Source organism: Chenopodium album, chromosome 2 (genome assembly GCF_948465745.1).
Source record: "Chenopodium album chromosome 2, dcCheAlbu1.1, whole genome shotgun sequence".
NCBI classification, from domain to species: domain Eukaryota; kingdom Viridiplantae; phylum Streptophyta; class Magnoliopsida; order Caryophyllales; family Amaranthaceae; genus Chenopodium; species Chenopodium album.
Genome location: NC_137835.1, coordinates 75,625,740 through 75,697,067, shown reverse-complemented (window position 1 = coordinate 75,697,067; position 71,328 = coordinate 75,625,740). Strand labels below are relative to the sequence as shown.

At 34.1% G+C, this 71,328-nt stretch overlaps 7 protein-coding genes and 1 pseudogene across 10 annotated transcripts; 4 read left to right on the top strand and 4 right to left on the bottom strand.

Moving 5' to 3' along the window:
• The first annotated feature begins 7,735 nt into the window (after positions 1-7,735).
• LOC145587897 (protein ENHANCER OF LHP1 1-like) lies at positions 7,736-13,629 on the top strand. Its single transcript, XM_081644560.1, has 12 exons — positions 7,736-8,332; positions 9,429-10,537; positions 10,621-10,797; positions 10,953-11,066; positions 11,392-11,496; positions 11,682-11,816; positions 11,902-11,957; positions 12,045-12,147; positions 12,229-12,345; positions 12,474-12,600; positions 12,700-12,830; positions 12,967-13,629. The coding sequence occupies exons 1-12, from the start codon at positions 8,050-8,052 to the stop codon at positions 13,498-13,500; spliced, it is 2,991 nt and encodes a 996-aa protein (XP_081500686.1). The 5' UTR covers positions 7,736-8,049; the 3' UTR covers positions 13,501-13,629.
• A 2,524-nt stretch (positions 13,630-16,153) lies between these two features.
• LOC145587886 (uncharacterized) lies at positions 16,154-18,037 on the top strand. The gene has a single exon (XM_081644552.1). The coding sequence runs from the start codon at positions 16,299-16,301 to the stop codon at positions 17,676-17,678; it is 1,380 nt and encodes a 459-aa protein (XP_081500678.1). The 5' UTR covers positions 16,154-16,298; the 3' UTR covers positions 17,679-18,037.
• A 2,112-nt stretch (positions 18,038-20,149) lies between these two features.
• Positions 20,150-23,623, bottom strand: LOC145575727 (uncharacterized). Its single transcript, XM_081633543.1, has 6 exons — positions 23,444-23,623; positions 21,761-21,868; positions 21,035-21,643; positions 20,622-20,768; positions 20,396-20,519; positions 20,150-20,283 (listed from the first exon to the last, which is right to left on the bottom strand). Exons 1-6 carry the CDS (start codon positions 23,621-23,623, stop codon positions 20,237-20,239), a joined length of 1,215 nt encoding a protein of 404 aa, XP_081489669.1. The 3' UTR covers positions 20,150-20,236.
• A 698-nt stretch (positions 23,624-24,321) lies between these two features.
• On the bottom strand, positions 24,322-28,668 carry LOC145587877 (uncharacterized). Its single transcript, XM_081644545.1, has 5 exons — positions 28,297-28,668; positions 28,129-28,214; positions 26,498-26,598; positions 24,880-24,934; positions 24,322-24,786 (listed from the first exon to the last, which is right to left on the bottom strand). Exons 1-5 carry the CDS (start codon positions 28,423-28,425, stop codon positions 24,633-24,635), a joined length of 525 nt encoding a protein of 174 aa, XP_081500671.1. The 5' UTR covers positions 28,426-28,668; the 3' UTR covers positions 24,322-24,632.
• A 6,090-nt stretch (positions 28,669-34,758) lies between these two features.
• Positions 34,759-37,315, top strand: LOC145575720 (uncharacterized). Its single transcript, XM_081633538.1, has 6 exons — positions 34,759-34,954; positions 35,206-35,294; positions 35,388-35,489; positions 36,013-36,196; positions 36,589-36,644; positions 37,169-37,315. Exons 1-6 carry the CDS (start codon positions 34,759-34,761, stop codon positions 37,313-37,315), a joined length of 774 nt encoding a protein of 257 aa, XP_081489664.1.
• Positions 36,699-42,833, bottom strand: LOC145587852 (pentatricopeptide repeat-containing protein At1g18485 pseudogene; annotated as a pseudogene). 3 transcript variants are annotated; one of them, XR_014101452.1, is made up of 5 exons: positions 39,474-42,833; positions 39,285-39,388; positions 38,701-38,766; positions 37,889-37,987; positions 36,699-37,005 (listed from the first exon to the last, which is right to left on the bottom strand). The product of XR_014101452.1 is annotated as a pentatricopeptide repeat-containing protein At1g18485 pseudogene, transcript variant X1 (transcript). The 3 variants fall into 3 exon arrangements; XR_014101462.1 differs by having other exon boundaries at positions 37,905-37,987; XR_014101454.1 differs by having other exon boundaries at positions 39,753-42,833.
• A 10,613-nt stretch (positions 42,834-53,446) lies between these two features.
• Positions 53,447-54,544, top strand: LOC145575701 (putative F-box protein At5g47300). Its single transcript, XM_081633525.1, has one exon. It carries the CDS (start codon positions 53,447-53,449, stop codon positions 54,542-54,544), a length of 1,098 nt encoding a protein of 365 aa, XP_081489651.1.
• Positions 54,545-55,239: 695 nt separating this feature from the next.
• Positions 55,240-65,428, bottom strand: LOC145600934 (serine protease SPPA, chloroplastic-like). The gene is made up of 13 exons (XM_081656809.1): positions 64,898-65,428; positions 64,479-64,662; positions 63,750-63,887; positions 63,277-63,447; positions 63,068-63,171; positions 62,817-62,884; positions 60,111-60,277; positions 59,679-59,748; positions 58,638-58,792; positions 57,352-57,457; positions 56,733-56,820; positions 56,484-56,627; positions 55,240-55,740 (listed from the first exon to the last, which is right to left on the bottom strand). Exons 1-13 carry the CDS (start codon positions 65,330-65,332, stop codon positions 55,510-55,512), a joined length of 2,061 nt encoding a protein of 686 aa, XP_081512935.1. The 5' UTR covers positions 65,333-65,428; the 3' UTR covers positions 55,240-55,509.
• Between the last annotated feature and the right edge of the window lie 5,900 nt (positions 65,429-71,328).

The following is a 71,328-nucleotide window of genomic DNA, read 5'->3' as shown; positions in this document are numbered from 1 at the left end:
ATTAATTTTTGAATTTCCAATTGGTGAGCAGATTGATTGAAGACGTTGGGCGTGTTCGGGGGCTAGCATTTGAGTTGCTCTTAGGTAGCTTTTAGTGGTTTGACTAGGTTAAACCACTACTTAACAAAAAATGTAAGTGTTTGACAAAGTAGTGGTTAGGGTAGCTTTTAGTGGTGAAGGTAGCTTTTATGAAAAGTTAGAAATATTAGCTTTTTAAAATTAGAGGTAGCTTTTGAAAATTTAATCTATAGTATTAAATATAAAATATTAATTTTTAAATGTAACAGCTAGTCAACCGCTACTTTACCGAACACTCATACCTAAACTATCTATCTTCACAGCTAACAGCTAACAGCTTAAAGACAACTAAAAGCTACCTACATAGCTGACAGCTACCTTCACATTTATATTATGCCGAACACGGCCGTTGAAGTTTTATGGACTGATACGTTAGGACACAACTGAAAAAGACATAGGAGAAGGGAGAAGAACGATCTTTTTTTTTTTTTTGTATAAGAAGGATATTAAATTGGGTATTTAAACATATTTTTTTCTTAAATCTAATTATCTAATTGTATAATTAATAGTTTAATTAATGTTTAATTTAACAGATTATTACTACAGTAATTAAGTATAATCTTGGGTGGTACCATGTGGAAGAAAAAATAAATTTGGGTACCATATGAAAAAGACAAAAGTCTACTAACACCATATGGAAAATCCCACAAAAATTTAACCAATTAATCTAATTATTTTCTTTAGGAAAAATTAATCTCAATTTTTGCTCGTTCGCTCAAAATAATCCCAACTATGATTTATTTGAAAATAATCCGAACTTTGAAGGTCATTAACTTTGAACAGTTCCAAGTGACTAGTAACCTGCTATATAGGTAATTTTTTTGTTTGAAATACACGTGTCACCACTTGATTAGTTAAAAAAATAAAAAAAATAATAATAAACTTCTTTAGAAAAGCCAACCATCTTATCCCATCCCACCTTGTAGGGAATATTTCAAACATTACCCCTAGCTTGAACCCCACTGTGATCATACACTTAAGTACGGTGGCGTCCAAAGGGAAAGAAGATAGAGCAAAAGAGTCGCCAACAAGTTTTAGGAACTTGTAAACCGTTCACGAGGTGAAGGTTACACCCCTTAACGATCCAGGAGATCGTTAACTCCAATAGGTCTGGAACCATGACTGGTAGTTCGGGGATGAAGGTACAAATCCAACCTAAAAGAGATTGAACCTGCCCTAATAATAGACCTCTATTTTATTCTGATCATATTCATGTGCGCTTTCTGACTAACATACAAGCAATAAGATTAACCTAAACCTATTTAATCTATGTTGGTTGAATATTAATGCACAAATAAACCTAATATTGGTGATCACTTGAATTATAATCATATTAACCCTAAACAAGATTATTAATTATCTTATATAAGCGTGATTACAAGTACAAATTCCCTTTAAACATGCATAAAAGGCGTGATTAAGCAATAACAATAAAAATCAAGCAACATAATAATAATCAATATAATAATATATAATTATAAATATTAATAATAATCAAAACAATTATAAAAATAATCATGAATCATGTTAAAGCATAATAATAATAATAGCAAGATCCTAGGCATGATACTAACAAGATTAATAACAAACCCTAGCATGTCACTAAACAATAAAAATCAAATATATAGCCCTAACATGATACTAACAAATATAGACATTAAGAAGAACATAGGAAGCATCATACTTTTAATCATACTTAATCTTAAAGTTACCCTAGACATGATACTAGGAATCAAAATAACAATCTAACCATGATTTCTACATAATAACATCAATAAAAACCATTAAAGTACTTACTTGGATGCCTCATACCTCTTTCTAATAACAAAATACACACGTTAGTAACTTCAAGGAAAATAATAAACAAAACAATTAAATTAAATAATTGAAAGGGATATTTGGGACCAAACCCTCAGAAATTAAAACCTTTCACGTCTAGGGCGAAGGCAACTTTGAATATGGCTATGTGTATCTAAGTCTTGCGAATGCAGAATTTTGTATTTTGAGAAAAGGCTAAGATAGAAAAGAGAGAGAAAGTAATCAAGAAAATCTTGATGAGAGCTGGTGAATGAGAAGAATTGGTGGAAGAGAGAATTAGAGAATTGATGATTAAAAAAAGGGAGATATGACCTCTATTTATAGAGAAAAAAGAGAGATGAAGAATAAAAAAAGAATCCGAATTCGAATCGAAATAGAACTCGATGGACAGTAGTTTTTGTGGATTTTGTTTTTATCTAGAAGTCCAAATAAGGCATATGATATGTCGTTGAAAAGCTCTTGAAGTCTACTTTCCAATCCTATTGGAATCAGATTAAAATCTTTTATAGATAAAAAGATATGGCCGAAATAGTAGGACAGTGTCAGTTTTGGATAGAGTTTCATATCTCATTCATATCTTTTCCGTTATAGCTCTAATTTAATATTATAATATATCAGTGGAAAGATAATTTCAAGATCTATCCAACCATATAAAATTTGGATAAATATTATGAGGCACGAAAATAAAATCTGACTGTCTTTGAACATCTTTAAATTCGAATAGAATTAGGATTTAAGAAAAAAGAAAGTTTTAAAAAAGGAAAGTTTTTATTTAACTCAAATTCTTTAATCTTATCTTTTCAAAAAGGATAATTAAGATCTTTTAAAAACTTATAAAAGATTCTAATTAATCCTAATTATTTTAGGAATAGGATTAGACCTTTTGACCCTCCACATGATCATTGGGTCGTAGGTAAGATCCGGTTCGAGCCCAGTTTAGTATTTTGGCCATAACTTCCTCATTATTCATCGGAATTGGGCTTATAATATATCGTTTGAAAGGTATTTTCAAGACCCATCCAACTACACCATTATTGGACCATTATCATGGACCAAACTAAACTGGAATGCACGTATTTTTAAAAATAAGGTAAGAAAAGAAATATTTTCAAAAACAGAAAGAAAAGATATTTTAATAAAAACATCCTCATCACTAGACTTTTCATACTTTCGCTTTGTTCGATAATCAAATGACACGAAATGTACTCATCACTGGGTTTGGTTTTGGGAGACACAAATGGGTGTCTACACACCTCAACCACGACAAACCCACCACCACCCCCTTCCCCAGCTCCCCATTTTCCCAGCAGCCCCCTTCACATCTCTTCACCTTCCGGCAACCCGTCTCTTCATCCCCCACCACCGGAATCCCCTTCCCTAGTTCCCCACTACCTACTCATCAAAATTTTCCCTCTCCCGTATCCACCCCTATTTCTGTCCCTCCCATCCCCCCCACCCATGTCGCTGTCGCAACCCCAACCTTCCACCTCTACTGTCGTCGGCAAGACCCAACCCCCCTTGTATATGTTGGAGAACGCATCCCCCACCCTTTGTTGCTTGGATTCGATGATTAGGCTTGTGGGTTGGTTATTGGGTTTGTTTTGGGGGTGGTTACAAGGCGATTTTCATGGCTGCGAGTGGTTGAGGGATGGTTGGAGGAAAGGGGAGGGGTGACAAGAGTGGTTATGGCTGGCGGGTTCAGATGAAGGGGGTCGGTGCTGGGTGGCTGTGGTGGGCGACAGGTGGCTAGCAAGCAGGGGAAAAGAGAGAATTTTTTTTTTCAAAAAAATAAATCAGATTTTTTAATTTAAAATTATTTTTAAGTTTTTTTTTTCAAACAATCATATAGTGCCACGTGTTCCTTAACCTGGTACAATAGGTTAGGTGATCGGTTGGGACCGTTAAAAGCGGATGACTCTAAAGTTCAGATTATTTAAAAATATAATCCATAATTGGGATTATTTTAAGCGAACAGACATAACTTGGAATTATTTTTACCAATTTATCCTTTTCTTTATAGGCTAAATAGTGCATATAAGAAATTTAAACTTTATAAAATATGTCTATGATATAAACTTGATCAAACCATAAAATTTACTTCCTCCACCCACTATTATGTGTGTAGACACCTAAAAATGTCTCCCCAAAACCAAACCCGTTGATGAACACCTTTCGCCGCCATTATTGGTCGATTTGAGTATTTAATCTTTGGAGTGCTTAAATCCATGTTCTATCCAATATATTTCATGAACCAATCCAATTTCTAGCTCATTTCCCTAAATCATAACCTATTTTCCACTTTTCGTGTCCACATCGCAAAACTGAGAGAAACTGATTTTATGGATATAAAATTTTGATCCAATTATTATTTTTTGGATAGAAATTTAAATAAGCTTTCCAACCATATATCATAAGCCCAATTCCGAGCTATAACGAAAAAGATATGAGCAAAACATTAAACTCGGCCCAAAACCGACACCCTTCTACTAAAACGGCCATATCTTAAAATCTACAAATTATTTTGACCTGATTTCAATTGGGTTAAAAAGTAGACTTAATAAGCTTTCCAATGATATATTATGTTCTTTATTCCGAGTTACGGATCAAAAGTTATGATGATTTTAAAAATGCGTAAAAAACTGGAATTATCGCGCAGCAGCTAAAATGCCGCGACGCGGCAAGATCTGACGTGGCACGGGAGAAATTCCCGTGACACGGTAATTTGGAGGGGATTTTCATGTTTTTTAGTGCCTTGTGACTTGGCATAAGTACTGTGACCCGGCGCCATATGCCGTGACACGGTGGACTTTGCCGCGTCACGACGTTTTCTGCCGTGTCACGGTGGGTTGCTGACGTGTCACGGTGCTTAAAACTTTCCCGCGTCACGGGGAACTGTGCCGCGACACGGGAATTACTTCCGTGTCACGGTAGGAATTCCCGTGTCACGGTGCCAGTGCTGTGACACGGGACAACTCCGTGTCTTTTCCGCGTAATCCCGCGTTTTTACTCCCGTAGGTCAAATATTTCCCGCGTCACTCTATTTTTCCCCACGTCACGCTAATTTCCCCGTGACACGGTAGAATCTGTCGTGTCGCGATAGCCTTTTTTAGGGTTTTTATCTTTTTAGGGTTCCGTGTGTTCCCTCTGCTCATTTTCCCTATAAATACCCCCTCCTTTCTGCAGTTCGGGACAACAATAATCATTCTCTCTCACCTTGCACCAAAAATCATCCTTTTCTCCCTATTTAACCTAATTTCTAGCCTCCTTATTCTTCCATAATAATTCCCCTAAGCACTCCAAGGAGTCTATACTTAACCCGAGGTTCCGTCCTTAAACCAAGGCGTGAAAGGTACAAATAACTGAGGATTTGGACCAAATCAATTCTACTTTTTATTTAATTTAATTTTCATTTACTTTATTATTTTTATTGAAGTTACTAACAGTTTATTCATGATGTAGCAATTTAAAGGAACGCGCGAAATGTGAGTAATTATTAATTAATTTAATTACTCTTATTTTATTTTCTTATTGCTAGTATTATGATTAGGTTATTTTATATTTGATTTGACTAACGCTATTATTGTTGAATTGCTTCCAATATTAATGTTTATTTTATTATATTTATGATCACCATATTGCATGTTAAAGGGAATATGTAATTGAAAATCACGCCTAATAAGATAATTTGGACAACTGGTTTAGGATCCTTTTTAATCTTGTTATTAATTGAAGTGATCACCAATATTTTAGAATAATGTGTGCATTAATATTCAACCAATTTAGTTAAATAATGGTTTGGAGCGAATTGAATTATTGTTTGTATGCCTTTGAGATCACATGAATGCTTTTCAATATAAGAATTGAGTAGAGGCCAATACGGGCGAATGTGACTCCATGACTCACTTCGTACCATCATCCCCGATCCTCCTTTCGTGGTTCCGAACCATATGGAGTTAGTAATCTCATGGATTATGAATGGGGTGTAACCTTCACGGGTCAATCGTTGTTGCCTATCGTTGTCCCCTATCGTGGTTGCCTTTTTATGATCCGTGAACGGTTTACAAGTTCCTTAAAAACTTGTTGGCGGCTCCCTACTTTATTTGTCCTTAATCGTTGTCCCTAATCGTAATGTCAATTCCCACTTCCTATGAGTGCCAAGCATATTCACCACATGCTTTTAACGTAGGCGCACTTCAAACGACGCCTACAATGTGTAATATATGCTATAATGGATGATTCCTGCTTTGTACAACAAATGTTTTTCTTCCAATTTAGTAATTTTGGCTGCCACAATCAACGACATTGCTAATAGCATTAGGAAGCTCGAAGAGGTGGAGATTAAGCATGTTCGTAGGGATATCAATGTCATCTGCCACAAAGTTGTTGAAGTTGGTAATGATATGGCTATTGGCGTACATGGGCGTGGGTGTCGAGGTGTGTGGGTTCGTGGGGTGGCATGGTGGTTCGTACACCCAGGTGTACCATGCACATGGTACACCCAGATTAAAGCGGAATCTCCAGAATGAACATCATTTATAGTTATAAAGAACATCATGAATTTATAAAACAACATATCACTGAAATAAAAAGAACACAGTAATTTTGATAAATGGTATCTAATTTTAAAAAGGTAAAAGATAATACTAATTGAGTTTTACCAAAATTTTAAAGTCAAATCATTTCAAAATAATCAGATATCAAGAAGTTCTCAATCTAAAATTATTTTCACCCAAATATAATTCAAAATTTCATTTTTAAATTTCAAAAATTCAAAATATAAGTACATATTATTCTAGTAAAAAGAACATGCTTAATTTATGTACCTAAATGAACATTGTTTGTAATATAAAGAACATATAATTAGGACTTAAAAAAACATATTGATTAGACTCTAAAACATATTTCATTTCATTATAAAAAATGATAAAAGAACATTCATCAGAATATGAAGAACATCATCTTCAACCTAAGAAAATATTACCAAAACAGAAAAATAGATAAAAAAAAATTGAAAATTACCTTCTCTTTCAACAACGAATGAATTCGTCAATTACACCTTTCAATTAGAAGATTAATGGGAATGATAAAGTATACTCCGTAATAACATTAAATCACTTCGAAATCCAAAAATTATCATGGCTTCTTTCTCTATAAAAATTCAATTTCTCTTTCTTAACAAAAAATGAAATTCTATTTACCAAAAGTAATATAGAATGTAAATAATAAATCAATTTCATAAATCAAGGAATATAAATAACAAAACAATCCCTTAAATCAAGGAGAGAATCGTTAAATTTTGCTTCGTATTTTTTTTCAACTCGTGTACTTTGTAATTGCACATGATGTTCTTTCCGTGTTTATATAACTCTTGTATTTTAAGTAGGTGTACCATGAGCATGGTACACCTGGGTGTTTGATGAAAATTTCAGCGTGTAAGAGCTTGTAGCCTTGTGGGTGGTGGTGGTGCTTCTCCTTTGTTTAATTGTGATACCCTTTTTTTAATTTATTTTATTTTTATATTGGATTATTATCCACTCTCTTCTTACTTTTTCAATAATCATGTTTAAGAAATTTTGCATTGGATTTCGCACACATCCCCTTTGTAACTTTGTTATACGTAATAGTGGGCAGAGGAAGTATAACAAATCCACCCAAAATACAAAGGAGACAAGGTAATAATTTATGAACACTAAGGGCTTGTTTTTATAGACTGAACTCAACTCAACTGAAATGAGATGAACTGAACTAAATTGAATATTTATAAGAGAAGAAAATTAGGAGCTGAACTTAACTGAGCCGAAAATAAACGTATGAATACAGACCTTAAATTTACCAAAAATCCAGCGAAAAATGAACAGAGACAAAATAAACAATAATATTGAACATATGTGCTCCTACAGTCCAGTATGCTTTGGGCTTTGGCACTTCACAATTATAGAATAAAAATATTCTCCTAATACCAAAAATTTCAAAAATATTAAAAAAAAAGCCCCGGGAAACCAATTCCAAAACTCCCAAAATTTCCCGCGAAAATCACCCCCAAAATTCAACCTTTTATCCCCAAAAATCCACCCCATAAACCCTAACCATTTCACTCCCCAATTCAATCAATCCCCACTTCAGAAAACCAGATTCAGAGAGAGAAAATCCAAGATGAAGGTGAAACCAGTTAAGCTCAGAGAATCCCACAAAAATACCAACAACAATGGCAAACCTTCATTTTGCTCAGTTTTGTGGGACATGTATTCTACCCACATTGTTACTTCTTCCTCTTCAGATTCATCCATTTCTATCTATGAATCTCTCCTCCTTTCGAATCCGATGAAGAATCTCCGCCACCATCGAGACGGCGTCACCGCTTTAGCTCTTAGCCCTAATTCCACCTGCCTTGCTTCTGGATCTATCGATCGCACCGTCAAATTATACAAATTCCCAAGTTTGTTTTCTCTCTCCTCTTTACCTTTCTATTCTTGAATTCTTCATTTCTGCATGTTTTTTCATCTGGGTATGTTTTATTTACTTTTTTCTGGGCTCAAATTTATCTGGGTTGTTTTTATTTTTGTACTTAACTTTTTTTTTTTTTTTTTTTTTTTTTAAATTTTTTTTAAAAATTTTTTATTGCTGATTTGCAACATGTTTTGAACTTGGACTTGGGTTGAATGGTTGATTAATAAAGGATTAGGAAGATTATTAGCTATGTTGGGTTTAAGTAACATAGATCTGATATTTTTAATAAAAAATGTAATAATTTTATAAGTTATTAATTAGTGTTTCAAACACTATTCCCAAATTTGTGAGCAATTTTAGATTCATGTGATAGAGTGCATTGTTTCAATTCTCGCATTGCTGCTGTTTGTGATGATATAGGCTGAATATATCGAATCGACATTGATTAAGATTTGATTTATATTGGTTAAGGTTTACTGTTGCTTAACGAAGCAGGACAAGTGCATAAGAATTAGTGTTCTTCTGTTTATGATAATAAATGATGTATTTTGAAGAAGTTTAATGCAATGATGTTCAACTAGTTGGACAAGACTGCATTATTACGAGGTTTCAAATTTTTTGCATACTTGCATTATGTTCAAAGTAAAACCAAGCTTTTTGTCTCACTGTATGGTCATCCATACGTGTAAGTAACCCATCGCCATGGTATATAATCAACTAAAATTTGTGACATACTAAGGCTATAGTAGTTTGAAAAGGCGTAAATGATTAGTTTGAATGTTTGTGTGGAAGAGTACATGATTTAAACTAAAACTGAAACCTTATGATATTCCATATAGGTCTCTTGAATAATTGATCCTAAAGATGTACAATTGTAGTGTAGTCTAATTGTAACAGGTGTTTGCTTCCAAGTTTGCTTAATTTGTCAGGCCTTTTAACTCTTAAATAGCTTGAGTACCACTATTATTGAATTAGTTAAGCTGTATGTAAAGCATCAAGCTTCGTAATTCAGAATGTGAGCCATTTGTATAGAAATTAAATGTAGTAGTTAATTACTTCTAATCTGAGTTTTATTCTAATGTCAGGTGGGGAGTTTCAGAACAATATTACTAGATTCACATTGCCTATTCGGACACTTGCTTTTAACAAATCAGGAAGCTTGCTGGCAGCTGCTGGTGATGACGAGGGAATCAAACTCATCAACACTGTTGATGCTACAATTGCGAGAGTTCTTAAAGGGCATAAAGGACCTGTCATTAGCTTGGCTTTTGATCCTAATAATGAATACCTTGCTTCTCTTGATACAAAGGGGACGGTAATGTTTTGGGAACTTCTATCAGGAAATATGCTGCATACTCTGAAAGGAGTAGCTCCTGATACAGGTTCAGATATGTCCATTACAAATGGACTTAGCTGGAGTCCTGATGGTGAATTGCTAGCTGTTCCAGGGCTCAAAAATGATGTGGTAATGTTTGATAGAGATACAGCTGAAAAGGTATCTTCGTTGAGAGGTGATCATGTGAAACCTATTTGTTTCTTGTCTTGGTCACCTAATGGAAAATATCTGGCTACATCTGGTTTAGATAACCAAGTGCTGATATGGGATTTTGCAAAGAAACAAGACATTGACCGACAGAAGTTTGATGAGAGGATTTGCCATATGGCATGGAAACCAACTGGCAATTCATTAGCCGTTATTGATGTCATGGGAAAATATGGTGTTTGGGAGTCGGTAATTCCTTCATCAATGAAATCTCCAACAGAAGATGTTCCCAACTTACAGTCGAAGAACAACAATGGAATCCTCTTTTTTGATGAGGAGGAGCAAGAGCCAAGTACATCTGCCAGTCTAAGTGATTTGGGTGAAGATGATTTTGGGGAATCAGTGCCTCAGACCAGGAAAAGATTGCGTAAATCTTCTATGTTGGAAGAAAATTTGGAAGAAGAGATTGATGAGGAATTAAATCCATCTTCAAAATTTGAATCAAATAAAAGGCCTGCTAAGGCTTGCGAGGAACGTTTGGATGGTGGTGATAGGAGGCCAAAATCCATGATTGCTCAAAATGGTTCAAAAATACAAGAGCCATTTCAGCCCGGTGCAACTCCTGTGCAGCCAGGAACCAAAAGCTTTCTCTGTTACAATATGCTTGGAAGCATAACTACTATGCAGCATGATGGATACTCACATATAGAGGTTAAACAATCAACTATATTTTGTTTTTCTTCTCTGGTGTCTTCGTTGCTGTATGACTCACAAACTTGTACCTTTCTTTGCAGATCGATTTTCATGACACAAGTCAAGGTCCAAGAGTTCCAGCTATGACTGATTATTTTGGATTTACCATGGCTTCTCTAAATGAGAATGGAAGTGTTCTTGCAAATCCAAGGAAGGGCGACAAGAATATGAGTACTCTCATGTATCGTCCTTTTAGCAGCTGGGCAAATAATAGTGAGGTTAGCCCATTAGCTCTTTAACAATAACAAAATTTATTCATCTTTCGTTTTGATTGCCATGATTGGTAACTGTGTATTTAGAATATGCTAACATTTGTTATAAAGAATATTCTGAAGTTTTACTGGATGCTTATCTTTGTACTTGATGGCATTAGTGGTCTATGCGGTTTGAAGATGAAGAAGTGAAAGCTGTAGCACTTGGTACTGGGTGGGTGGCTGCTGCAACAAGTGATAATTTTCTCCGCATCTTCACTGAGGGTGGCTTGCAGGTTGGTCTATAAAACTTATCATATAAGAATAATTTCATAATTCACTTACATATATATCAGGAATAACAAAAAAAATCATGGCGTAAAGGATGTTTGAAGATACAACATCAAATGACTTAAATGTAATACTCAAAGCCACATACATTTGTGTCACTCTTCGTAACATAACATGTGTGCTACTCTTTGTTAGTCAGTGTATGGTTAAATTAAAAGCTGCTGAAAAGATATACTCCATTTATGCAACTAAATTAGTTCTACCTTGATTTAGAGTTTTAGCATAAATGTAATGCTATGTGCTTACTTATTGCTTTGATGATTCTTGCAGAGACACATTCTCTCCCTTGATGGTCCAGTTGTGACAGCAGCTGGCTTTAAGGACAAACTTGCTGTTGTCACTCATTCCTCTCAACCTCTTCCTTCGAATCATCAGGTAATCTATTCATACTGCAAACTATATTACTTAGCATCACAACTGTACCAAATGGCACCCCTAACATTTATAATGCTGATTTGGTACTTCTTTTAACATCTTATTCAAGATATATTAACTCATGTGTGACATCTTGCCGCATGAATCAATGTCTATCTGATTCCTTAAATTTGTGCTATTTTCAGATGTTAGAGTTCAGAGTATTTGACATTAGCAATGGAACCCAACCTCTTAAAGGATGCCTGCCTTTGTCACCTGGTTCAAACTTAACATGGATTGGATTTAGTGAGGAAGGCCACCTAGCTTCTTATGATTCTAAGGTATGTCCTCTAAAGCTAGAGTTTTCTAGTGATGATTTGCTCTTTGGTGATGGTTTACTAAATTTCATAATATGTAAATGTCTAGGGCATGCTGAGAGTGTACTCTGATCAATTTGGTGGGAATTGGCTTCCTCTATTCAGGTTAATATCTTTTAGACTTTTGTTTGATTATTTGTTCTCGCTGTCCATCATAACCTAAATTTTAACAATGGTAATCTGATTTGGCAGTGCCAGCAAAGTTAGGAAGCCAGATGAAAATCACTGGGTGGTTGGTTTGAGTGCTGAGAAGTTGTTTTGCATTATATGCAAGTCTCCTGATTTATATCCTAAGGTAAAGCTGAATTATCCCTTACAACTCAAGACACTCTAGTTCCTCTTTCTATAGCTTATGGAAATTTGTATCATTTTTTAGGTATCATCCAAACCAGTTCTCTCGCTTCTTGATCTTTCATATCCTCTTGCATCTTCTGATCTCGGAGCAGAGGCTCTTGAAAAAGAATTCATCTTCAGGAACACACGATTATTACAGGTTTGGCCTTTTCCTCCTTCATTGGTCATCCAAAGCAATGCATTGCTAGTGTTACGTGACATAGCTTTCTATTTGTTTTAGCGCAATTATTATAGGCACTTCTAATTTATTTTTTTGGCTTGTTTCAGATTCAAAAATCAATCGAAGAAACAGAAGCTGCTGGTATGGATTGCTCACTTCTTGATGATGAAGCTTTTGATATGGAAGCAGCACTTGATAGGTGCATTTTGAGGCTTATTGCATCTTGCTGCAACGGTATGATGATCTGAAGTTGATGCTTGATGAAATCCTCTCCTTTGAATGTATGGATCTTTTAAAGCAACATTATTAAACTGCCACTGTTCTCAATTTCAGGTGATAAGCTAGTACGTGCTACTGAACTTGTGAAGCTCCTGTCAATGGAAAAATCAGTTAGGGGAGCCATAAAGCTGGTTACAACTTTAAAGCTTCCGAGCTTAGCAGAAAGGTTCAATGGCATCTTGGAGGTATGCAGTGACTATTTACACTCTTCTCTAATTTGTACTAAGTTTTTTTTTGGAAACAATTTTTTTTTTCTTTTTTCTTTTCTTGGACATAGATCTAAATCACTAACATAAATTTGAACTGTCTTGCTTATCTCAGGAGCGATTGCTGAATGATACAACCAAAAATGCGGCGCTATCTCATACTAACTCCCATGCTGATGCCTCTACTAGAACAGACACCATTGATAAGACAAACATTACTCCAAAAAATTTAACTGAAAAGTTCATTAGCAGAAATAACACCTTGAGTAGTAGCTTGCATTCAAACTCAATAAGCGAGCCATCAGAGCCCATCACTCCCTCACCCACACCTAAATTTACAGCTCCTGTATTCCCTAAGAAAGCAAAGATCCAGGAAGGAAGCAGTTTCATGATGGAACAGAAGAAGTCAGATGGTCTAACTACTGTACAGAAAGCTACAAACATTACCAAGGATGTTGATAGTTTAAAAAAGCAAGAAAATGCTGAAGAGGCAACAAAGAAAGTAAGATTGTCTGGTGCCTCTAATCCATTTGCCAAATCAGGAAATGACTCTGATGTACGACCGAAAAACCCATTTGCAAAGTCATCAAGCATTCAAGAGAAATCCTCACTGTTTGATTCGATCAAGAAGATGAAGACAGTCAGCTAGGACATAGCTGCTCTGAACTTTTGCTTAGGGATATTGTATAATGTACATAAATTCAACTCTTATTGCTTGATTTGTGATCCTTTTTCGAGTTTAATAGAATATGATAATGCAAATTTCACATTGATCTCAGTAACTCAGTTGCAGAGTCTCTCTCATGAGAGCGATGGAACAGCTGAAATTAGTTGAGTTATGCCTGTTTAATGATTTTTATCAATCATCATAAGGCTCAATAATTTGTCAAGGTAGTTGTCTGAAAAAATTTGACAACCCAACCTTAATTGATTTAGATCTACATGTACCTTCAAGGCTCAAGCATATTAGTGGCCAATTCATGAGCCCCCCTTCACACATTTATGGGTATAATAAAGTAGAGGCTAGTCTTTAGAAGGCCACCTAAGATCTCCTTTTGGATGATCAAAGTAAGCATAGCATATTATTACAAGTTTTGAACCAATAGAGAAAAGAGAATCATAACGTTATTATGCTCTATGCCTTTATATTTACCATGAAGTCATTAACATAGGTAATACTTAAAGATAATAGAACATAAATGGATATTCAATTTGCAATGTAGGTACTAGGAAGACATAATTGAGGATATGAAGGTTTTCTTTTAAAATGGATATTCAACTTGCAATGTAGGATGACATAATTGAGGATATGAAGGCTTAATTAGTCTAAAATATTGTTGTTGAAATATTTGCTCTTGATTTTAGTTTTTTTTTTTTTTTTTTTTTTTTTTTTTTAAGGATGCTTTGATTACTTACTATTCATTTACAGAGTAATATTAACTTATTTCTTGTCAATATAAACTTGTTTAATTTTTCCTTAAAAAAAAGACACAAATTTCATTTTATTTTAATTTAAAATTAGATTTGGTTCTCTATTATTTTTCATCGACTTTTTTTTCTTTGATGAGAACTTATCTAAACCTATCAACTCTTTAATAGAGTTAAGGCCTGTTCACATTTTCAGAATTGAGTTGAACTGATTGGAGCTGAACTGAACTGAATAGAGCTGAAATGAATATTTATGAGAGAAGGAAATTAGGAGCTGAACTAAAATGAACAGAGCTGAACTAAAAAAAACTGAACTGAACTGAACTGAAATTAAGCTGAACTGAACTGAACAAGCCCTCATTCCTAAAGTAAGTTGAAATTTAATTAGTGAAGAGAGCAATCTCAAGAAAATGTTGTACCACAATTTTAATTCTTACTATTATTTTAATAAAGTTAATTTAAGTCTAGTTTCACTACATCTTTAAAAATATAATATTATATAAACAAAATTTTAGTTCAGTAAAAAATAATTTCATTTAAGTAAAACAATTTGTAAATTTAATTTATTTTCAGTTTTACAAAAAAAGGAAAAATGAACGGGAACTTAATATCTAGTGTCTTTGTTTCGTATTTATCACAACACTTTCCTTTTATATCTGTTTCATATTTGCAATACTTCTATATTTGGGAAGGACCCACCATTAATTTATAATTTCTCTCTCCCACTAGTTTCACAAATATTTTATTGTGAACACCCTAGTGTTGCGATTAATACAAAATGGATAAAAAAAAATGTAAAATTTTAACCACACAAATCCTTAAAAATACATTAAACTAGATGAATCCCGTGCGATGCACGGTTTGTTAGTATTTTTTTAAAAAATATTTTTCATATTTATGTGATTTTTGTTATTATATTAGCTTTAAAATATTAGATAAAATTTCTAATCTCAAAAGATAATATTTTGTATTTAATTAGTTTAAACTTTAAAATTTCATTCGTCAATTTTGCTAACGTGGCATTTGAATTATTTAATTGTAAAATAAATTAATAATATCTTATTTAATTGGCTACAACTTAAATTCATAATCCTATATGGCGCGCTAAGAAAAATAAATCCTATGTGGCTCTCTAAAAACTCGGGAAAAAATCCCTTATATATATATATACTAGTTTTGTGCCCGTGCGATGCTCGGGTTGTTTATTGAATTTTAAGATATATTTTTAATCTGTATGTCAAATTTTTGACCTATAACCTGAAATAATGACCCTGTCTGAAATGACTGGTGACCCGACCTGATTGACAGATCTACTAGAAGTATATTATTTTAATTGATTAGAATATATTATAAACAATTGATGTGGTACATTTTGAACTAATTCCTTCGCTCCAGAAAAATATTATGATACAAAAAATATATTTATGATAATCTATGAGAGTTATAATCTAATTATTTTTTGAATAAAATTATAATTCAATTTGTGTATATGAAAATATTGGTATTTTATCAAAAATAAAACTCTAAATTAACAATTTTATCCTAAAATTCTATTCAAATTTGATTGAAAATAAAATTCTAAACTAACTTTTTTATCCTACAAATTGAATTCTATATAACTCTATCCTACGTGGCACGACACTTAGCGAAAAGTTGGAACGTCAAGTGTCGTTGCCTCGTCGCCTGGCTAAAAGTTTAGCTTTATATATTAGTTATATGATTAGATTATGATTCCATATATTTTGTAAAGCAACCAAGTATTTTCCATATCTTTAATTTGAAATGAAGCAAATAATATTTTTTTTTTAAAATTAAAAAAATAAATAATAAAAAGGGAGGCTAGAATTAAAAGTCAAAATGCTGGCATACTCCAAAGCAAGAAAGATCCGGGGAACCTGCCAAACACCCCCTCCTTCAAAACTCATCCTTTTTCCATTTTTCGTAACTCTCTTACACAATTACAGAATTACTCTCTTCTCTCTCCTTTTCCTTCTTTCAGAGATCTCAATTCCTTCTTCAATGGCGGAAGTTTCTTTCCTCCATTTCCCTGAAGATGACCACGATTTGTTCGTTGAACACGACGTTTTCTTTGAAGAATTCTCCACCCTTGATTCCTTCCCCTATTCCTTCTCTCCTCGCGGACACGGCGGCAGCCATGAAAGAGACGATTTCTTCGCACCCAGTTCTTCCAATCGGAGTGTCGGACAATCGGGTGTTGTTGAGGGTATCATGGTAGATAGGAAAAATCAGGTAAATTTTGTAATTGATTTGTTACATGAACAAGTTGAGCAATCTCATATTGTGGGGTGTGATGATTGTGTTTCTGATGTTGTAAATGATTTGAATTTTGGAATTATTGAGGACAATTATGATGTGGGTGTTGATGCTTTGGATTTGGAATTGCGATTAGGGTTAGGGTTAGGGTTAGAAGATGATGATGGGGATGATTGTAATTGTGGTGGGTTTGTTGTTTCTGAATGTGGGGATGAGTTTTATATTGCTAGGAGAGAGACTGGGACTAGTACTGTGAATTGGAATGATTTTGAGAATGAGAATGGTAATGATAATGATGATGAAGGTGAGATTCCGAGTGGTTTGGCCAGAATTGGTGGATTAATGATGGTTGGTGTCGATTCCGATTCCGAAGAGGAGGGGAATGGTGTGTGGAGGGTTCATGTGCATTCAGAAGAAGAAGATTATGAGGTTGATGATGTGAATGATGATGAAAGTATACCACTATGTTGGGATTCACTCAATTTGGAGGAGGTTGATCAAGGTGGGGTTGCTGTCGATTTCGAGTGGGAAGAGGTGGATGATAGAGTTGATGAGAGGGAAATCTTGAGTGTTGCTGCTGATGCTGAAGAAGAAGGGTCCGGGTCTATATCGGTTTGGGCCTATTCGGGGCCTGAGGAAGACGGGGTTGGAGAAAGAGAAAGAGGGAGAGGGTTGAGGAATTCGGAATGGGAGGTGTTGCTCAATGCTAACCATATTGGGAGGAATTCTGAGATGATTGGAAATGATAGTGACGCTTACTTTGATGATCATGATAATAACTTTCTTGCTGCGGAGTATGAGATGATGTTCGGGCAGTTTCCTGAGAGTGAGAACGCTTACTTGAGTCGCCCCCCTGCTTCAAAGGCTGTTGTTGAGAAGCTCCCCTCGGTGATCACAACTAAAGAGGATGTGCTGAATGAGAAAGCGCTTTGTGCTGTTTGTAAGGATCAGATTGAGGTTGGGGAGGAGGGAAAGCAGTTGCCTTGTTCACATCGGTATCATGGTGATTGCATCCTCCCTTGGCTTGGGATTCGAAACACTTGCCCTTTATGTCGGTATGAATTGCCTACGGATGACCCTGATTACGAGCAGAGGAGGGTCCGGAGAGCAGCTCGTGTCTTGTAAGTTCTCTAAACAAGGTCAGAAAGAACTCAATATTATAGGTTCTGCACAATGTAGATAGAAGATTTTCCTGAAAGACTGATATGTTTTGGGTATCCATAGCTGAAATTCGATTTAATTTGTATATGTTTTGTTGAAGGATTCTTTGTCGTTAGATTGTAGTATCTTGATTTTGTATGTTTATATGTGAGGTGTGAACCCCATTCATACAATTTCGATTTTACAGTGTTTGGTGTATAATTTTATCTTCGAGACTTTGAAACAGTCTCATTGAGCAATACTGTCATCATTTCACTGACAAATTATACTACTTGTAATAAAGATATTGGAATTTTTAAAAATGCTTTCATTGATTAGTTTTCTGAATTTGTGTCATTTTCCTTGTTCATAGTTCTAGGACTTGTTCAAAGTTTTTGAAACTATCAACCTGCGAATATTTTGCCCATCTACCTTTTAAAACATGTCATTTTCCTTGTATGAATATGAACGTAATATATCAAGCTAACTTCTTGTCACAGCCCAAGATTTATAATTCCCGCGTGATTGTGTTGTCATTCCTCTGTTCCCTAATCTCGGTTCCTTTTCTTCTCGTCTTTGTTCCCCTGCATCCCCGTCCCTCTTCTTTCTATGTTCCATCTTCTACCCTATTCGTTGCCATGGCTGGATTTCCTCAAAAGGGCTTAGGCCTTCAAATTTAAAAGCGGATAGGAGAATTTCATTTGTCAAATGCCACTGCAACGATTCTGCAAGTGTGCAAACCAATGAACCATTAGGCAAGCCTGCCGGGAAAGGGTTCCATGGATGCCCCGTACCCCCCATAGTTCTGGGCTAATTTTGGATAAATAAAACCAATCCTGTTCATCTGGAGCTACACTTCTCAGGATTCAGGTATAGTAACCCTCTGTTGCCTTTTGAACATTCCTGTATACCAATACTTTAAGGTAGCATCATCCATTATCAAGTACCTTAACAAACCTTTTTTTTTTTTTTTTTTTTTTTTTTTTTTTTTTTTTTTTATTGAAAGACCTTAACAAACCTAATGTAACTTCAAAGTGATTACTAAACAAGCTCAATTATACTGTAACAAGTAATTTGTTGTTTGATTTTAGTTATTTGTTTGACAAATTACCAACAATTCAAATTAATCACACAACCAATTCAGGACAATTTAAAAAGATAATTTAGATAGCAAAATCAATAAGGTTTTTACTTTTTAGTTTCAATTTACTACCTTCGCTTCATATTATGCGCAACATTTACCAACTAATAATAAAAATTACGTTAGAACATTACAAAATAAGTAAACTAAACAAATAAAACGAAGGGAAGGCACAGAGCCACAGACTACAAATCAACGCCAAACAAGAGAGGTTTCTTAGAGAGATGGAGTACACAGTGCCAAACATGTTTAACAGTTAAGCGAAGTGTCCAAAGGCATCTTCCAACGTAAATGTAACGTAGTACTTTTTTCATTCTTTTGTATCTCTTGCTTTGTCCTCGTAATTATATAAATTAGAGTATTAGACACTATCAATTAAATTACTACAAAACGCATGTATGGGTGAAATGGGTCACAAAACTTTATTTTACACAAGGTCTTGACCAGAAACAACTTTGGTAATTACTTAAGGTAATAAGCAATACAGAGAGCATGTGAGCGTGTTAGGTAACACATTTTTTAAATTTTTTTAATTTTTTTTAATAAATTTGGGCGTAAATTTTTACAAACATGCATTCACATATTAATTAAAAAAAATACTTACTAGTCTTCAAAAAAAAAAATAAAAAATTACTTACGAGATTTTTAGGCCATAAATTGGTCCACTTGAAGCATACAAGTAAATATTACTAGATTTTTAGGCCATAAATTGGTCCACTCGAAGCATAAAAGTAAATATAACAAGCCAACATTATCATAATATGAAGCACTACAGATCCATGAAATACAGTCTAACAATATTTCAACAAAACTAGCTTCATATATTCTCCAGCAAGGTAGTTCACAAGTCACAACTCATCAATTTGCACTGTCTCATGATAAACATCTCCCAATCCGATCTCCAATGGACATTTTACTCGAGTCTTTGAGTTTTTTCACTTGTCCTTTCGTAGAGCAAATCGACATATGCTTCTAAGTCGGCTTCTAAGGGTCTGTTCACATTTACTGAATTGAACTGAAATGAATATTTTATGAGTAAAGGAAATTAAGAGTTGAACTGAACTAATTGTAGCTGAAGTGAACTGGACTTAAATTAAGCTAAGTGAACAGACCCTAAGTCGTTGAAAGTTTGCTTTGTGAATCTTTAGAACATACATATAGAAAAAGAAACTCATAAATTCATAATTGAACTTTCCTAATACAGCAGCTTAAGAAATGAATCAGTTCAAAAAGATAACTATATCATTCATTCGCAATTGATAGGGAATAATGAGTAGCAAATTACACGACTTAAAAGTACACCAGCCTTCATTTATATATATGAAAAGAACAATGGAAAATCACAAATTGAAGTCTTTAAAAATGTAACAATTTAATGGATCTTGCACGAACCTAAACAAGTTTAAATGAATTGCCTGTCACACGCTTCTTTCAGATCTTGTGCATCTCCTAAGAACGAGATGAAAGAAGACGTGTCAGTAAGTGAGGGCAAGAGATTGCGAGTGAACCAAAATAAAATGTGACATAATTTTGAAAAATTATGAATACTAGCAATACTTACTCTTTATCTTATTGGTATCTTCTTCAAATGCATATAATTTGTTTTCAAAAACTGACAACCGTGTCTCCATATACTCGACCTTTTGTATGATACATGCTTTTTTAGCTTCGATTTTCATCATCAACTACATTAATCATTTAAAATAGGAGATTTAAAAACAACATTAGCTTCAATTACCAACAAATTAATTAATGCAATGGTATTGTAACTATCATCAAGCACTTACTTCAGGGGTCTTGTAATCTAGGGGATAGGAGACAACTATATCATGTAGTTTTTCGGTGTTGTTATCATTCCAGTCATCAATCCTGGGAAGATTGTACTTCCAAATATCGTCTAGACCAGATTTGGAAGAGTATTCACAAAATATGGCCTGCAAATTTAAGATTATATCAATGCAGTTTAGTTATACTGATTCTGTACAGACAAATCAAACAAGGATTTGATCATTGCTAATGTATCAACAGATGCACACACAAGCATTAAACACATTAATTTATGGCCAACAGAACATTTTTTTAATGTCATTACCGGAGAAGAATGTGAAGAATCGTTTACCACACAAAATCTCAGTTAGACAGAAAACATTTTAGAACAACATTCTAGTTTGGTAGGTGTAAGAGAAAAGGCCGGAGTTACCATAAAAAATAGGGGACAACCACCCAATGCTTTAGCTGAGGTAGACTTGAACTCTTTCACTGCTGCAACTGTGTTGTCGAGTATGAACTTTGCCCAATTCCACCTTCCGATCATTTCATTCCTTAAAACAAGGTGTAGCCAAGTGTTTCTGGGCCTTTTGTCTGCAGTTTGAGCAGCAAAAGATGTCATGAAGAACAATGTAAATACCTTTTGGAAGTCAGTATCATCATGTTTCATATTCCGGAGTTCAGCTGCAAAGCTCCTTGTATCCTGGTGTAAAAGGCTAAGAAATTTCTTGGTGAAAGGTTCAGAAGGTTCAGTTTTCTGAAGCTGTTCATCTTTGATATCAAAACCATCATTCTTAAACCCTAGTAGGTATTCCACATGTGTTGGATTAAGATTTGTTGTTTTCCCATCAATCTCTAAGATTTGAGACTCAGGGTCAAAGTGGTCGATGATCCATTTGCACATCGTTTTTCTCAAGTTCTTGCACTTAAACTTCAGCAAACATCCAAAACCCAATTCATCAATAATTTTCTTTTTATCCCCCGATAAATCATCAACAAGATTGATAAGAGTTTCCAAATCGCACAATGTGGACCATGTTTCCTACAATTAGAAGTAGAAAGTTAAGGATCAAAGTCATCAAACTATAAAATACAAGATTTTGTTACTTTTTTCAAATGCAAAAATGGAGCAAATAATACGTAGTAGTTAGTTGTTCACCATGTTAGTCCAGCCTATATGATCACCATCTGCTTCATGTTCTTTTGCTAGAGAATCACTTGAATCACCCATATCATCGGTCCTTTTCATCTTATTTGAAGAGATGACCTAGCAAAAATGAAACAAACAATAAAAACAAACATAATCTCAGTATTCCAAGTTTTTGCTCCCAAAATAAAATCTCAACATTTCAAGTAGTTTCACTACTTATTCGTGGATTGAAAGCATAATCCACGAGCATCATAAATATGAACTAATGATGATACTCTTGGATTATGAAGGAGCTTTCAATCCTTTGATCCATCCATGATTGGAGATAAATGCAATTTCCTTGGAGAAAAGCTCATTATGAAAACTCATAACTTCTCTATGAAAGCACATATTACATTGAAAGACTAAGCTCATAAGCGCATAATTGGATTGTGAAAGCTCATAGAAACAATGATTTTGTTATTTTTAGAGAAAGCTCATTTATTCTTTCTCATGTTTGCAATTGAGTTCATTTAAAATGGAATTAAGGATCATAAACTTATTTATGCCATTATCCTTGGAGAAAGAATATTTATGCAATTAAGGATCATAAAAGGAGAAAGTTTTAAAATGAGAGCTTTCTCCACACTTTTGTAGCAACTAATGAATATGATCCTTAATTTCCCTAACTCTTAAATCCATCCCACAAACAAAAATTACTTGCAACAAAAAAATAAGGGTTTGTTTGGTTTCGTTGTAGTATTCTTTTTTTTGGTTTTTTGTTTTTCAAAATCATATAATGAATCAAAAATTAATCAAACTTATCAAAATCATAATAATTTGGAAAACTAACAGAAAAGTGGAAACTCCTTTTTCTTGTTTCCTGTTTTTGGTTTTAAAAAAAATAGAAAACTGAAAACAAAAAACAATGCCAGACAAGCCCTAAGTTTTCCTTTTTGGTTGCGAAATATTTTTGGTATGGAGACTAAAAGTGCAAATAATTAGGTTTTTTTATTGGCAATTGTTATGAGTAGATGGTAGCTGGTTGTTTAAGCAACAAGTAGCTGTCAGCATCTATTTTTGAAAGAATTGGAGCTTGGAATTGCAAAAAAGATCAGCTATTTAGGCTGTATATGGAAAAATTAAATGAAGAGTTTAAAAGGAAGAGTATGTGTGAAGTAAATTAATTTTCATATAGTATTATACTATTATTATATATATTCTTTATTATTTTTTTTTTGGTTAAACACAAAACCTTTAATTATTTTTTCCTCAGAATGAAGTAGATTAAGAGAATAATGAGGAAGGAAAAAGTTAACGAACACCTTGAGGACGTTGGATAAGATAACTTAAAGTAGAATATTAAATTATATGAGCATTAATTACACCGATCAACGCGTAATTTTGACATATATTCCTAAATTAATACCACTTTAGAAAATATTTTAAAAACTTTCTAATGCCTTAGAGGTGTTCGTTATCAAAATCCAATGAGGAATTGCAATAGATTAGTTGCCATTTCCATATTTCCCAACAAATCCACGTTAGTATACTTAAAGATTGGTCATGTCAACCCGTGTAGGTTGACACGTTTCGGCGTGCTTCGTGCTCAAGCGGGAATAACTAAGGAAAAATCATGTTGTGTTAGGCATGTGTTGATCATTTAAAAAAAGAGCCCATGTAGTGTCCGACCCACGTGCCATGCCAAGCAACCTCCTCAGTAATATTCATATATCGAGCTTGTAATTTAGTGAACACGAAGAAAATGTTGGCTTCGCTTGGCTCGTCTTGTTTAACACCTACCCTAGTTATCTCTTGGTTCCAAAATACTTGTGTAGGTTTCTTCATGACTTTCTTGTCATTCATGGCACTAGTAAGAACTTTCCAATTCATTCCAATTCATAATGCACTTTTTTTAGTTCGCGTCGCCTCGTTTGCTTTTAGAGATGAAGCGATTAGAGAAGACTAAAGAGGAAGATTTTTAAAATAAGATCACCTTGCCATCAAAAGTGGGGGTTCCCACACCTACCCCACTTATTTAAAAATATTAAAACATTGCTTATACTACCTTCTTTTCATATTATTTGCAACGATTTTGACATTAAGTAGAGAGGAGAAATGTCTAATCGTTGCAAATAATATGAAATGGAGGTAGTACAAATTTTTATTAAGAATGTCTTGTCATTGTAAGACCACCTAGTAGGTAGGTTGGATATAGGGTAAAGACAAATTAAACCAGGATAGGATCATATGTTTGCTATGAGCCTATGACTTACAAAAGCGGTCTTATGATGGTAAGATGATTTTACACAAATATTTCTTTTTAAACAAGATCGACCTCATAAAACCACCTTATAGGTGTCTTAATTTCACCTATTTTACCTATTTATAATAAGTTCTAATATGGTAAGTTGGTAACTTGAAGGTAAGTTCCAAAAAGTTCCCCGTATAAGATAAGTTTTACTATCGAGCTATTCCTATCATATGGTGATACATAGGCTAGCATCTTAGAGTAGTACTTACTTCCTTTTGTAGATGTTCTTCTACAACTTACTATTTTGGCCTATCTCCACTTCATAAAGACAAAAAAGTTCAACCATAATAGGTCTTGTCAATTACCGACTCAATTTTTTCCCTAAATTTTTTTAATTGGTCAGTCACCCTAAACGTTTATACATGAATACATATAAAATTAATCCAAATTGAGGGATTGTATAAAAATAACAATTATATGTGAATAGTGCATATAACAATGACTTCTTAACCTTTTTACTAAATTTTTTTTTTAAAAAGAAAAAAAAGAAGCAAAGTTTTATGCACTATTTACCATATTATGATTATTTTTTCAGCATTTCTCAAATTCAAATGCTGTAGATTTGCTAAAAAGTTAAAACAAACATCATCAGCTACTCTTCTTAACTGGAGTTATGCTGCCATTTGCAATGTTTGGAGACGGTTCAGCCCCTGGAGCGGGTAGTTCTACTTCAGAAGCCAAAACATGGCCAGGGTCTACAACACTCTGCGCAGGTTCTGCAAATGATCGAGTAGGAGACGACCTGCATCATGAAAAGCCATAACAAAACTATGTCATCTGTATTGAACTTCAACTTTGAATGTTGTAAATTCAAAAGAGTAAGCTTTGTGTGCACCTGCTAGCTTTTATGGTTTCATTGCCAACTTTGACTGTAAGGTCATATATGTCACCTGTACACACAAATCCACAGATAGTATATATAATTAATAAGTTAATTGTGTTAATACTTATCTGCTTTACTAATCCTCAGCATCGTCATACATAGAAAATGTACTGTACTGATAACAAAAACCAAACAATTGTGCAATACAGAATAGAAGATGTGTCTGCGGTCCCAGGATGTCTTGTTTTTCAACAATTAGATCCTTTCCACTTAGTCGTGTATAAATGTAATCAAGTAATACTAGATTGTCTCAAATAATCTATAATACTCCTTAGGTCAAATTCAAAGAATGAGATATAGACTTTCTTATCCAAAGCAACAAATAGGACCTTCACTATTAGATTCCAACTTTAAGCACCCAGAGAGCTATAAGAACATTTGAACATTCCAAGTGTATGCACCTCATGATTGATGCCAATTGAATCACAGTGCTTCTCCGTGCAAATAATAAGTTAATAACAACACAATGCTATATCAATGTCAAAAGAATGCCGAATAACAACATTTATAGAAAAAACTCACACAAAAGCCTATTTTACAAGCCACTTCATTGAAAATTTGGAAGCTAAAATTCTAAATCCCCTGTTCAAACTTTTCCATACCATATGAATGCCACTACTTTTTACGGAGTATCGTATAATCTTTACTGCTAACTAATATATTGGCTTGAACCTATACAAATGAATGGCAAATTGGCACACACAAAAGAAGTGGGAGCATGAAGATTTGGATACTTTACTGTACTCTAAAGAAAACTAAACTCCTTTCATGATGATGTTCATGAAGATCATGGTGCCAACACCATAACACCATGACATGAAATCTCCTGTATAAGCTTTATGTGACTCGAGGCAGCTATTGTTGTTGGCTTGTTGCCACTGCATAGGGAAGCAGACACTATAATTGACTTCTTCTCTTCTGATTGATGGGTGGGGTAAAAAGTCTCTACACTAGAATTTCTATCCAAAAAAAAAAAAAAAGAAGCATGCAAAGCTAGAATATCTAGAAACAAGATGAACCTAAATGCAATGTGATCTAAAATAAGTTAGAAAGGTAAAGTTCGAGACAGAATTTACACCTTCCAAAAGAAAAATGGAGTGGCACCCTTATGGGTGATATTATGGTAGCGAATACAAAGATGCCAACTAAGATAAGCTTGCGATGGGAAAGGAAGTGGAGAAGCGACAAGTAAACTAAGGCACACACATTAAAAACTCAAATGTGAATGTAAAGAGGACTACAGAGTGGAAAATCGGGTGGCAGATGAAGCAATTAGGGAGTTAAGTGTGAAATATGTAGCATTGTCTAATTTGGTTTAGCACTCGTTAACGAAGACCCATTGCTTAATAGCATTTGGAAGCATGTAACACAAGGTAAGTCCAAATCAGATCTTACCTCTCGGTTAGGCTTGGAATGGTGGTTTCAAAGGATTTGCTAGATAGCACAAGTACAAAAAAATCAAATTCAATTTCTGATTCATTTGGTATTCCTAATATAGGCTAAGCATCCCAGAAAAAAAAGGACTTAAGCTTACAGGAACATGTATGAAAGAGTCAGCATAGCAATTTACCTCCGTAGACATCCTTGTCAGAGAAGTATTTCGCCCTCAGGTAACTAGCATAATCTGCTTCATACTTATTATACTTTGCGATTTCATCAGCAGTGAAGCACCTGTCAATCACCCCAGACATTGACAGACTCGAGTTAATCAATGCTATAAGTATTATGCCTACCAAAAACCTGATAACAGTATAACATAGAGGTTGCTGCACTACGCAATTTTATTGCCTAACTTCAGCTTAAGCAATCACTGTATTTTCTCCTTCACCCTTTAGAGTTTAGACTCAATACATGAGATGACGAATCAATCTGAATTTATGCATATCTCAATAGCATTTCACACGATAACCTCACCTTTTACTTGTAATTTGGTAAATACTACACCCTCATTTAGGTGGCACAACCTTACAACAAATATAAATGCAACTACGAAAACAGAAATTGAAATTTCGCAAGAATGCTCAGTTCCTCAAATAGCAAAACGTATCTTTAAAAGTTGCATATCGTACCCAAGGAAATCTATCAGTAGAGCTGTGAAAACTCTAAACCAATGCTCGGGTCGTATTGTATCAATCAGCTGGTTAGTCATGTAGAGTCATAAATAAATATCCCGCAGCATAACTCAGTAGCATAAAAGTATGCTTTTTATACTCTCTCTCTCTTTTTTTTTTTTTAGTGATTTCGAGCAATTCCAATAATAGCACGAGAAATTTTGAGCCTCTTAATAGCTTGAGTTATAATGACAGTTAACAATTGATATTAAGTTGTATGTATCATCTTAATACCAACAAAGAACTCTATTCATACCAACAAAATTTGGATTTTAAGTTTGCTTTTGTTAGTACTAATGAAGAAAAAGAAATATCTTACTTCAAAAAAAAAAAAAAAAAAAAATCATCTTGCTACTTAACTAATCTTACCAACACCATGATGATACGAAAAATACAATTTAATATCAACCGACATTATTAGAGTCAAAAAGACTAAAGCTACGTAGTATTTAAGATTGAGAATTTTTCGTAACGAGAGTTATCAATTCGGGTAAATGGGTCAAATTTGGTGAGATTGGGTCCGGTCGAATCTATTTCAATTTTAATTTTTGATAAATATTTCAAATTTAAATCATACTAACTTTATTATGTCCATACAAATTGAAATTTCAATCAAGTTATTCGAGTCGAGTTACTTTTTGACATCCCTACTCGTATAAAACACCAAAAAAAATCTTGCGTGGACCTAGTCCACAGTTGTGGACCTTATGGTCTCACGAGCGAGCATACAACATAGGCAGCCCATTTAATTTTTCTCAGTTCACATACAAACAGCCCAGCCTCTTCCTAACCAAAAATAAACCCCTATACGAAAAACTCAGCAACACTTAAGCAGCAAATTGATCAATGGAAGATATCAATCTCAACAAATCAATCACAAACGATTGAATTCATCAATGGAACAACAATGCTATCGATCTCAAAAAATTAATTCGTGAATTTAATCAAACACAAATAACAATGAAGGTATCAATTAAACAATTGAATATATAATTCTATTAAAACCCTTTTTCCGACCCATTACCTCCAAATAAACTTAACAATTCAATAAAAATAAAAAATAAAAAAAGAGAGAGAGAGAGAAATTAACTGGTGGCTGTGGGTAATGTTGGAGTTATCCTGAGGTGGAGCAGTAGCACCGGTATTCATGACTGCCGTAGAATCTTCTTTATCCTTCTGACAAAATTTCAAAAAAAAAAAATTGTTAAATTAAAAAGAGGGAAAATGGGTATAAAAAAGGAGAGAAAAAGAGAGTGACCTGGGGAAAAGAAGGTAAAGTGGAGGAAGGAGAGAGAGAAGGATTTTGATTATGATTATGATTATGATTAGGAGGATGAGTTGAAGAGCCTTGGGAGTTGGATGGAGAAATTTCAATTTCTGCTGCCATCGATTTTTGTAATTCGGTTCAATCAATTCGATTTTATTTAAAAAAAAAAAAAAAAAAAAAAAAAAAAAAAAAGGGTTTGATCTGATGTTTTATGGGACAATTCACAGAAGTAATAGTGTACCAGTTATGTAACTGGAGTCAGAGACTCAGAGGTGGAGGAAAGTGAGAAGACAGAAGAGAACACAAGTACAGTCTTATAAACAAATGTACAGTCTTATGAGTTAACAATTGAAAAATAAGGCTTAATCTGGTATGTTTATTTTCAGTTCAGTTCAATACTTCAGTTCAGCTTCTAATTTCTTTTTCTTATAAAATACTCTCTTACTTTTTTTATTTGCATCACTTTTATACGAGTATATAGTAACTTTATACTATACTTTAATATTTCTCTCTCTTACTTTAAACCCCACTCAAATAATTTATCATTTCTCTCTCTCATGGTCCCCACTACTCTCTCACACATATTTCCTCTTTCATCCCACACTACTTTTGCCATAATACTACATATAAAGGTAAATCCTATATGGTTAGCAATTTTTGTATCATCAAAACCAACCAGGCAACCATAACTGATAACTAGGCCATGTTTAGTTACCTTATTTGGTTTTATGTGTGACTTTTTAATGTACACATTTAGACTCCATAATGTAACAAATAATAAACATAACATTTAGAAGAAAAAAAAATTGTATTTTTCACAAATTGTACAAAAAAGACGTCTGTAGGGAACTTATATGTAGTACTCCCTCCGTCCCTTAATGTAAAGCCTCTTCGTTGCATTTAGGGACGGAGAGAGTACTATATAAACAGAAAAGACCTTTTGGTTGATAAATTTGTCCTTTCTCAAAATGCCCTTCTCAATTTGCAAAAATACTACCCACTATTTTTTTTCCCAAATAAAAGTTCATAAATTCTATTAAAAAAAAAAAGAAAAAGATTAAATTATCTATTCCTTAAGAAAATAAAAAAACCTAAGGGCTTCTTCACTTCAACTTAATTTTAGTTCAGCTCCAATCAGTCCAGTTTAGTCCAGCTCCTAATTTCCTTCTCTCATAAAATATTCATTTTATCTTAGTTCATTTCAAATCAGCTCAGTTCAATAAATGTGAATAAGCCCTAACTCACAAACTAAAATTATTATAAAAAAAAAATCAAAATTATCCACTTTTCATAAATATATAAAAAAAATAACTATCCACAAACTATGTTTACCCTTTATTATTAAAAAGAACCACGTTTGACAGTTTAAGGGTGCGTTCTATGCACATGATTTTTACTTATCTTAACTCATCTTATCTTATTAGCCCTTATAATTAGAAGTTATTTTATTTATAAATTAAACTTGGATAGCCCTGATTAACCCTTATCACAGCTTATCTGAACTTATTTATTCTAAACTTATCTAATGAAAACTTATCTAAACTTATTAACCCTTATCTTAACTTATCTCTTATTAATCCTGAAATAAGTGAAAATAAGGTGAACAGAACAAAGCCTAAGAGAGTGTTTGTTTAAAGGGATAAAGTGAGGGGGATAGGATAAAAGAAGAGGGATTTAACATGCCTTTGTTTGTTTAAAGGGATAGGCCAGGGATTATGAGGGGGATTAGGAGAGAGATAAAAAAAGGGAGTTGTCACTCCAAATTACTCCGTAATAACTAAGGGGGGTGGTATAAGGGATGGAGATTATATTTAATAGGTAAAAGACATTACTACCCTTAATGAAATAAAAAGAAGAAGAGAGTGAAGAAAAGATAATAAGGGTAATTTTGTATTTTTATTTGTTATTCCAATCTAATCCCAACTCATATCAAACAATGGAATACACTATTTTTATCCTTATCCCATCTATTAATCCACCTTCTTATCCCACTCAACCCCATCCCTCCTATCAAACGCCCCGTAAGTGTTTAACCTGGCTAAAAGATAGCCATACATATTTTTAATAAAAAAGGAAAATTAATATTAATATAGTTCTCTAAAAATATACCAATATAGAGACATATACCACGTTCGATCATCTCTGTGTCTCTTACATAAAAAAAAAAAAAAAAAAAAAAAAAAAAAAAAAAAAAAAAAAAAAAAACTTAACATATATTAATAAGAAAATAAAAAGAAAAAAAAAATCTATATAATCCATATACGTTCTACATACCCCATATTAAGGTAGATATTTACTCTATAGTCTTGAATCTTTTATACCACTACAAAAAAAACTCAACAAGCGTTAAATGTTTTTGGAAAATTTGCCAATTACTACCGCAAGTTAATACTACTTTGAAAATTACTACCGCAAATTTAAAAAGTTGTGAATTACTACCGCAAAAAATTTTAACATGTTGCGATTACTACCAGACCCCATTAAACCCAACTATGACGTTATTATATCACTTTAACCCATGGTTAAAGCCCTTAACCATGACGTCATTATATCCCTAAACCATTTTCTTTTTTGGGGGGTTGGTTAAAGCCCTTAACCATGGTCAAACACGGGTTAAAAGGATATAATGACGTTATAGTTGGGTTTAATGGGGGTTTGGTAGTAATCGCAACATCTTAAAAATTTTTGCAGTAGTAATTCACAATTTTTTTAATTTGCGGTAGTAATTTACAAAGTGGTATTAACTTACGGTAGAAATTGGCAAATTATCCAATGTTTTTTAAGGCTAAGGTACAAGAAGTGGAGTAAAATTGTTATTATTGACAAAAAAACCTACAACAACAATATTATGAGTAAAATAGTAAACATCAATCAATAACTATATGTTAAAAGACACATCAGCAATGACACATGTCATATTTTGGTGCGTCGTTTTTATTTATATTTTTTTTTGAAAAAAAATTCTAGGAAAAATGGAATATAGAAATCCAACCTTTGCGAGGTTTGACAAAAAAAATCCAACCTTTACACCCCACCTTCTCCTAAAGATCCATTTGACCTTTAACCTATTAAACAGGTAAAAAAAAAAAAAATTTTTTTTAATTCTCTTAATTTCCCTTCTCACTCCTTCTCTTTCTCTCTCCAACAACCCACCAAGGCACCACCACCAATTCTGCCACCCTAACACCAACCACCCTAAACGGCTAAACCCCGACCACCCCAGAACCCAACCCTAACACCAACCACCTAAACGGCTAAACCCTGACCACCCCCAGAACCCCAACCACCCCAGCCACCCACGAAACTCGATCCACAAAACCGGCGAGGGTTGTCGGATTTGGGTGGAAGGGGGCTAATTTGGGTCGGGTGAGGGTGGGGTGGAAAGTCGGGGAGGGTCAGGGGTTGTCGGTTTGTGGTCGGTGGGCGGTGGGGAGGTTCGGGGAGGGGTCGGGTTGGTTTGGGAGGGTCGAAAAGGGTGTTTGGCGTGGTGGTTAGGGTTTAGATTTGTAGGGGGTTTTGGTGGTTGGGGAGGTTGAGGCAAGGGGTGGGGGGTGGGGTGGGGGGAGATCGTCTGAAGCCAACGACCCCGATGGTGGGGCTGGTTGGGGGTGGGGGGAAGTTGTCGGGGAGTGGGGGAGGTGGCTGGGGTGGTGCGAGGGCTGGGGGAGGTGGCTGGTGGTGGTTTTTTTTTCCTTTTAATTTTTTTTGTTTTTTAATAATTAAAAAAATAATTGACCAATTAATGACTGACGACACGTGGCACATAACTTACAAAAATCGGTCATCAACCGGTAATGGATCTATGGGAGAAGGTGGGGTGCAAAGATTGGATTTTTGTGAGATTAAACAAACATACATACTTTTATATAATGTGATAGAGAATAATGAGAAGATTTGATGATGTATCTTTCCCAAATATTCTTAACCTATTTTTGACGTATAGAGTTTTTTTTTTTAAGAAAAACATAAGATTATATTTATTTTCTTGATTTTTTTTTTTAAAAAAAATATGTAAATAATAAAATGCGAATCTCTCTCTCTCTTTTTTTTATTATTTATTTTAGAAATGTTAGGGATTTTATAAAATCAAAGCAAATCGGCTTCCGCCAAAGTAACATGTTGATTATTCTTAGTGTGATTTTTTTTGTCATTTTTGTTGTTCTTTAGTATATATTATGTTCGGGTCAGGTCATCTCAAGTCGAGTCATGTTCGAGTTTGGGTCACGTATCCTAAGGTTAACTTGGATCTCGGGCTGGTTTCAGGTTGGGTCATATTGAGTTCGGATCTTCAATTTCTCAGGTTCAAACAGGTCAGGACATGATCGGGTTCGGGTAAAATTTTCGGGTCGAATAAGCTTTTGACAACTTTATTTTATGAATACAACATACTCCCTCTGTGTTTTTTTAAGTGCTACATTTTTCATTTTCGGCCGTGTTTTTTTAAGTGTTACACTTCCTTTTTTTTTGGCAAAAAACTACATTTAAATATTATATCTCTCTCCTCTCATGGTCCCCACCCAAATACACAACTACTTTTTTTTATTATATTTTTCCTCTCACATTCATTATTTTTCAATAGACTATTAACCACACTATCTTTCTTTTACAGTTTTTTAATACCCCAACTACCTCACATACCTCTTATTTTATCTAAGTTAATTAAATTGCCTAAAATTATGTGCCGGTCAAAGTGTAACACTTAAAAAAAATGAAGGGAGTATATTATTTAAAATATTAATGTAGTATTAATTTAAAAAATACTTATTGAAAATTATTTTATATGACACGAGATTTAACATAATAATCCTGTATTGTATTGTATTGTATTGTACTATGTAGCTTGTAAGTTGTAACTTTATAAGCCCGCTAGTGGCCGAGGCCACTACTTGAGATTCTCTACTCCATACTCATAAACCCACGTCCGAAAACCTAGGCAAAAAAAAAAAAAAAAAAAAAAAAAAAAAAAAAAAAAAGGTATTTAGTTTTTCTTAGTCATGCACACTCAATTCCACAGCCTTGCAATTTGTAGGTTATAATAAGAAGAGCTAAACCTAGTCGAGTTAGGGTAGATTGCAAGTGGGATTGTGGCTTGAACTATTTTGTCACTTCATCAAATTACAACTTCAACAAGGAAAAACATCACTAATTCGGTAATCTTAGTCTCATTTTCTTAATTACGTTACTGTTATTTTAGGATTTGTGTTGAGTTAATTTTGTTTTAATCATTTTTTTTTTTTTTTTTTTTTTTTTTTTTTTTTTGCGTGGAATTTCGTTTTTCTTCCGATTGCTCAATTTTGTCCCTTTTTTTTTTTCTTTTCAATTTGCTGAATTACTTAATTTGATATGATTCCATTTTTATATCTTTTACTTTGTGTAATGTCGTTAATTTTTTTTTTAATATATTGCGTTTTTTATTGATTATATGTTTCGTTTACGTTGGTTGTGTTTAATAATCAAATCTGTGATTTTTGAATGCATCAAATGTTTCATATTGTTCTTGATTAGTTATTTATTGCATAAGATGCAGAAGCACTTGATTAATCAATTTGAGATTTATTGATTATTGCCCCGTTTGGTTTAATGTAAAATATTTTCAATGGAAAATTAGTTTTCATGGAAAACATATTTTCAAGGAAAAACACAATTGCAAATTAGTTTTCCTTTGTTTGGTTGCATACAAGAAAAGTCCAAGAAAAATAAAAAATAAGAGTGGAAATGTAAGGATGAATGAGAGGGAAGTAAAAAAAAGAGGTAAGGAGGAGAGAGGAAAATGTGGTTTCCCTTGTTTTTTGAAGGAAAATGTTTTCCATCATTAAGGTTGGAATTTTCCACCCTTGAAAAATTGTTTTCCACTCCTTAACAAACCAAACAAAGGAAAATGGGAAAAAAATGGAAAATTCATTTTCCATGAAAACCTTTTACATCAAACCAAACAGGGCCTATATGTTTCGTTTATTATTCGTTGCTAATGTAGGATGTAACACATTGTTACGTTGCCTGGTCTGCTAATATCATTTGGTGGTGTTTTATGTCTAAATTGTCTATACATACTTCGTATTTGTACTTGGTAGATAATCGGTGTTGTACTACCTCCGTTAATTTGTATGTGCAACTTTAGAATATTTTATATCTGACAAATAATACTCCAAAGTTGCACATAAAAATTAACAGAGGTAGTATTATGTTTGTTAATATCCTTATATCCGTATACTTCGGCCTTTGTTATCTTCTGTATTGGACACTCTTGTGTACAGGTGAAAAGAGTTTGCCACTGTTAGTAATACAATCAAACTTACCCTCAAAACATGAAGGAGAAATAGATTCATACTAGTTGCATTGATATTGTTCTTTTTATAATTGTGTTATCTATGTATGAATTAGCCACTGACAAATGATCCTTATCAAAACTGAATTCCTGAATCAATTATAGTTGTTATAGCTTGTGCAATTACAATGGAAACTTCGAAGAGGTCAAAGCTAATAGCAGATGCCCTAAAGCAATTTCAACAAGGGGTTTCACTTGTATTCTCAGGTTGGGTTGCTCTCCAAGATGCTGTGAATGGAGGTTGGGGAGGCCTATATTCGCGTGAAAAAGCAGTCTCTATTGAGTACTCTGTTCTCAGTTTCTTCTGCCAACCTAAGAACAATGGTAAAGATGCTATTTCATCTCATGCAATATCTCTGTAATAATCTTCGATGATGATGCCATGTTTCACATTTATGTGCTTTAGCCATCATACCGAAAATCATAGCAAAGATGATTTTGAGGTTATTTTCAGTTATAGTTGTACAAATATGTGAGTTTATATATAGTCAATAAAAGCTTTTAGAGGATATAAAAGCTCTTGTTGGGTTCTTAATTTTGGCTTTAGTTCTAATGTAAATGCTCCTCTTTCTCAGAACCTCTATGCATTTTCGATTTAGAAGATTTGCTTTGTGATGGCATGAATTCCATGAGTTTGATGGACTATGAAGGGGAATGTGAGGAGGTTATTTCTTGTATCAATTTGATTATATCGAAATTGAAGTTATAAGTTTATTGCTTTATTCTGATCTAGAATTATTCTGTTGACACATTATAGGTGGCAAACAAGCTGATGGTTATGTATGAAGAATGCTTAGAGGGTGACTATCAATCAATTCAAAGGCTCAGGGATGCGAGGCCAATTCGCCATGTGGTACCGGTAATTTTCCTCCATGTATAGTGTATCATATATTGTGGGTGAGATTGTGCATGTTTTTTTTTGTTACTTGAGGTTTTTTTGTTGGGTTTTGTCTTGATTGATCGAGGTAAGCCTTTTGGCTCTGTTCACATTTACTGAGTTGAGCTGAGCTGAACTGATTGGAACTGAACTAAACAGAATTGAACTGATTGGAACTAAATTGAACTGAGCTGAAATGAATATTTTATGAGAGAGGGAAATTAAGAGCTGAACTGAATTGAATTGAACTGAACTGATTGGAGCTGAACTGAAATAATTGGAGCAGAGCTGAACTGAACTGAACTGAAATTAAGTAAATGTGAACAGGTCCGTAATCACACATGAGTTTTTTACCTGCAATTTAAAAAGAACATTATAGAAATGTACATGTAAAGCAAATGATCAGATGAAGCAACACTTAAAGGATATATAGTGAGGAGAACGTGTTCTTAGATTCCTAGTGTATTTTCAAAGTGCTGAATCTTGTATCTCGTCATGATTGCAGGTAATCAATAATGATGATGATGATGATAACGATGATGATGATGATGTTAACAACAATGATACGGTGAATGATGTAGGTCCGAGTATGATGATAGATTCACAAGGCAGCTCCTCAAACAATGAAGTTGCTTCCCAAGATATGGAGATGGATGGGTGGATTCCTGTTACCCGAAAGAAGAGCAAGGGTCAGAGAAAGTAGGCTGAGTCTCTCATGGGATGTTCAGTATTTTATGGTCAAGCATTTTCTTATATTCTTTGCATTTTTCCTTTTATTTAACAGTACTTGGTGGAGTATTTTTTAGTCGATTAGCATTTTGTTTGGATTAGGTGATCTAAAGAAGATAAGAGAGGGGGTTAATAGTGGACATGCTGCCTGGAAATTTCTAAAATATACGGAGTAATTGATATATACGTATTTGTAGGCGTCAATGACAAACTTGTCAATAATGGCAAAGTTAAGAATTATTTATGTTTTGATTTTTGATATACCACATTTTGTGATTTAATGTGCAATTAGCGTTTAAAATGTTGTCTTGTTCACCATATTACCTATTGGAAGTTGCTTATATGATCTTAGGGCTTAGGGTGCTTTCTCATAACATTGCTGTATCACTGATTAAAGACAGAACTACAGTATGAATAATGAACATATTAGTACAATTCACATGCCGGTCGCACTAAAAGAACGCAACACAACACAACCCCAAGAGTGGTAAAATATCTGATTACACATACATATAGCCTCTTGCTATAAAAACGAGTACATGCAAGTTCCACTAATTTTTTTTGTCACCGGAGTAATTTTCGAATGCTTTGATTTACACTTTCATTTTTCATATAAATGAGTTTATGATAACTTCTGAAGTAGCGCTTTTAGAGTTGTCCACCCCAACAAAGTAACCCCTATGCCACTTGAGCTCAGCAAACTTTTCCCTTGATATGATCTCCTTGTTGAACTCAATCTTTTCATACAGCTTCCCCAAATTGAACTTCCCTATGATCGAACACAACTGCACTGTTAGGTGCAATTTATATTACAGCTAAGGATACTCAAGTCAGAGTACAATCAGATGAGGTCACTGGTCAAGTATCAACAGTTTCATTTTACGCATAAGAAACTTTTATTCTGTAAATTCTGCTGTGAAACAATTTTACAGATCAGAATAGCTCAGAGGGAAAAATCCCAGAAATTCATTGCAGTTAGTATTCAGTTTAGGAGTATATATGTAGAGTTCAAAGCTCATCCTAAAGCAACATCAGGAATAGAGAAATATAAGCATGAAGAACTTAATGCAGAACATTAGTTAGTCATTCACAACCTTAGCCAAAAGCGAACAGCATCAAAGGCTTACAGTAGTAGCAATTATATTGAGTTGGCAATTCAATTGCTATATACAAGTAATCAAGAAACATAATGCCACCACTGATTTTCACTATAATGCCCATGATTTAGTGCTTAAGTGCAAGGATCACATTTGAATCCCGAACTGTATATCTAACATTTCAAGAACAGCATTAACCATGCCAATGTCTTCAATCTGCCAATGTGTCTTGTTTGTTAAAGCAATTAATGTTGAATGTCACTACTTTGAGAAAAAGCATAGCAGGATTAGGCAATATATTAAGAAAGGTTCATCACAACTTCTTGCATCACAGTAAAAATTGCAGTTAAAAAACTGTCCATGAGGGCATTTGCTAACTAGTCTAAAAGAACACACTATAAAAGGTATTACAGTTGAACAAAAAACTTTATTTCAATCTTCTAGAAAGTTACCTATATCCAATTTATGCAACATTTACAAAACTTTTTCATTAAAAAGGCCAATAATGTATATTAGATGCAGATAAACAAGCCAGACAAAGAAAACAAGACATACCTCTTACTCTACGTACCTTCTCGATTAGCTGTTCTGCAACCGTGCCTGGTACATAATCCTCTGGTACAGCCAGTCAGCCACCAATATATATAAGCAATGCTGATAAATTGAGATAAGCAGAATAATTTAGGTGAAATACTGAAAGGCCATTAATTATGTTTAGATGCACTTCAGCGCATTATAACAGTTTAACATACCACTTTAATTTCATATAGAAATGATAAGAGTACGGTACCATTCTTGTCAATTATACCAGTTCTCTGTTGTAATAATGTAGAAAAAAGATCATTATAAGGCTGCAAATAAGCTTCTGCAAACTCTGAAGTTATATCATCAGAATCTCACAGACATGATATTATGAAAGGACGAAGTTGATGCTAGGGCTGAGGTTGTTGAAACTTAGGAAGCTTACATTAGCTTTTTGAGGCAGAAGAGAAAGGCAAACTGGTTAACAGATGGTGATATAAATACTGCATATTTTGATAAATGCATTAACACTAATAACAAAATAAGATTTTTTGCAATGAAAGATCTTGCTGGACAGAAGCATGATCAAACAATGATGCAAATAAAAGAACTTGATGATTTAGCCATCTACGGCTTGGGGTAACATATAAATGGATTATGCTACTTGATATGGAGAGCTTATTGAATGTGGAGCTAAGCATACAAATGTCTGACCACAAAAGAGAGATGAAGCCCTTCTATTTTGTCCTCAAAAAGTTCAAGCAGTGCATAGTTGCATTCCAAATTGGGAAAATAGCCAGAACTTCACAGCATCTGAAAAACATTAATATAGTAAGAGTACTTACACTATATACACCTGGTTTACAATTAATGGTATCCCATTTAATTATAATATTTGAGTGCATCACAATCTGCAGAAGACCAGATTCAGCATTTAGTAACAGCAATGAGTAGTATCTTTACAAGTCAGCATGAACAATCAAACATAGACTTCAAATAAGAGGGGTGAGGCACTGAGGTGGGCAGTTACCAGTTTAAGCTAAAGCAGAGCAGGAAAGCAAAGAATGGCAAAGTGGCTGAGGTTTGCAATGGATATAATGCCCCCCCGTATGATTATTTAAATCCCCATTTTTCTTCCTTTATATCTACTTCCAAGATCTGTAGTGCATGGGAATATTGGGGTATTAGTAGAGCTTTAAACTGAGCTAATTTAGATCAGGCCAATTTTATCAACTGTTTTTTAGCATTCCTACATATCAAACCTCATTGACTGATTAGTGATTACCCATTAAAAGTCATTAACTAATCTAAACATGACAAAATTATTTACAAATGAGATTCTTTCAAATTTTCAGTACTCCCTCTTCTTAGCAAAACTTATGTAAGAACATCAGTCTATTTTATATATCCCTATGATAAAATTAATTACCAGAGCTGTTTGTTGTCTGTTTGCTTTGCTTTTTGTAAAGGTGTCTAAAGATCTCCATCAAAGATGTAGCTTGCTACCCTCACTTGTCACATGGAATAAGGGAACTGCAAAGAAACAAGACAATGATGTAAAAAGGGTAATGAGATAAGATAATTGACAAGCTGTAAAAATAAATTTTTGAGCACCTACCTGATGAGTAAAATTTACACGGTTGAAAGCTTAAATTTCAGGCTAAAGAGCATTAGTGGAGGTGAACAAACTTTCTCACAAGTATGGGTCTATATGAGCCTAGCTGAGAGCCAATCATATTATTTTGTTCATGTCAAGCTCATTTTATTTAGTCACCTGAACTTAGCTTTTATTTGAGATAATAAATCTGTCCGAAAGCCAAGTTCATTTAAGATTTAGCAATTTTGAGTTAGGTTCGTTTCTCTTTCATGTTAAGATCACAAAAAAAATAGAGCTTACTTTTTTCTAATGACTCTTTATGTAGCCGAACACAAACTAGTCACTGAAGAACCTGAGATTGAGCTGAGTCTTAGTTCAATACAACCCTGCTCACAAGGGAAAGATTATGTCTTTGGCTTCAAATGTGAAAGGTTTGCGTACGAGTATTTTACCAATAATCTCCACATGAACAACACCCATCCTTAAAATGATGAAACCGCTTGTTATCTCTCACAACTATCTCCCTGTTAACAACCTTGGATACCAGTTTAATCGCATTATGGCAATCGCAACATATACGCAGATTCTTGCAAATTCTCACTGTCATACCATCTGCAGTTTTTAACAAGCCAAAGGAGACTGCAAGCTTTTCACTATGTCCCCTTAGAATTTGTAATTTCTCTTCTTGTCCCACATCATGAAGCACTGAACTAGTATCAGGAATGTAACCAATTTTTCTGATCTTCACCTCTAATTCAGTCCAAATTTTTTGAATCTCTTCTGATTTAGAAAGCATGTGATGACCAACGACGAAATTATAAATCTTCCCTCCAATTTCTACCCAACTACAGCCAGCATCTTTCTGAAGTCTTTTCTCTTTCATTTTCGCTCTCACACTTCTCACATCATCCCACTTGCCTGATTGTGCTAGTAAATTTGATACTAAAACATAGTTCTCTACCCTATTTGGATCAAGTTGTAGCAGTTTCTCAGCTGCTATTCTTCCTAAAACCATATTGCCATGAATTCTACAAGAACTAATCAAAGAAGTCCAAATTTTAGCATCAGCTTCCATGGGCATATTTTTCACAAGCTCCATTGCATCATACAATTTGCCAGCACGTGCTAGCATGTCCACCACACAAGTGTAATGCTCTAATCTGGGAATTAACCCATATAAACTATGCATTTCATAGAAATATTCCAGACCTTCTTCAATAAGCCCAGCATGGCTGCATGCCATAAGGATACTGACAAACGTAAAATGATCAGGCATGAATCCCTGTATTCGCATCTGTTCAAATAGCAGCAATGCCTCCTTTCCATGTCCATGAACTGCATATCCTGAAATCATGGCTGTCCACGATGCTGAAATTTTCTTAGTCATGCTATCAAAGAACCTCTGAGAGAATTCTATGCATCCGCATTTAGCATACATATCTATGATGGAACAGTTAACAAACACATCTTCTGTCAGATTGCCCTTCAAGGTAAAACAGTGTATTTCCTTTGCCAGCCTCAAGCATGAGAGCTGTGAGCATGCCCCGAGAAGACTTGTTACTGCAATTGCATTGGGCCTAATTCCTTGTTTAAGCATGTGATGAAATGTGTCAAGAGCTTGCTCTGGGCATCCAGACTGTTCATATCCAGAAATCATTGCATTCCAGGAAACAGGAATTTTATTTATCATTCCATCAAATAAAGCCCTAGAAAATTGTGGTTTATTACACCGGAAGTAAAAAGAAAGCAGTGATACACTTATAAACGGATCAGTATCAATTCCATTTCGAAGCACAAAGCCATGGATTTCTTTGCCAGATGGCAAAAGACGAAGTTTAGAACAGGCTAAAAGGAGGCTAGTCAAGCTAAACCGGTCAGGATGTAAGCCTGAAGATCTCATTTCAAGGTAAAAGTCTAGAGCCTTTCTCGGATCTCCATATTGTGCATTACCATCAATAACTGCATTCCAAGAGTTCAACATCTTGGTCTCTATTTCATGAAAGACAAACTCAGCAGAACTTAAAGACTCACATTTTGCATAGGCCACAATGATCGCATTAGCCACCAACTCATCACCAAAAAATTCGCGTCTTAATGAGTAACCATGAAGTTCCTTTAAGCTCATTATCTGCGACTTGTGGGACAATGCTGGCAACACATTCAAAATAGTGACTTCGTTGACTCTATTTTCATCTCCTTCCATATGAAGTTCCCTAAAGAGATCAAGTGCCTTTAAAGCATCATCATTTCTAGAAAAATTCCAGATGATTGAATTCCATGAAACCGTGTTCTTATGTTTGTTCTCTACAAAAAGCGCTTGTGCTGCATTTGAGAGCTCACACTTGGCATACATGTCAACAAAGGCATTATTCACAGTAACCTCATGAATGAGACTCAGTTTTATAGCCAAACCATGAAGCATCTTTCCCATTTCAATATCCCCTTCCCCTGCACAACTCGGCAATACTGTCACCAACGTAGCAACATCAGGTAATAAACCGCACTCATCTTGAAGCATTCTCACAAAGACAACAATACTCTCCTTATATAACCCATTCTCTGTATAAACACGAATCAACGAATTCCACGAAACCAAATTTCTCTGGGACATATTATCAAACACCTTAACTGCATCTCCAACTAACCCAAACTTACCATACATCATAATCAATGCATTGCCCACAAACACATCCGAATCCAACCCCGATTTCGCCGCCAACCCATGAATCGCCTCTCCAAGACCAATCCTAAAACCCAAAGCACAAGATTTAATAACACAAGGAAAAGTAAAATTATCAGGTTTCAACTCAGTGCTTGAAACCAATTCACAGAACATTAAAATAGAATCATCAAAAAGTTCATTCTTTGTATAAGCACTAATCACTGCATTCCACAAAAACAAGTTCTTCACTCTTAATTCATCAAAAACCAAACGACAATTCAAAGGAGATCCAGAAACAGAATACATTGTAATAAGCCGATTGTAAAGAACAAGATCATCACTAAAATAAGATGAAACAATTCTATGAACTTTTCGCCCAATTTCGAGGTTTCTTTGTTGCCCACATGAATGAATCAATAACCCAACAACCTCAGCTAATTGAATTGGATTAAAATTGGGGTTTTTTAATTGTTCTTGTATCACACATAATGCTTGATTAAGGTTTTGGCATTGACAAAGATTATTTACAACTAGGGAAAAGGGGATTCTAGGGTTTGAAAATTGGGGGGTTTTGAGGGGTTTTGAGGAGGAGAGAGAAAGAGAAGCAACTGGGTTTTTGATTGAATGAAGACTGAAATTGTTTTTATATAATTTATGGGTAATTGAATTGAAGGGAAATGGGGAGTAATAATGGTGGGATGAAGAAACAGCCATTTTTAAAGAGCTCTGTAAATGAGTAATGAAAATAGTGGTTTGCCTGTTATTTCAGTTATATTTGGCGCGCAACCAGACAAGAAAGATAAGTTAACCAAGTTTAGTGACTGTGGATAGAATTTGATCTCAAGAGGTGTAGTGACTGAAGTGTACTCCTTTCGTTTCACAATAATTGATAAATTAATTGACTTGTTAAAAAATGGAGAGATCGAGAAAGTATGATCTTAAAAAGTCTCAAGAAATAGGGTGTGTTAATTTCACTTTTACTTACTGTAATGACAATATTGGGTTATTCATCACATCTGCATTCCCTAAATGATTTTATTGTCTTAAAGCATCACTACATGGCTATATCCCTAATAAAATTCAAATGATAGAATTCCTAATTACCGTGTTCTTATATTTCATTCTTTTTAAAGAGATTTTGACAATATTTGAAAGCTCGCATTTTGTAGATACTAAAACACAATAACAAGGGCAATTAAGGAATGATTTAATGTAGATTAGATGGGTTCAATCAAATCCAAAAAAATCCGATGAAAAAAAGAAAAGAAAAGAAAATAGGAATTAATATATATAGTAGAATAAAATTATTGTGTAAACTACCTACATGACCAATTGGCTTGAATAGCAAAACAGGTATATTGAAATTTGAAATGGCTAGAAGGTGTAATTGAAAATGTTTACAGTACTAAACAAGATGTCATTTGTTTCAACATTTATTGTCTATTGATATTAAATGACTTGCGAAAATGCTAAATGTTAGGTTTTGGACTTTGTCACTTTGAATAGGCCATGGTAATAATTTTGAATGTCACAGAGCTAATTTTTGTCCCCCTCAAATCCACCAGAACCTTTAATCAACAAATAAAAACCTCAAATATGTATAAATTAAACTGTTGTAAGACAATAATTTAATCTTAAAAATTTAATTTATTTTAAATTACATATGTCAATCGGATTATTGTAACCGTTCTATAACTCTATTGGGCAAATCGATGTAAATTGGACTAATACAAAACACGTTACAAATCATAATTTCAATTGTTAAATTTAAAGCCGAATCCACGACAATTAAATCCTGAACCCACCGTTATCACATGAGTGTGCTTAAGCCCAATTTTAACAACCAAACCATAAATAATTTTTTTCTCATAATCAATGCATTTTCCCTCAAATCAAACACATGCCCCCTAAGTACAAGCATTAAGTATCTCAATCAACTCTTCCTTGTTCATATAAAATCAGATCAATGCTATATTATAAATACTTACTTGGTACCAAAGTTATTCATTATAAATTCACAGAAATAAAAAATTTAGAGAGAGACAAAAATTTAGAGAGAAAATCTGGGAAAATGGGTACTCGAATCGCTGCGTTACAAGATAGCTTCGTTAATTACACACTCAATTTGATTAATCAGGTACTAATTACTCTAACTTTCTTAAAACAAACCCTTTCTCTCTCTAATTAAATTAATTAATCTCATTTTCTCTCTCTAATTAACTTTCATAATCTCTGTTTTTTCTTGTTCTAAAAACAGGGGATTCTGAATCATGAGTTTAATAATCTACTTTTACTGCAAAATCATACAAACCCAGGATTCGTTGCTAACAAATTAAATGAATTCTTTCAATCTACTCAAGAACATCTCGATAATTTGGCTCAAATTCTGTTAGTTTTCTCTCTTTTTCGTATTACTCATTTTTAGTCTAATTTATTAATTTAATCGTTCGTTAATTAATTAACTAATTATCTTGTTTTGTTCATAATGTAGGGAACAAGAAAATGTAGACTTCTCGAATCTTGATCGAATTCTTCATGGGTTTAAGGACAGCAATTCTACGTAATTAATCTCTCTTTCTCATTTTTAATTAAATGGGTTGTTAATTAATCAAGATTACCGTTCATATTCATAGTGTAATTGTTTGGTAACAAGAAATATTAATTAATTATACATTATGATCGATTTTTGTTAATGTTAATCTACATAATTCTTGAATTTAATAATTATAGTATTAAATAAATACTCTGAATATATACCATTGGTGAAAAATTCTACGTTAGAGGTTATATTGTACGTCAAGAGAGTCGTAACCATAGCGAGATATAGTCGGGATTCAATTTCAAGTCTCATTATTTACGAAAGCTAACTTTTTTTGTAACGCAGCATCGGTGCAGAACGTATTCTAAGTGATTGTGTTCAATTTCGAATTAATTCTCATGCGAAGGACAAAGAAGGGTATTATTCTGCATTTTAATTACTTGGTATTTTAATTAATTTTGATCAAAATTAATTAAAATATGCTGAATATACGATTTATACCATTTATTGTACGTATACAGTTGCTTAAGGTGCTTGGAACGAACGATAATGTCATACAACCAGTTGAAGTCCAATCTAGAAACCTTATTAGGGGTGAGTAGACTGAATTTTTCATAATCGATCACGATCATGTAATGTAATATGCTTATAATTGAGGGGTCGGGACTATGTGACAACTAATGTCGGGTCCATGTGATAACATGACTACTGTTAGAATTGTTTAGTGGAAGTGGTAGTGGGTTATTGGTTTTAGTTAATAAATATTGAAGATGTTAGTATGAAAAATAAAGAGGAGAGTTAATGACTTTTTTTGTGGAAGAGGCTTTTTGTATTATATGGCTTCATTACTAATGAGAGCATGCAACACACATATATATACTACCTCTATGTCGGTGCTTCCACCGTCACTACGTTTCTACACTTTTCTTAATTCCTTCAAGAAAGATCTAGGCTATTATTTTTGCTAGCTTTCTAGATATTTCTAGGATATTTTATCATAGATTTTTCTTAACTTATTTCTAGATACATTTAGAGATGTTTATATTTCTCCTAGATTTTTCTAGATTAGTCTTTTCAACACTCCCCCTTAATCTGAAAAATCTTGAACACCGAGTTGTCTTCGAAAACGGAGGAATTTATCTGTTGGTAGTGCCTTAGTAAATATATCTGCAAGCTGCTCTCCCGTCTTGCAGAATTGTACCTCGATCTCCTGTTTCTCAACTAGTTCTCGAATAAAGTGATGTCGTATCTCGATGTGCTTCGTGCGACTGTGAAATACTGGATTCCTTGTCATGGCAATAGCTGACATATTGTCACAGTAGATGGTTGTTGGTTTTTCAGTGTCTTGCCGTAGATCTTGAAGAATTCTCCTTAGCCAGACCGCTTCACATGCTGCACTTGTAGCCGATATGTATTCTGCTTCTGATGATGATAGTGCCACCGTTGCCTGTTTCTTTGATGACCAGGAGATGGACTTTGATCCTATCTGGAACACGTATCCACTCGTACTTTTTCGATCATCGATGCTTCCAGCCCAGTCGCTGTCTGTGTAGCCTGTGAGCTTGTAGTCGTTCTCGGTCTCGTACATTATTCCATGGCTCTTCGTCCCTTTGATGTATCTGAGAATCCTCTTTACTGCTGCAAGATGTGTCTTTCTGGGTTCACTCATGAACCTAGAGACAATGCTGACTGCATGTACTATGTCGGGCCTTGTGTTTGTGAGATAGATGAGTGATCCGACCATGCTACGATAGAGCGATGTATCTACTTTCTCCTTTCCGTCATACTTGGAGAGTTTCTCATTCGTAGCCATTGGTGTCGCCATTGGCTTGCAATCGCTCATGTTGAAATTTTTGAGCATGTCTTCAACATATTTCTCTTGTGAGAGAAAAATTCTTCCTGGACTTTGCTTGACTTGCATGCCAAGGAAGTATTTCATAGCTCCAAGGTCGGTCATCTCATATTCCGACATCATAGCCTTCTTGAAATCTTCGATCATTTTTGAGTTGGTGCCCATGTAAATAAGATCATCTACATAAAGGCACAAGATGAGAAAATCATGTGACCCTTGGGTCTTGATGTAGAGTGATGGCTCACTTGGGCTTTTTGTAAACCCATTTTGAATAAGATAGCCATCAATATTGCTATTCCATGCACGAGGAGCTTGCTTGAGCCCATAGAGGGCCTTTCGAAGGCGATACACCTTTTTTTCCTTGCCTTCGATTACATATCCTTGCGGTTGCTCAACATATACTTCTTCTTTTAGCTCGCCATTAAGGAAAGCAGACTTGACATCTAATTGAAAAACTTGTAATTTAAGTTGAGCTGCGAGTGCAAGGACTGACCTGATCGTCTCCATTCGAACAACTGGTGCATATGTCTCGTTGAAATCAACTCCGGGTTGTTGTGAATAGCCTTTTGCAACTAGGCGAGCCTTGTATTTTTGAATGGAGCCATCTTCATTGTACTTGATTTTGTAGACCCATTTGAGGCCTATTATTTCTTTGTCTTGTGGCTTGTCAACAAGCTCCCATGTGCGATTCTTCTCAATCATCTTGATTTCTTCATTCATGGCGTCAATCCATTTTTCTTCTTGCGCCGCCTCTTGGAAGCCTTGTGGTTCGCTGGCAATGAGGGCCATGATAGCATGATTACACTGATATTTATCCAAGTAAGCTGGACGACGCCTTGGTCGTTGTGATCGTCGAACTTCTTGTGTTGGACTTGATTCTGGTGTTGAACCTGAGCTTGATGGTGACCTTGGGCTGCTCTGTGGTGATCTTGGGCTGCTTGGTGTTGATCTTGGGCTGCTTGGTCCTTCGTCTTGATCTGGACTTGAAAGTGGAATGACTGCTGCTGGAACTTCTAGATCGTGAACATCTAAATTGCTCTCGTTCCACTGCCATTGTCCTCCTTCGTTGAATATAACATCTCTGGAGATGATCAACTCCTTGGATTCGGGCTGATAGAGACGATATCCTTTTGACTCGTCACTGTATCCAATGAAGATACATTTTTCTCCTTTTCCATCTAACTTATCCCGATTCTCCTTCGGGATGTGGGCATATGCAATGCACCCGAAAACTTTGAGGTGCTCAACTCTTGGCTTTCGTTTGTGCCAAGCTTCATACGGCGTCATGCTTCTTATTGCTTTCGTGGGAGACCTGTTCAGGATGTAAAGAGCTGTGCGGACAGCTTCTGCCCAAAAATGTTTAGGCAGATTTTTTCCTTGCATCATACTCCGAGCCATTTCAGCAATTGTCCTGTTCCTCCTTTCTGCAACACCATTTTGCTGTGGTGTGCGTCTGACTGTAAGCTCCTTTTTTATGCCGTGCTCTTTACAGAATTTGTTGAATTCATTACTTGTGAATTCTCCCCCACGATCGGTTCTTAGAACCTTTATTGAATGCCCACTTTGTTTTTCTGTGAGGGCTTTAAATTGCATGAAGTGGGATAATGCTTCTGATTTTTTCTCCAAGAAATATACCCACATCATGCGTGAAAAATCATCAACAATCAACAGAAAGTACCTTTTTCCGCCAAGAGACGGATTCTTGGTAGGACCCCATATATCAGCATGGACAAGCTCTAATGGAGCTCTAGCCCTCCAAGATGAAGTTGGGAATGGTGATCTATGTATTTTGCCATAGATACAACCCTCACAAATTTTCTTTTCATTAGTGATTGGTGGTAGCCCAATCACCATTTCTCTGTTTTTTAACAGTTTTAAACTGTCAAAATTTAAATGCCCGAATCTCAAATGCCACAAGGTGGACTCATCCACTGTTGTGCTTAGGGCAATGTTTGACTCCAATTGCATCTTAAGTGGAAATATTTTATTTGGAGCCATTTTAGTGGTGGTGATTAATTGCCCCTTTTTCTTGTCATATATGTGGCATTGATTATTATCAAATTTCACCATATAGCCCTTTTGGACTAATTGGCCCACACTTAGTAAATTTTGTGCCAGCCCAGGAACATAAAAGACGTCGGGGATGTATTTAGAGGAGCCATTTTTTGTTTTAACAACAATTGTTCCCTTTCCGGAAACTTCTTGATTACTCCCATCACCAAGAGTAATTTGTGATTTTATATTTTCATCAAGAGTTACAAAGAAATTTTTATTTCCGGTCATGTGGTTGGAACAACCACTATCTATATACCATATGTCGTTTTGCTCTTCTTGAGCATTTAGACAGGTATAAAATAGTTGATCATTATTTTCAGTGAAGTTGGCCTCTTCTTTTTGCCGGAAATAACAATCTTTTTCAAAATGAGAGTGTCGTGTACATCTTTTGCATTTGTACCGACAATCTCTTGTGTTATGGCCATTTTTCTTGCATAATATGCAAAAAGAGTTATTATCTCGGCTCCCTTGATTTTTATAATTTCCTCTTCCCCGACCTCGATTAAAAATTTTCTTTTTTGGTTGAAAATTATTTTCATGGCCATTTTTATTTTCACCATTAGAAAATTTTAATTTAGCTTGAAAGGCTTGTTCTACTGGTTGCTCATCAAATCTACGCATTCTTTCTTCATGAGCCAGTAGAGAGCCCATTAGCTCAGTTATGCTGAGCAATTTTAAATCTTTATTAGACTCTTCTATAGCAGCCACTATGTGATCAAATTTTTTGGTGAGAGTGCGTAGTATTTTCCGGATTATTTTAACATCTTCAATTGTGTCTCCGTTAGATCGAATTTGGTTAACAATATTTGAGACTCGATCAACATAAGATTGAATTGATTCATTATCGGCCATTTGTAGACTATCAAATTGACCCCACAAAGATTGGAGTTTAAAGAGTATTACCTTTTCTGAGCCTCTGTATTTTGTCTCCAGGATACTCCACGCCTCCTTTGCCGTTGTAGCGGCCATGATCGTAGGTAGTATTGTTTCATCTACCCCACGATAAATAATGGAAAGGGCATAATGATCCCTTCTTATGTTTTGTTTGTATTGGCCTTTCTTGGAGGCATCCCAAGAAGCCTCTTCATTGGCATCTTTGGGTTTCTCATAACCAACTTCAATAATTTCCCAAATGTCTTGGGTGATGAAGATTGATTTCATTTGCATACTCCATTGATCAAATTTCTCCCCCTTAAATGTAGGTACCCAATTAACTTGGGGATTAAAATTGTTTGTGTTTGTGTTTAAGTTTGTGTTTGGATTTGGAATAGGGGAGGCCATTTGAATTTATGTGGAGTTGTTATATTTTAATTTGGATGATGAATGTAAAATGGAGGCTTTGGATTAAGTGGCTCTAGATACCAATTGTTAGAATTGTTTAGTGGAAGTGGTAGTGGGTTATTGGTTTTAGTTAATAAATATTGAAGATGTTAGTATGAAAAATAAAGAGGAGAGTTAATGACTTTTTTTGTGGAAGAGGCTTTTTGTATTATATGGCTTCATTACTAATGAGAGCATGCAACACACATATATATACTACCTCTATGTCGGTGCTTCCACCGTCACTACGTTTCTACACTTTTTTTAATTCCTTCAAGAAAGATCTAGGCTATTATTTTTGCTAGCTTTCTAGATATTTCTAGGATATTTTATCATAGATTTTTCTTAACTTATTTCTAGATACATTTAGAGATGTTTATATTTCTCCTAGATTTTTCTAGATCAGTCTTTTCAACAACTACTATATGTGAACTTACTACTAATCTAGTGTTTGTAACGATTTTAAATTGTAGATGGAGAATCGAATTGTACAAGCTGATGGGTCAATTCCTAAGCTACCAATCAATGAGGTTAAATGTATTTCCTTATATATATATAGTCATAATATTGGACTAATAATGTGTAAACAAATTCGCGATTTATTTAATAAAAAAGACTAATATATGTTTGCAGAAAACGGGTACCAAAGTTGCTCAATATCAATTTGAATATGTTGATTACACTAGCACCTTGATGGATGAGGTATTAATTAATTACTCTAGTTCTTTATTCCTCTAATTAAGATTTTTCTCTCTAATTAAGCTTTATAATCTTGTGTTATATATGTTTGTATGCAATGGAAAACAGTATATTCTGATAACGGAAATCAATCCAAAATATGAAGCTCATAATCTGAATGTTGCACTGAGAGATGTCACGAGACGACTCGATAATTTGGCTGAATTTGTGTAATGTTTCTCTCATTAATTTTGTTATATAATTATCTCTTCTTTCATTACTAAATATTATTTCTTACTAATTATTTCAGCCTAATAATTTATTCTTCTGCTTTGAATTTTTTCAGACAAGAACTAAATGACAATATGAATTTTGATTTTCATATTGACCCGGAAATTGCAAGAACTATGAGGTTTATTAATACTACACTTGATAGTTCCAGGTGATTAATTAGTCTTACTCACTCTAATTTAATTTTTTTTTTCGATTTGATAGAGTTAATATTGTATTTGATCCATCGTAAATAATAATAAAAAAAAATATAGCTTAAATATATTGATATACAATAACAATGTTTAAAGGATTATTAGTGTCTAACATGATTATACACAAGATTTAATTTCAAGTCTCGCGTGTCATTCCACAAGTTAGGAAAGTGAACTCGTACACAAATTATACTTAGGCTGTCAAAATAAGGGAAATAGAATTAGCAAATATAAGTGATTATAAGTTATAAATAAAGAAATTGCTAGTGATTAATATTCTTGTTATTCTAATTTATTATGGCTAACATTTTGTGGTTCAAATGATGCAGTGTTGGTGCAGTAGGCTGTATTTCTCTACGTGGTGCATTAAAAAAAGTACGAGATTATTATAAGGAGAGGAATATGGAAAAGTATGCTTTATACGTAGTATAATTTTTTTCATATCCATATTGCTTTTTATATTATGTTATAAAATTCGTAGCATAAAATATTTATGATGATGAAAGTTGTTGAAAATTTACACAATTTTATTATAATAGGTGTTTAGAAAGCATGAATAAAGCAAAGAATGAATTCAACTCACTGAAGAGCAGATTGGAACCCATAATGGAGGTGAGCACAATTATTCATAATTTCCAAGTTTAGTTAAATTTGTATGTTGATTTTGTGATCAAGTCATAATTCGATAATTATTATTATGGGTAGTTGCATAATTTATTTATGGATAGTCGAAAATAAAATCGTTACATGTATGAGTTTATTATGTAAATCAAGTGATCATATATATGAGAGAACGGTTATATCTATGAAGGCCAGGGTTCTTTTGATTAATTATGTTTAATTTAACATGTGTTTATATAAAATAGGTTGGGACGATGTAACAACTACGAGCTTAATTAATGCAGTGTTTATTTTGTAGATGGAGAAAAAGATCGTAGATGCTGGTGGATCGATTCCTAAGCCTATTGTGAAGGATACTAGAAGAATTGGAGCATTGCATCCTAGTCATGTTTTTATCATTGGCGTCGATGTTTCATGGAATGTTGGAGATCGAGACTAAAAGGATTACTTCATACTTCATATGATTCTTTGTAGTTTGTAGCTTTAGTTTCTGTTACTAGCTTGTTTGTGTTGTTTTACTAATATTAGCTTGTTACAGTACATGTATAGCCATTTGATACTTTGCTCTGTATTAGATTTCGATCATAAAAATGTTGTTTACAATTTCTTTTGGTAATGAAACAATTTGGATTTTGAATTGTGTAAGACTGTTACGTTCAAGTAAGGCTGTGTAGCCTATGTTACTCAAGCTCGGGAACCCATGTTTAAAGATATGTAACTAGTTTTTTTTTTTTTTTTTTTTTTTTTTTTTTTTTTTTTTTTTTTTTGACGAGAAACTGGTTTATAATTGAACTAAGATTGTAATTTTTTAGGTATGGTTGAAGGGTGACTAAGTTTAAGAAAAATGGTGATGATGAGAATGATAAGGCCTTTTTTTAACAGATGTTTCGCCTGCTTTTAAAGTTATATTTATACGGAGTATTTCAATATTTGGTGTGGGAAACTTCCGTTCTTTCGAGACACGACCTGTTCTGTTCAACTTAAATTCAGTTCAATTCTTAATTTCCTTCTCTCATAAACAACTTAGTACTCTGTATAGTATGAGCTATTTGGCAAGTTTTTTTTTTTTTCTTTGAAAGGTGAGCTATATGACAAGTTGAAGGTGTTGATTAAATTTTGTAGTTATCGATTGAAATATACTCCCTTCGTTTTTAAATACTTGCTTCACTTTCCTTTTTCGGCCGTTTTTAAATACGGAGCACTTGCTCTATTTCCTTATTTGAAAAGCTTTTACAATATTTAATTGATTTCTCTCACCCGGTGGATTCAATATAAATCATATTTTATTAATTTCATATTCTTTCTCCTCTAATTTTCTCCACTACTTTTGATTTTTACAATTTTTATTCTTCCACCTACATCACTACTTCAATATTTTATTACTTACTCTAATTTCTCCTAAAACTCCGCGCATGGAGAAATTGAGCAAGAATTTAAAAACGGAGGGAGTATATAACTATCATGATTGACCTGTTTTTCCTTCAAGTAATAAGAATATAAGAGTATAGGTATAATTTTGATATAACATACTTCTGAAAATTACTACTTCTGAAAATTACTACTTCTTCAACTTGAGCAAGAAGTAGTAATTTTGATATAAGAGTATAACTCTAGACAAGAAACCTAATAGTCTAATACTACTATAATTAGGGTTTCAGAACGTGTTAGTTTAACATAAAGCTCTCTCTATATATAAATACACGGTATATTAACTACAGGTTATACACTTATATATAACACAAAACCCTTAGATTCAATTTATCACCTTCAAATTCTTAATCAATGGCGGAAGCATTAGTGGATTTACCGATGGATTTGTGGACGGAGATCTTAGCAAGGCTTCCGGCGAAAAGCCTAATGAGATTCAGATGTGTTTGTAAAAGCTGGTGTTCATTGATTGATTCCTCGGATTTCATTGTTACACATCTTCACATTTACAACAAGAAACGCAAGTCTTTGATAGCCAAAAAGGAGACTGAATTTACCCTTTATAGTATCGACGCATTCAAGAAAATTGATAAAGTTTTCAGCACTCAAAAGGGTCATTGCAATTCATACAACAATTGTTTTGGACTAATTTTGTTACAAGAAACTGAAGATGAGTTCGTATTTTACAATCCTTGTATTCGAAAATCGTTGGTAATTCCACCTTGTCCTTTTATTTCGATGGGATGTACCATACTTTATTACCCCGGTTTTGCTTCGTCTACTAATGATCATAAGATAGTTGCTTTTGGGTGTCGACGGAATTCCGAGGTTTCGATTGCGGTTTATTCATTAAATGATCACCTTTGGAGGATCAAAGATGGGTTATTTGATGACGCTCACATTCGAAGATATGGGTGTACTTATTATTCCAAGAGTGCTACCCACTGGTTAGGATTTGATCAGGATTATTCTAAACCACCCGTATCAAGGATTCATCTTGTATCGTTCGATTTTGATTCCGAGGAATTTAGCATTACGGATTTCCCTGATGCTCTTAAACAAAAAGATAGCCTTAAATTTCTGTTTATCCTCGGTGAGTCAATTGCAGCTTTTAGTGTATGTTCAATGCGAATCTGCATATGGGTTTTGGTCAAGGATGGCGGAGATAGATCATGGCGATTGTGGTATACCGGAGATTCAAATTTAGAGGCTGATCGGTTTCTTACAGGAAGTTTTTTTATGGAGATTTTCAATGCTGAGAAGAATACATTTTTGGTACTTAAAAAGGGTAAAGTGTATTCTAGAACTCATCAGATACAACATTTGGAAAATTATACTGATCATAACAGTAAATCTTTTGAAGTTTATGTGGAGAGCTTAGTATTGCACAAACGAAGCCAAGGGAAGATTTGGACTAATGAATTCAGAACAGTACAAGATTGTCAATTTTAGGACTGTAGTTTATTATACATTGATTCCGGGAGTATATGAAAGGTGTTTGTTTATTTTTCCCTTCTGCATACTCCGTCTCAGTTTTATTTTGTACTCGTACTTGAATATTACCATTGGGGATCAATCTAACTAGAAAGATAATTATCTTAAAACTTTAAAAGCTTATATAGAACGGCAAGAATTTGACAATTAGCTCGCTATTAGAGTTTGTGAGTTGCTCTTAGACACGTAGTATGTCAGCCTTATATGCAACGGAGTATAATGCTTTTGAATTTTGATGTATTGGAAACATTCAAGGATATACCCATTCAAAGAAAGACTATCTACCTACCTATAAGTATAAACATTTTATTTTTAAAAATACATAAATTAAAAAAGTTACTACTATTATATGTTTATGTACATGTAGATAAATATGAACTCTTGAAGACAGTCACATCTATAATTTTATGATAGTTTTAACTGTATATATGCTTATATAGGAATCAATGTACATTTACTAGAATTGCAAATGTAAACCTTAAGAGAACAAAGAAGCTATTCATGTGAGATACAACTTAGATCCAATCGGCAATCGTATGATTTAGATGGTCTTAGGGTTCTAATTTTTCCCATAACATACACATGCTCCATAAACAGATCGAAGTACAATATGATTAATGAACACAGCAGTACAAGTCAGATGACAATCGCGGTAAAAGAATGCAACACAGTGAAAAATATCATATTACCCTCTTGCTATAATACAATACAAGCAAGTTCCAGTAAAAATTTCAATCACAAGTGCAATTTTCAGAAGCTGTGGTGTATCTATCATTGGATTGTTATGGCAGGTAGCTTTACACTTTCTTTTTTTTCTTTTAATTTTTTAATGTAAATGATTTCATGTAACAATTTGGTCTAAAGAAGAGATGGCTGATCCTAGAGCTCAGTCGGGATTGAGTTTTAATATGAGGTCTTTACCTTCAAAGAGAGCCTAAATAGTCCTTCAGTATATTTATGATAGGATTTGCATTCGATGCTTCGCCCAGTTTCTCAAAGATGATCCCATCCATTCTTGCCTGGATTCCCTCCATAGATGTCAACTCTTCAAGTAGTATTTTTAGAGTTCTGTCCACCCCAACAATAGTACCCCCTATGCCACTCAAAATCTCCGGCAACGAAGGGGATGGTCTTGACACTTCAACCAGTGTCACCTGCATCATTATCAGCATAAACAATGAGATGGGCACAGAATAAAGAGTTCATAAAAAGTGTCATCATGAAGAACTTTTAGAGATGGAGTAATTGGTATTTTGAAGCACATTATCACTTGGTAGCTCTTAGTTACAAAACTACTTGCTCATGCTTTAAAAAAATATCCCTTTTTTTTTTTGGGGTGGGGGTGGGGGTGGGGGGTGGGGTGGGTGTGGGGAGGGGCTTAAGTCCCAAATTTCAACACTTAGAAACAGGTTTCAAGCATTTGTTATTCTTGAATTACAAAACTTGTATTCCTTGTTTCAATAAGCATGGTGGCTGTGTGGTTGACCTACAAATAGGACTGGTGGTCTGCCAAGCTTACAAGCCTTACTTCCCTAGAGTACGGCCACATCTTTGACAAAAATGTCTTCCTCAAATTTGAGTGAAATTTAACTTGGGCACTAGCCACCTACTATTGCAATTCAAGACGTACTGTTGTAGCCATGGTCCATAAAGATGTGGTCTTTCAATAAATACAGTGTTATTCAATAATACAAAGGCATTATCTCAACAAGGCATCAACAAAGCATACCTATCACACGAGTGAGAATTTACGGAGATGGCAATAACTAAGAGCTATGAAAGAAATTTTGAATGCAAAAGGCAGAAAAGTGCCACAGCACAATAGAAAGAAAGAGTTGGGAGTAAAATTAACACCAAACATTAGAGAGGTATGAGCCATAAAATAGAAAGGAAATACCGGTTGCTCTTGGGGAATGTTAGCCTTTTGCTTTGCTATGGCAACTGCACGGCCCATTCCACCTAAAGCATCAACAAGTCCTCGAGAAGCAGCATCACTTCCGGTCCAGACTCTTCCTTGTGCATTTTCTTCCATCTTATCTACCTATACATAAATGAAATAAATCAATCAATAATCTGTATTGATAGTGTAAAATTCAAATAGTTCCATGTTAAAATAAAAATAAAAGGTTAGTAATAGAAAAATTACAGGCATTGATCTTGAATAGGCTGCTTTATCTCGAAATTGTGTATAAGCATGCTGGGCAGACTTTGCTAAAAGCTCTGCTTCTTCCGGCCTATAACAAATTTGCATTTAGAATGAGAAACAAATCAAATGTTACTAAGATTGTAGCTATTAGTGAAAGTTTGCCCTTTGATGCCAAATGAGGGAAGATCTAAAAATTAATTTACCCTTAACATAGCAAAAATTCACTTTTGAATTTTTGAGAACCCAACAATCTGAAGATTAATTGTCAAAGTTATTGACTTCAATTGCCAAGAGTTTTTTGTTTTTGTTTTTTTTTTTTTTTTTTTTTTTTTTTTGGAATTTTTACAAAACCTTGTCATTCATCAGATAATATGCCCCAAAGTATAAATAATGTATTTTATCGTGGAATTATCTGCAAGCACTTATATGCAAAACATATATCTTGTAAAGTTGTAAATGATCATATCAGATGTAAAATAAAATCTGTCATTATTCTAGCAAGTACTTTTGTAGCATTATGTAGAGCACAAAGGACATGCTAGTTCCTACTTCCTAGTGATCTGTAGACGTAGTTCATTTTAGGAAACCTTGCCCAAGCATGCAAGACAAGAACTTTCACCTGAAAGATCGCTGCTCTGCCGCAGTGAGCTCAGCAAACTTTCCCCTTGATATGATCTCCTTATTGAATCCAATCTTTTCATACAGCTTTCCCAAATTGAACTTCCCTATCAAACAAAACTACATTATTAGGTGCATTTCATGTTACAGCTAAGGACACATTGAGTAATTATCTAAGTGGGCTATAGATTCTAGCATCTATCAGCTCAAGCATCACATGAACATTTGATTTGATCCATAAGATATGTTCACTGCTGTGAAACAACTTTACAAATCAATACGCCTCTAGAAAAAAAAAAAAAAAAAAACCATTAATTCATTGCATTTATTTATTTATTTATTTTGTTCAGGAGCAAATAGATACAGTTCAAAACTCATTCTTCAGCAACATCAGGAAATAGAGAAGTATAAGCATGAAGAAGTTAAAGCAAAACATAAATTTATCACTCACAAGCCTAACCAATGAATTGCCAAAATTTTCCTTTTTATTTTTTTATATATTTGAAACAACCAATGAATTGCCTAATGGTAATTAATCATTATAGCCTTTTCAGCTAAAATTATGCACAATATTAGATGATAGAAATGTTGCAAAGCTTATATATTGGATCCATGACATTAAGTCTCAGCTGCATTGTGAAGGATTTTGAGCTTGCCAAAACCGAAATATTAGGCCGCAATAGCCGCATTGCCTGCGAAAGTGGTTACGTGACCGTTACCACAATCGCAACCGCATCCGAGATTTAAAGCCATGATTGAATCTGGAATCTATATATTATTAGCAAAGGCAAAAGAAGAAATCAAAGGGTGAGACTTGGTGTTGTAAATTATCCCATTTTGGCATAGAGTACTCTGGTTCAGATCCATGAGACCCACCTTTCCAAGAAAGTAAAGATTATGCCCTTTCTTTGTGAAGCAAGAAGAGGAAGGTCAATACCAGAAGAAAAGAAAGGTCAAGTCAGATGTACAATTATACAATGTGATGGTCATCAACCTCCTAACTCCCAATAATTCTAAACCAATTCTATGCAACTTACAATGCATCATTTACTATTTAGGACTACTCCACATACTATGTCAGGCCACTAAGGAATTGCTTCCTCCTATTTCAAATATATCACTAAAAAATCAGCTGCAACAAGTACAGTGTTGAAGGGAGTAACTTGCGGTGATCCCCAGTGCATAAAGGATTAACTGAGTATTGAACTATCAACTATTGATGAGACACGTGATACAGGAGTCATTTACTGAAGCCTATTGATGGGACAAGTGATACGAAATTCTAACCTGTGACAACTCCAATTGAACCAGTCAAAGTAAGATTTTCTGCAACTATAGTCGCTGCTCCCATCGCCATGTAATATCCCCCACTAGCTGCAACATCACCCATTGATGCAATAACAGGTTTTTCGGCAGCCAAAAGTCTTATCTCCCGCCACATCCTGAACATATTTGATAAGTGATTATCCATTAATGCCACGTAAAACTGTGATCATATTAATATATATTATTTTCTGGGCCTTTTTTCATATGAAAATTTATTCATGATTAAGGTCATAATATTGTTAAAGACTGCAGTGTCAAAGCAGTATGTCGCATCTGTTACATCACACTTCACCACTATCTAGAAATGAATTGACAAACCAAATCATCCTCTTCAACTTCAGAATTTTAATAGTTTTGGAATCCATTTTTTAGATTATACTTGAAACTTTACATATTGTCATTGTGGAACTCCTTCCATGAGTTCCATCTAAATAGAAACTTGCATGTTTTTTCAACTATCTACATATTTTCATATTGTCGTTCAATGAAAAAAATTCAACCTCTTACAGTTTTTTTTCAACATTTCAAGGAACCATATAAAGCGTGCCTGTGTCTTCAATCTACCAACTTGATTTGTGTGTTAAAACAATAAATGTTGAATGTCATTTTCCCTTGTGGCTCTCTTTACACCCAAAAATAAAAATAAAATGAAAAAAATAGCATGATGCCAACTTCCTAGGTGATAAGCTAAGAAATATTCATCACTTCATCTGGCATCACAGTACATTATACAGCAAAAGATTTGTCCATGAGGCCAACTATGCATACATTCACTAGAAATTGTGATGACCTAAACCTGGTTTCCTACGTTGCTCAGACATGGCATGTCCGACACGGTTATGTGCAGTGAAAAGAAGATGCTGATTAACATAGCTGGCTTCTAGTGTGATACATATGGGTAATTAAGAATCCAAGAGTAACAAAAGAAAAAAAAAAAAAAAAGTGAATTAAAATATAATCATGCATTCAAATATACTGTATGTAAGAATAGGATACACTTACAGATCTGAAGCAAGAGCATCACCTCCAGGACTGTCAATTCGAATTATTGCAGCTTTGTATCTTTTGGATTCTGGACAGAAATTCCAACATTAATACAAACAAACTGGTCATTCTTGAGAAAAAAAAATTAACAATTACTTTGTAGAAATTTAGAGGACATCTTCACACTACTAAGGATACAACTAATCTTACAGCCATGTTAGGCTATATTCAGTTCATCACCAGCACTGCTTCCTGGACATTTGCTAACTTATCAATAAGGAAAAAACTATATAAGGTATGACAGATTGATAGATGAAAGCTTAATTTTTATCTTCTGGTACACTACCTATTCTGATTTATGCAACAATTACAAAAGTAAACCCATTGAAGAAATTCAATAATGCATACTTGATACGGATAAACAAATCAGACAAAAAATATAAGACATACCTCTTACACTACGTATTTTCTCGATTAGCTGTTCAGCAACTATGCCTGATGTAGACGAACTTAAAGGGCCACGAACACGACTGATGCTTCCAGAGGCTCTTATGACTGCAATCCTCTCTTTTCCTCCAGATAATCCCAGGGTCCATTTTTTCACTCCAGAGTATCGTCTGTAAATGCACGGTTGTCATAGATTTTATTCCAAATTTCCTAAATAGATCACTGGAAAATATAGAGGTCTAATCTCCCCTTTTGCACTTTCACAATATTTGACTTTCTTAAGACAGCAATAATTCATGAAAAAGGTAAAAACCAGTTGACTCCAGAATAGCCATGCTTCATAGAGAAACAAGAATAACATTTGATATCCTTATAGCAGACAAGCACCAAATTCACATAATTCTCTAGTACAGCCAATAAGTCAACAATAATTATAAGTAACACAGATAAATTGAGATAAGCAGAACAATTATGGTGAAATGCCATTCAGTATGTTTAGATGCACTTCAGCCCATTCTAACAGTTTAATTTCTGAATAAAACAACCTAAATATCATATCAAAATAACAAAATATTGTACCAATTTAGTCAACTGTACCAATTCTTTGTAGTAATTTCACAAGAAAATAATGGTAAACTGACAATAAAATCTTGGATTTGGCTGATTTAAATCCCTATATGTTTGATGTTTATGATAGATACAAGACTAATCAGTAATTTCATTTGCATATAAAACTGGGTACGAATGTATTTTTATTTATAACTAGATTAGGTTTGTGCGATGCACGGTTTTAACATCATTTTACGATTTTAACAATATTTTTAACTTATTTGTGTGTAATATGTACGTAGTACAAATGATTTAAGCAAAATCTAATATATTGATAAATTAATAAAAAGTGGAACCCCAATTCATATAATTTGTATAAAATATACGGAGTAGGAGAAAAAGATAATGTTTATAAGAAAATAAAATAGTACGACCTTCCTTTAGTTTCTCTAATGGAAATTGCATAATTAGTCAATTTAAATACCACCTCCGATTTTTTTTAGTTGCAACTTTGAGGTATTATTTGAGAGATAAAAAATATTCCAAAGTTGCAACTAAAAAATCGGAGGTAGAATAAAATCTGTTAGGAAAATGTATAATTAATTTACCATTTTCAAATTTTTATTTATGTTGAAAAAAAATGATGTCATAATTAGTTTTGGCGGGAAAATTTTTTATAAGAGGTTGACATGTGGAAAATAATGATATCAGCGGTAATTACTTTAGTTATATTATAGACTATAGTCTATGACCATAACTCAGCTACCCTCGGAGAGGTAATTATAATAGCTCAATAGAAGTGCTCATAATATGAGTGATGCTTGGCTATGTGGTGATGATTCTAATTGTATAATGGATGTTAATGAAAAAATTAGTTGCATTATTGTTACAGAACACTTATATAATGAAGCAGGGATACAATTTCTTGAGTGACCAAATTCCTTCTCAACAATGGACTAAGACCCTGTTCTTTTGGATTGACTGAATGTGAATGGAGGGACTAAACTAAGCTGTAATACTGAGAGGAAGCTGGTTAAAATAAGATTTAACTAGAAAGCTGAAAAAATATTTTTTAAAAGAACATGGACCAAGTGGGTTTGGAATAGGTTAAGCATTCCAAAACATAAAATCACTTTCAGGTTGTTATGGCTGCAAAGATTGAGCACTAAGGTCATCCTAGCAATTATAGCATCTGTGATGATCTTTGTCCTCTTTGTGGCATATGTTTGAAGACTAAGGTATATCTGTTTTACCAGTGGCAGTTTTGCTTGAATTGACACATAGGAACTGGAGGGGAAATAATCTATGCAAATTATACATCTAAGTTAGCTCAAGCTTCAAAGGGACAAATTTTTAAAGGAAATTTTATAATGCTCTTACAGCAGCAAGTGTGTAATGTATTTGGAAGGTAAGAATTGGAGCTGTTTGGGGGAATTGTGTGCAAAGACCTAAGAAGGCAAACAGAGGCTTGATCAATTGTAAATAACTTGAGATCAAGATGTGCCTTTATGTTATCCTTCCTAGTAATCTAAGTAATTAACTAGGTCAGATAAACAGTGGCTTAATCAGGTAAATAGCTTGTGCTGATACTAGCTAGTGTTGTAATTGTTGTGAGAGAGAAGGGAAGTCCATGTCCATCCCATTTGACTTTGTAAATGGTAGCTTGGTTTTGAGGTGATTAAGTACAATAACTATCTTACCCCCCCCCCCCCCACAAAAAAAAAAAAAAAAAAAATCATACTTAGATCTTTGGAAATGAATTAAACTCCACTGCTCCACATAAAACTAGATTTAGCACCTACCCATTACTCCTACAGTGGAAAGATAGAGATAAATTCTGAAATGAAAATCTAACCTAATGTTAATTAATTTCTTGGCTTTAGAATCAAGTATATACTATAAAATTTATTAAATTATCGGGATAATTTCCATGTATGACCACACTCTTTTTCTAAGTTTTTAAGGAATTGTAATATTTTTAAAACCGTAACCATTCAAAATCATATTCTAGGACATAAAAAATGAGCCCAATTTCACCTACTTGCAAAGCTCGTAATCACTTTCATCCATGTCACAAGTAAAATTCACAGAGATATTTTCTAATAAGTGTGACACATGCATATTTATGACATATTTTCTTGTTTATACTAAAATAAATACCTGTAATCAACCATGGGGAGTTTCTTTTCCTTCTCAATCCCCAATCTTTCTTTCAACATCGAAACCACCTACATAAACATGACTAAGTGTGTCATTTGTGGTATCGAAAGCAAAAGATGATTGACATGTAGCTGGAAATGAAGTGTTATGATGGATGGTAAGCTATTATAATGAACTAGAAAAAGATGTGTGTTATTTCATGAACTCTAAAGTCTATAGAAAAAGGTCTCTAATAAGGAGTGGTTTCATACCTCATCATCGTAATTAATATTTGTTATCCATCCCTCCTCTTTAAGCCTTTCAATTTTGTATACTCCTTCATTGATGAACTTCTCAACATCATCTTTGTTTTTTCCTGTACAGAAGTTTCAGTACAGAAACTGTAAAGCATTTTTTGTCATGTCAGCCCATGATTAAGATGGCTTTTATAATCAAGTGTAAGCAGACAATGGCAAATCACCTTTAGCAGCTGAAATTTTATCAAGCCAATTTCCATAGATATTATCAAGCAATGTAGTCAACATCTCTCGATTTTCTTCAGATATAGATTTGCGTGTAAGCTGGTCTCCAGCACTTTTAAACTTCCCAATCCTCTCAACCTGTGGTTCAATACCTACTTTCTCAAAGATACCTGTATGCAGAGATTAAATTGTCAATGCTAAACAGTGCATGATTGCATGACAATAAATAATCCTAGCTATATTCATGAAAAAAACAAAAAAAAAAAAAAAAAGAGCTACTGTCAACCGAAAACTTAGAATACCACAAAATGATTGAAACAAGAACTGTAACAATATATTTTTCTTTAGCAAAAGGTTTATGCTCAACATGCAGACAATCATATACGAATTCTACTAGAGCAAGATGTTCCCAAGAGAGTATTAATTGCAACGCTAGAGCACAAAAAGGTAAGCAATGCCAACCAAAACATACCTCCAAGAAATGATGCTTGAACAGTCAAACCATACAGCCGAAAATAAGCACTTGGAGGTGCATATACCTCTTCACAGGCAGAAGCTAGATAATACTCTTTCTCTCCACATGTTGGAAGATACCCCACGACAAACTTTCCTGCAAAAGCAACATATCACTTAGATGTGGAAGGTCTTCAAAGGTAAAAGAATGAAGATGATCAGCACAAAGTTAGCACGAGATCCATGGAAGGTCTTTACAAGCTGCTGTCACATAAGTGTGAAAGGTCTGTAAAGGTGAAATAATGAATGGCAGCACAAAGTTAGCACGAGGTTCATGGAAGGTCTTTACAGGCTGCAGTGCCACTGCTAGCCATCCTAGGACTCTAGGAGCGACCAAACAAGTCATATCATTCAACAAGATTCATCCTCATTATTATATAAAGATATGACATACACGTTCCATTTCCATGGAATTGATACTTAGCGAAACAAATACCAATTATTCCTTAACTTCCATACAAGTCCTTTTATAATTTGCAAAAAACAAACTAAGGCCAAAATTTCTCCTAACTTTTTAAACTTTATCAACACCTAAACATTATGTCAATGCCATCTAATCGAGCAAGCTGAAGCGAACACCTAATGTATTGTGCTAATTTCCATCCATTGTTAGTTGCAATAAACTATTAGCATCGAAAACCAAAGAATTATAAACACAAACACAAGGAAAGTGACACAATATGCTCACCAGACTTCCGGAAATCCAAAATATGTCTCCGAATTTCCTCAACTTTACCCCATCCACAATTCAAAGATTCAATATGAAGATAAACCCCAGAAATCCTAGGATCATAAGCTGCCTTTATAAAATTCTCACATATTTGTGGCAGAGACAACCCTTGCGAAAACCGAGATTTCAACTGATCAGAAATCTGAACTTCACAAAACATAAACAAATATCATCACAAGAATCTAAAAATCAACACATTAAGTATAATTGATCATGCAATAACTCGAGACATTGCTCGAGCCCAAAAACTAGTTAAGCAATTAATAATAATTAAACAACACTATATGAACGCGTGATTTTGTCAATCATTCCGAAATTAATATAAAGGAAATCTCGAGAAAATAATAAAAAAATAATTAAAAGATGGAGAAATAAACCTGGCCACGTAATTTGATGGTGAAAACACTGTTCTTCTTAACCCGTTGCCAAGGAAAAGCAATGAGCATCCGACATTTAACAACAAAACTCTTCCAAGCGCCAAATTCTTTGAATTCAAATTCACCACTAGGAAAAACTTCCTCCGATTTAGGAGCGCCATTCACAGAATCTTCATCAAGCTTTTCTTCAACCTTAACCTTAGAATTAGAATCGGAATCGAAAGCGTTGGTGGAGAAATTGAAATTGCGGCGACGAAGAATCGGAGCGAGGCGAAGAGAGGAGGAGAGAGAGAAAGAGGAAGAAGGAGGAGGAGGAGAGAGAAAGTGGGAGGGAGAGAGAGGAAGTGGAGGTGGAGGAGAGAGAGTGGAGAGAAGGTGGAAGCTATGGCGGTGGATTGAGTGGAAGCGAGGAGATGAATGAAGGAGTTTCGCCATTGTTGTAGCAGAGCAGAGCTTTGTGAAGTGATTTCTGGTATTGGTAGTTTGGTATTTGAATGAGTGGGGAAGAAGAAAGAAGATGATGAGTTCAGGAAGGTTACATTCTTACATATTCCTCCACGTCGACTCTCTTCCTGTCTTAAATCAAGCAAATAAAGTGTACTCCGTATCACCCAACTTGATCTAATCTGACCCCATTAAGTAACCGATTTGGATATTGACTTTTTACTAATACTAGTTAAGCCATCGCGCGCGATAGCCCAATAAACACGGAATGAGTGTGATTAATGTTGTCGTTAAATAGATGGGTCGTACTAATCTAATTTAGCTAGTGTATGTAAAGGGTGTTTGTGTTAAAACCGGGTTTAGATGTAGCTAGATATTCAATGAGAGGTCGTAAAATTTGTAAATATTTGAATCTTATTATTGCCTAAGATTAGGAGATACAGATTTATCGTAGAGCGTCATAATTTCTTGATGTATGGTCTAATTTTTGTTAAATATCAATCTTAATAATTTTTATGTATTATTTAAAAGAAATATTATGTTATGTGACAAATCGTTGTCTAAAAATAAAAAATAAAAAAAAAAAAAAAAACGATTCACACACGTGTGTATAGATATTGTGCATATAAGAAAAGTTACGAAAAGCGACTTTCTAATATTTGATGGTGTCACGGCCCTAAGTCATAATTGTTAACTGTTACGAAATAATTGTTAACTGTCGATAATTTTGAGTCTAAGACTTAAAAGATTATAGCCCAATAACTAATGTTAACTGTCGATAATGAGGTAGCGTAAGTGAATAATACTAATTGTTGTTTTATCGTTAAGGAGTAGAAATAATTGTTATTGTTTTGTTAGGTTATAATTTGATATTTGATGAAAAATGTAAGAATAATAAAATGTTCTGTAAAGTATAAAGATGTTATTATTCATATTGTCTAAAAGCATATTACTCACCTTTATCAATTACTCACCTTTATAAAAATTACTCACCCATAAAGTATTTGCTTACCTTTATTGAATTTATTAAATCCTAAAAATCATACAAAATTACCCACCTATAAATAGTTTTCTCACCCTCTAAATATCATATACAATTACCTCACTTCAAAATAGTTTTCCACCTTTAAAATTCATATACAATTTACCTCCTAAATAAATTGTTTACCCATACAAAATTGCTCTTCTTTAAATAATTTGTTCACCTCTAAAGAATTTTACTCCTAGAAATCATATTCAAATTACATTACCCTAAAACAGTTTGTTCACCTCCGCATAGTTTGCTCATGCCTAAATAATTTGCTCACCCTTAAAAATTTGTACACATCATCGAAGGCTGCATCTCGTACCGCATATTCTTTGTTGAAATAAAAGCTACCTTTGATTAATTATAAAAGTATTATCACAATTCATCTTGCTTAATTGGTTCTATTTTCAAATCCTGAGATCAAGCAATATTCATATGGTTGGTATCCTTCACTGGCTTCAAATCCTCCATAATATTGTTTTAGACTAACATGATCATCAACCTGCAGCATCAAATAAAATAAGCAAATAAACACTACCACTTTCCTGCCAAACATATTGAAAATTTTGAATTCAATGAAAATAAACTCATTACCATATATGATTATATTTATTCATGGAGCTTGAGTATAAAATCTATAAATTTAATGAAAATAAACTCTTACTTAATGTCGTGACTTTGCATCAATCCAAAACATTAAAAAGCCACAACACTTACCGCAAAGAACTTTTTCATTTCTATGAGCTAAAGTAAATTCGAGATTTTCTTACAATTTTATAGAAATTAGATTTAGATTATGATGAATAAAATAAACATGATCTATTTAAGCTAAAAAAATTATATTAGTGAAGTGAAGCTCATTTTCTATTGGTACTGATAAAAAAAAATTAGCATAATATAACTCAGTTAGTATTATACGGGTTACTCGGTCAATGAACACCCAAAAAATGAAAACAAAAAGCTTCTAATTATGAAACGGAAGAATATTATAAAAGAATAAAGTAAAACCTATCCCCAGTTTCCCTTATTGCTCTATTTCTCTCTCTTTCAATCCTTATTGCTCTCTCGTGGCCTTCTTTCTCACTCTCTTTTTCTCCCAACTCCTCTTTCTATCTCTTCTTCCGGCTCCTCACTCCTGGGCCCTTTTTCTCACTCTATATCTCTCTCCCTACCTCTCTTTCTTTCTCTCTCTCCTAAGTCCTAAACCTTCTCTTCTCTTCTCTCGGTGTGCCCCCTCCTCTTCTCTCTTAGCCTGTCCTTTATTCCTTTATTCCTTTATTCCCTTTCTCCACCTCACCCTCTCCCTCGCTCCTCTTCCCCCCTCTCCCACTCCCCCTCCCTCCTTTCTATGACGATTCTACCATACGGTTGAATTTTTTGCTCTACATATATTTTCTAGTAAAATCCAAATTACAAACAAACAGAATATTTTTCTATAAAGTAGAACAATTGTTCACCTTTAAACACACACAATCAACCTCTTACTCCTCAATTTAGTCATCATATTAGCCTCTCAAACTTCCAAAACCCTATAAATAAAGCATGAAAAATTATCTTGACAATATTACCTTAAAGCAGTTGTAGTTTGTGGAAAAATATAACAATAGAACCATATAGATCAATAATCCTTTTCCTAAACTCTAAAATTTAAAGGCCTCAGGCTCTGATGTATGTAATACCGAGAGCCAAAGATGTCACGACAGCTACCATCAATATTATTAAAGTCAAATCTTGACAAGCCTCCCAAATGTACCGCTAAACCAAGTAAGAAAAATAAGAGGATAGGTCAAGGTTTCTATAACATTAGCTCTAACTGGATTTGATACACATAGAAGATAGAGCTCCATAAGAACCGTTTGTTTTATGTTCTGGTTTCCATTTTTCAAAAATATTTATTAGTCAATTGGTGTGGCAAGACCCTTTTCATTGTCCATAGCTATCATGGCAATGTCTGGAACAACTATTAATGCATATTAAAGTCAGCTAATCCACTAATTTGTCCATTACCCCCTTCTTGATTCCAATAGCTTATACACAACCATTAACCATTAAGCTAAACCCGTCAATTAATATAGCTTACTTTAATTACAAATTATACAAAGAAAATTAATAACACTTATTCAGCTAGAGCTAAGGGGGTAATGTTCTTATGGAGCCGAGATAATGAAAAATGATTAGTTAAATATGTGCAGCCGTATCATTATATTATTCCCTTACCAAACACAGAATTCAAACACCCAAAAAACAAATGTAAAAGCCCAATAAACATATTTATACAGTTATACAATAAAAAAACAGGTATTACTCTAACATAAAATTCTGAAATTATATACCAATATATATTCCTGAGATTTCAGGTCCTCCGAATTTGAATCCTCGACGGAAGGCGTGAGAATTGCCCCCTGACCAGCATATGTTAATAGAATTCAATTAAAGGACTCATACAATTTTTGGTATCGTAACATCACTAATTACAAGTATTAGTTCAATATTCCAAAGAAGATAAATGGGCATTCAAGAATAATATATTTCAGACATTCCTACAAAAGTCAACAACAAAATTCAATCCATTTCATTTTCCCAAAAATTTAATTGAAAATACATACAAAAAACTTCTATTCATTTTTATATAATTATTTAACTTACCATAAAAGAAATCTCATGCTATGTTTATCCCACAAAATCTCATTTCTCTTCCCACCCCCAGTAGTCCTATTCTCATAATATTCCTCACATAAATTCTACTTTCAGTACTCTCTCATGAAACTACCATATTGGAGTACTATATTTTTACTTCATGGGAAACAAATAATGTAATTCACTCTACATAACCAGATAAGATACTACATTCTCCTAAATTGCTATGATCACTTAACAAACCATGGTAGACACCTAAACCCCTTCCCTTTAATCAACATGATTGCAAAAATAAAACTTATATCATGTGGGAGAATGATCAATGTACATTTCACCAATACAGTTTTCACACAAATATCACTCGATTTTGCTTACGAAATTCTACCGCAAATATCCATGAGCTGAATTTCATTGATCTTAAGAACCAATATCACTCTATTTTGCTTATGTATCACTGTCTTCCACTTCCTAAATTCCTATTACTCTTGTTAGACCTAGAAATGATGCTAGCTTCTTGAAAATTAATACTCCCTCCCATCCCATAATTCTTGGACCTATTTGATCCGCTAGATTTTCAATAATAAAGAACAACGTCTTGCAATAAATATTCAGAATAATCACCTTGCAACAAACCCAGTTTCTATTACACTATCAAAAATTAACATCAATAATTATCATCAATAAGCTATCAAAAAGTTCAGATCAAACATTAGATCAAAGTTTCCAAAAAAAAAAGAAAATGGATGAGAGAAATAGGAGAGAAAGTTAGATGATGAGATCTGAATTAGCTGCTGGTGACCAGCCCACCTCCCCCACCCCGAGTGATATGTCCATTTTATATAGTGTTTTACCCCCGTCCCTTGGTCGTTATTAGTAGTGTTTTTGGCTCTTTCGGACCACTTTTATTACTAATGTGTGTGTTCTAGTGTTTTCGTGGTTTTAGTTGTATTTTACAGGAAATTGCACTCTTGGAGCATTTTCCCGGGCTTTATGGATCAACTACGGAAGCTAGAAGGACACGACCACTTTAGGAGCCCAGGATCGGTGAGAGCCGATGATTAAGGGCTCGGTAATTGGGATCCCGAGGCATTTGGACCAAGTATTCGAGACCCGAGAGGAAATCCGGATTGGGCCGAGAAATCTAGCCCAATCGAAGTCCAAGCCTCAAGGAGAAGCAACCGCCCGATCGGGCTACCTCTAGCACGATCGGGCGCAGCGGGACTATTAGGGTGAGCGTGCTGAGGCGCGCCCGATCGTGCGAGCATCTGGCACGATCGGGCAATGTTGCTGGGTAGGAACGCGAAGAAAAAGGCGTGCCCGATCGGGCGCGTGTTTCTGGAGGACCTGATTAAGTTTAATTTTAATTCTTGTTTTAAAAAGGTTTAAATACGATTATGTACGGAATTATTAGCTTACCTTCTTTCTTAGACTTTCTCTCTCTACTTAGTATTTTTCTCTCTCCTAAATTCTCTCTAAACTTTTGTTCTTAATTCTTCCTTTAATTCCAGATTTATTTTGGGAACGATTCTTCTTCCCTTAATCTTAGTTGTTTATTTTATTCCTTTCATCATGATTTATTTTATTACCTTGATTAGTTTAGTTTTTAATATGTGTGAGTAGTTTAGTCTCTAGGGTTTATGGGGATCTAATAAATAATATGAAGGGGTAAATTGTTGTTGTTAATTATCAATGCTAGATTAATTTCCTATTGATTGGATTAATGCTCTGTGACTAGATTAGGCCTATCTTTTATGCATGAGTTTGACAATATTGATTCAAGATTCGAGAGATGAGAATTAATGTTTAGGTCTAGTTTCAATAGGCAGGTTAATTTATAAATGGTTAAGTCGAGAATCGAGAGATGAGATTTAATACCGGTAAATTAATTGCGTGATTGTAATACGTAGCGAAAGCCCTTTACAATCTGGTTAATTGATGCATTGATGATTGACTATTATTGATTATTGGTATTGCATGATAATTTCTTATTGGATTGTTATAATGTTTTACAATTGCGGCTTGTAAAAGTATAGTAATATTAAATTGATGAATCGAGCAGATGTTAATTTGATATTAAAGGCTATTTTCAATAAGAACTTAGGTCTAGTAAATTGCGAGAGCCTGTTAGATATATGTTGATTAATAAATTGCGAGAGCCTGTTAATCATGTTATTTATGCAATGTCAATGATTGATTACTATGTTTTACCCTGGAGTATTATTTATTGGTGAACCTATGCCCTACATCCTTTTATATATTGTTTTCTCCCTATTCATATCCTTTGTAGTTTAGTTTCTTACTCAATTATAAATATTGGCTACTT

Coding starts and splice junctions, on each gene's coding strand:
- LOC145587897 (XM_081644560.1), top strand. CDS start 8,050: ATGAAGGTGAAACCAGTTAAGCTCAGAGAATCCCACAAAAATACCAAC. Junction 11,497..11,681: donor CTCTTCCTTCGAATCATCAG/GTAATCTATTCA, acceptor TGCTATTTTCAG/ATGTTAGAGTTCAGAGTATT. Junction 11,958..12,044: donor AATTGGCTTCCTCTATTCAG/GTTAATATCTTT, acceptor CTGATTTGGCAG/TGCCAGCAAAGTTAGGAAGC.
- LOC145587886 (XM_081644552.1), top strand. CDS start 16,299: ATGGCGGAAGTTTCTTTCCTCCATTTCCCTGAAGATGACCACGATTTG.
- LOC145575727 (XM_081633543.1), bottom strand. CDS start 23,623: ATGAATTGGAAAGTTCTTACTAGTGCCATGAATGACAAGAAAGTCATG. Junction 21,869..23,443: donor ATATGAATATTACTGAGGAG/GTTGCTTGGCAT, acceptor CATTTTTGCTAG/GTCATCTCTTCAAATAAGAT. Junction 21,644..21,760: donor ATATAGGCTGGACTAACATG/GTGAACAACTAA, acceptor TTCTAATTGTAG/GAAACATGGTCCACATTGTG.
- LOC145587877 (XM_081644545.1), bottom strand. CDS start 28,425: ATGGCAGCAGAAATTGAAATTTCTCCATCCAACTCCCAAGGCTCTTCA. Junction 26,599..28,128: donor AACATTACCCACAGCCACCA/GTTAATTTCTCT, acceptor GGTGATTGACAG/GTGCTTCACTGCTGATGAAA. Junction 24,935..26,497: donor TGACAAGGATGTCTACGGAG/GTAAATTGCTAT, acceptor TTGTGTGTACAG/GTGACATATATGACCTTACA.
- LOC145575720 (XM_081633538.1), top strand. CDS start 34,759: ATGGAAACTTCGAAGAGGTCAAAGCTAATAGCAGATGCCCTAAAGCAA. Junction 35,295..35,387: donor ATGAAGGGGAATGTGAGGAG/GTTATTTCTTGT, acceptor GACACATTATAG/GTGGCAAACAAGCTGATGGT. Junction 36,645..37,168: donor TGATTAAAGACAGAACTACA/GTATGAATAATG, acceptor ACAATTTTACAG/ATCAGAATAGCTCAGAGGGA.
- LOC145575701 (XM_081633525.1), top strand. CDS start 53,447: ATGGCGGAAGCATTAGTGGATTTACCGATGGATTTGTGGACGGAGATC.
- LOC145600934 (XM_081656809.1), bottom strand. CDS start 65,332: ATGGCGAAACTCCTTCATTCATCTCCTCGCTTCCACTCAATCCACCGC. Junction 63,172..63,276: donor TAAAATTTCAGCTGCTAAAG/GTGATTTGCCAT, acceptor ACTTCTGTACAG/GAAAAAACAAAGATGATGTT. Junction 57,458..58,637: donor TTCAATTGGAGTTGTCACAG/GTTAGAATTTCG, acceptor TTTGTTTGATAG/GGAAGTTCAATTTGGGAAAG.